This window comes from Lycium barbarum, chromosome 4 (assembly GCF_019175385.1).
Source record: "Lycium barbarum isolate Lr01 chromosome 4, ASM1917538v2, whole genome shotgun sequence".
NCBI lineage: Eukaryota > Viridiplantae > Streptophyta > Magnoliopsida > Solanales > Solanaceae > Lycium > Lycium barbarum.
This window is the reverse complement of record NC_083340.1, coordinates 131,182,398-131,254,486: the sequence shown is the minus strand read 5'-3', so window position 1 is coordinate 131,254,486 and position 72,089 is coordinate 131,182,398. Positions and strand designations below refer to the sequence as shown.

The window sequence follows — 72,089 nt, the reverse complement described above, 5'->3', positions numbered from 1 at the left end:
TCTTGCTCTCTTTATTACCTTTTAGAACACATCACTGTAAACTTAGGTACTGCGCAATTTTGCTCGATACGGGGGATTCAACCCATGGTCTAGAAATATCGTAGCTTATGTCGGCATGGGACATTCTCTTAAGGTGTCTTCCATACTTTCCCCTTATGTCTGCCTCATGGTACACTCATTGTCAATTCGTTTCTACTCCTTTCAGGTATCCTCCTAATATGCCGATATGTTTGAACTCTGGCCCCGTGCTAATAAATTTTCCTCCTCTGGAGCTTGAAAATGTTGTGATTCCCTTTTAAACCTAATATAATATGTTTCCCCCCCCCCCCCCCCCCTTTATTAAGGAGATCCTTATACGCCAATAGTCTTCGAGTACTCATCGTCTTCGATAATTATCTACCGCCCTTCACTATCTTCTTAAGGCCGTGGTTTCGTCATCGTATGGTCTGCCTTATTTATCCTTTTTGGTAGTCACACTCTTGTGTTCAATTGGAATACTCATAAGGGTATCCAATTCCGATGCCTCCTTTTTCGTCTATTCACACCTCTGTCCTTTTATGACTATCGGTTTTCCGAACCTACAAGTTAATGGGGCACCGAGATTCACCACGTCTTTTATGAAGTCTTCAATTATACCTTACTCCTTGTTTTTCTATTCCAGACTTTGCTTATAACATATCTAGAATTCTTCTTATCTTGAGTTCTCCTTCAACTTATGTCTATATCATCATTTTTTCAACATTTCCATATCCTTCCATCCACTATTAGTCCTTTTGCCCATTTAGCTCACTTACCTGTAATTCTTCTTAACTACGCGTTTGTGTTGCAGCTGTGCATCCATGTTTTTTTTTCGAGCGGCCTGCTACTTTTGCTCTTGGCACAGAATTCTTACCGTTTACACTCTCTCTGTCCTCGTTCATCGAACCTTTATTTCTATCCTCGTTCATCGAACCTTTATCTACTTTATGATGCTACGGCCGAGCGGTCTCCCATGCACGTTCCTTGCATTTCATTCCCTTTCCTCTAAGATCAAATCCCTCGGTCTTCACATGAATTCTCATTCTATGCCATTAATTTTCTAATCAATCGTGTCGACTCATCATCTTTGTTCTTATCTCGGTGAGTAATCGGTTTCCTACCGCTAATTCGTTAAAGTATCCTTCTTACTCTCATGGTTAAAGATTTCCTGTTACTCTACGCCTAAATGCTCTCCTCTTCCTTCGACCTACCCATTAGTATACCTTTCCTACTTTCATCCTTAACCTTCCTTGGGTTTCTTCCTCCTCGAGCACCTTTCTTCTCTTGTTATTTGCAGTATCAGCTCTGAAGTTCGTGAAATATTCCTTTAAACACGCAAATCTGTTCTATTCTTAAGTCATCTTTTTGGAGGGCTTCTCCATGTCCGAGGCAACCATGTCAATATGACTACACATTTATCCCTTTCACATGCCCACTTTCGAAAAAAAAAAATCAAAAGTCTCGTGCTTTGCCAGTCGTCCCTCTCGGAGGCTTCACTCACTGATGTTTCTTACTTTTCACCTTTTTCCGACATTTGATCTCCTTAGCTTCCTTATACTCACTTTCCCTTTTTTCCAGATGTCATTACCTTAGGACTTTGCAGTTCTCGCCTGTGATGATGATAACATCGGCCTACCTGGTATTGTTCTTTTGCCACTTGAACTTTATCACCCTGTTCGATCAATGCCTTCAATATACCATTACGCCGGTTGCTGGGGTACCCATACCCGTTGATACAATCACATATGGGATATCATACGTATTCATATATATGTATATATAATTGCTACCATCTCGCCTACAAAATATTTCCAAACGCTATTCAAACTCATCCTAATTCCAGAGCTATGATGCACTTTCTTTCTCTTCACCGGTCTAGTCTGCCTCGTCCTACGCGACCTCTTAAGGTTTCCAACCATTCCGTATACTCTAATTTCCCTTAGGCTACTCTAGTTTTTCATTTTCCTCTTATGTCTAAATCTATAGGACTTTTAGTACACTTCCCAGGGGGGTCAGCCATCCTAATATTTCTCTCACCTTAGCACACTTAACCTTGAAACATCGATGAAATCCGGTGCATTAATGTTGATATAATCGCATCCACCTCACCACATGACCTTCATTACATGATCTGGAGCAAGTTGAAATCTTAACAGATTTCGAGACATTCTCGTAACACATCTCTCTCCTTTAACAATTACTATTTTAGCCTTTTCAATCCCCAATATTCACCTTTCAACTGTGTGTATGGCTACCTTTCATCCTGGATTTCCAGATTCCTGATGGTAGGGAACACACCTTTGTCGCCATTACTTATAAATACTCGGGTATCAGCCTATTTGGGTTTCAACTCGCCACCATTAAATAATACTCTACAGAAATTACACATACATAGAAAATTCCAAAGAGGACTCATATACCTGTAGCCAACCGGTCTCTAGTCTGATCTGGTGGGCTGCCATGTGGAGTGTGCTCCTCATCATCGTCTACCCGTCATCTGCTCGTCTAACTTTCATCATCGCTCGTATCTGAATCTGAGGAGTATAGATAATCGGGCAATTCCTGGTTTACTGACGGGCAGGATAGGGGATTGGAGTAGTCCGTAACACTCACTGGGGAGGCCTGTCTAACGTAGTGCTCCGCCATAGGAGCAGCTGGCATGGCCCTGGAAATCTCCTCCTCCGGTGTCCCAGAGGAATACTCGGATGGATCTGTATCATAACTGTCCTCTGCGGGGTCCTCCTCCCTGGGAGCCAGAAACTCTAGAGGAATCGTCGCCGGATCCTCCGAAGGATCAGTCTCAATAGAATAGCTAAGGCTCCTCCTACTCGGTCCTGGAGATACTCTAGGGGCCTTCTTAGCACCCCCACTATCTGAAGCTGACCTTTTCATCTTTCGTCAATCTACAATCACCTGCAGGAAAAAGAATCAGAAGCGATCTTCCTAGACACTGACGCTATCGCTCTCTTTGGAGACATCGCTGTAAACATAGCAATTTGTTAGAGAGGAACCATCCTGATAATACAGCTCTATCGCACGATCTAAGATCAAAGGAAAGGTAACATCCTAAATGTCATGTAGCTTCCTGTTTATTGATGTGGTCCACCACACACCGATAAACAAAACTCTACTAGACACGGCCTGTAGACATTCCGAGGATGAACCTCTCTGATACCACTTCTGTCACGACCCAACCAGAAGGCCATGACAGGTACCCAGTATTGGCTACCGAGCACCCCTTATCATACTATCTATCGTTCAACCTGTACTGTCACGACTCAACCAGATGGACACTTATCATACTTGCGTTTAGCATATTAAGGGCTTTTATAAATGCAAGACAAAACGTTGTCTCAAACTGTTGCGTATAATGTCACATACAAGCCGGTCAGGCTGTCGTAATGTAGAGAAATGCCAAAACGTAAACCAGTCTAACATAACTGGACAATAACCACCCATGACCCACATACATGTCTACAGGCCTCTAAGAGTATCAACATTGTCATATGGCGGGACAGGGCCCCACCGTACCCTAATTAGACATATATACATACACAACAGAAGGATCTGTACCAAAAGTATAGGCTCCGGAACAAGGGAGCACTTCAAAGTAGCGGTATGGATATCCTAGGCTGGCGGGTCACCACAGCGAGCGTCTCTACCTGCGGGCATGAAACGCGGCCCCCGAAGAAAAAGGAGGTCAGTACGGAATATGTACTGAGCATGTAAGGCATTAAATACAATAAAGAGGATCATAACTAAAATAGAGATTTGCCAGAATCAAGTATGACTTTTAAAAACATCAATACACTTGCCTTATGAAATGAAAGTCATGCATATCATCATCATATATCATATATATATATATATATATATATATATATATATATATATATATATATATATATATATATATATATATATATATATATATATAACGTGTCCCGGTCCTCTAGTGAGGGACTCGGTGGATAAAGTCATGCATGTCAACATCATATATCATATATATATATATATATATAACGTGTCCCGGTCCTCTAGTGAGGGACTCGGTGGATAAAGTCATGCATGTCAACATCATATATCATATATATATATATATATATATATATATATATATATATATATATATATATATAACGTGTCCCGGCCCTCTAGTGAGGGACTCGGTGAATAGAGTCATCATATGCCATCCTGGCCGCCACCCCCGTATCATCATGTCATCATATCATCATATACATATACATATAACGTGTCCCGGCCCTCTAGTGAGGGACTCGGTGAACAATGCAGTGGAGTGCGCACGAGAACGTATCCTGGCCCGGGACTCAGTGAAGGAAGTAATGACGACATGCACGAGCAGAGTAGTGAGAAACCATATGCATATAAATCAATTTTTAGGACTCAATAGGTAAGTACACCAATCAACACTTGAAGGATCATAAACACGTTTCGAGTCAATCCGAGTTAGCATAAGAACGTTATGGACGTTATTCATTACAGAAACCTCTACGAACGTTTCAAAGCAATCTGAGATCGCCTATGAAAGTTAAGGACATTAATCCTTATAGAAAACTTTTTGGAATAGGGACTCTTTATACTCTGCTAGTTATTCAATCATACAATAGGCTCGACTATACCAAGTATGCCCGTGTCAAGAAATGAATAAGAATCGTAAACAAGCTCGGAATTAAAGAATAGAGTTACCCCAAGATGCGTGTCATACCTTACTTAGCTCTAGGACATGCCAAAACAAAGAAAGGGTAAGCCTTACATACCTTGCCCGCTTCCTAAGCTAATCCGAATTTAAGTCTCGGCTTTCCCAAGATCTACAACAACGTCAGAAGATAGCAAACATTAGCTATAGGTGTTTAGGAATCTGATTCTAAGCTAGCAATTCACCTACAGAAATTTGGGCAGCATTTCCCCTATAATTTCAACCAACCCCGAGAATTCAACTCGGCCAAATCATCAACAACAATACCAACAACCACATTAACAAATTCAACAATTAATTCAAAATGCATTCTAACGTTAGCAACCCTTTCTACATAATTTGACGGCATTTCATTTACCTTCAAGTTAACCACAACAACCCAACTCACAATTTTCAAAACTCAATAAGAACAACAACAACACATTCCTCGCTTCCAAGTTCATGAATTATACCAACAACCACACGTTAACAACATCATTCATACAAATATAAGAAACAATGCTAACGTCACATTAACTTTTACAACAACCCACAACGATTACAACTTCATTTTAAGCCATCAAACCTTCATTTTCATCATGGAATCCACAACAACAACAACCAAAAATACTAAATAAAATCAATTCATCATATCTTACCAACACACCCCCTATTCGGCCACAACCTACACACACATATTTCATGAATTTCATCCATTTCTACATACTACAACACTCACAAATCATCCCTAACACATAGAAAAGGAGATTAAATCTTACCTTTATCCTTTAACTTCTCAACTTGGCTAGGGTTTATGAGTTGCACAAATGAATTCTTTGCTTGCTCCAACAACTACTCCACGTTAATAAGGGCCTTCCAATTGGTTGGAATACTAGAAGAAAATTATTTTTTTGATCAACTCCAAGAGCATCAAATTCGGCCAACCATGGCCGAATACTTCTTCTTTTTTTTTTTTTTTTTTTTCCTTCTCCGAGCTTCTTGAATTAAAAAGATGAATAATTGGCTTGCTATTTCATCACTTGTCCATATATATACATAGCTCCTACTAATAAAAAGTGGACACATGCCCCCACTCATGGCTTGAGTTAATTGGCCAAGCCATGGGTGGGACCCATATGGCCATAGGTGGCCTTATCATGAACCTTCTTTTGAATTTTTCCCTTTTTACCCCTAGCCTTTCTCAATATTCCCATACCACTAATAAACAACTTGTGTATTAAAATAAAATCGGAAAGGAAATAATAGCCTTGTCCCTAACTTACCGCGATTATCTTGAAATATCTGAATGTACAAAATACGGGATATAACAGCTAATGACTACAAATCTTCAAACAAAAGTGGACTTCGAACACTTTTCAACCACTAAAACGACAATCCGAAGTTTTGCGTATCCTTGATGTATTGAGCCTACCTTATTAATCGCACAAAAATAAGTAGGATTCTATACAAAATATTGAAGTTCCGGAGTCTCAGAGCATGATTAATATACGACTAAAGTACGTAAAAAAGTGTGAAAATGTAAAAGAAAGAGAGCTTAACCAAAATGAATAGGTCCTTTACTACGCTAAAGGGGAGAGGGAATATCCTTTAGCGCAGTAAAATACTGCGTTAAAGGACTTAACCGTGCAGTTACAGTTAAGTCTTTTAACGCAGTATTTTACTGCGTTAAAGGTACTTTTGTGCCTCTCTTTTTTTCTGGGGTATTTTGGTTCAATGTGTCTTTTATTGGGTCATTTTGGTTTCGGACTCGGGTCATTTTGCAAGAAGAAGATTAATTTCTTCTTGAAATCCTAAAGCACCACTTACTTTGAATAAAAAGTCACTTATTATGGAATGGAAGGAGTATTATTATTAGAGTTGTATTTATTACTACTATGAGTGTGAACATAATTAATTTCTTTTGGAAACAAACATGAAATGTTTTTTCTAATGAATTTTGGTTGAAATTTTAATTTGTGGTAAAAACAAAGCTTCTTTTTTTTTTTTTTGGGCTAATTAAGGTAGATAGAGCAAAAATTTTAAGTGTTAACTGGAACTTCTCTTGCAACAAGAGTTTTCGAACAGTCATTATTTTTAAAGCACATAAAATAAAGTGGCGTGCGGAGGTAGAATTTTCACAAAGAAGATTCAAAATATAAAATAGTAAACGGACGAAGAAGATAATGGAATTCATCATCTACTTTTTTTTTATATTAGTCTCTATGAACGTGCGTTGCATATTATTTCCTGTCAATCAAGAGAGGAAAAAAATATTATGTTAAGTTATTTGTAACCAGATATCATTTTTGTTACAGGTTCTTTTATCCATGTTGGAAATATTCACCAAAAAAAATAATCTACATTAGGGATTGACTGACCATATTTATTATTTATCGTCATTACAAAAATAAAAGTATTGAAAACATTACTGAACAAAATTAAAATATAGGCCATTTTTTTGCTCAAAAAGTCAAGGTTTGATGAAAAATACGTTTAATAGCATGTTGATCCATCAAAGTTTCACAAAATTATAGGGGTTCGGCTTTTTGCCTAAGCATAGATGGAGCTATATAAGCTATTTAATTAGCAAACAAAAGAGAATAGCTAAGCAGGGAAGAAACAACTCAAGTACAACATTTAGCTGAAATTGGAATCTGGCGCATTAGCTTTACCCAAAGACTAAATTTTTCATTCAAATGCATAACTTATATTGTTTTCTTAAATCTTTGTAACTTTAAACAAATAGGACGCTTAATTGGTAATTGGTATTATAAGTCCATGCAAAAGGACTTGCTACAAATCAGTAGCTGAGATTTTATAGCAAAAGATGCATGATATTGTTTTTTTTTTTTTTTTATGAGTCACGTAACCAACACTTCTTATGTGAGCTTGTCTTTTTAATTGACAAGTGGACACTTACTTGTTTTAACGGGAAAGGGTCAGATTTGCCTCTGTACTCTCACAAATAAGTTATGTTTGTCCTTCGCTATACTTTTTTGATATATTTTCCCTTGTCATTCAACTTTAGGGCCATATCTACCCTGTACTCTATTGTCGCGCCATATTTACCCCATCCATTAAATCCCCATGTCCCACACCTTTATTTCTTATGTGGCGCTTATATGGAATTTGTTCTCCCAAATTAAATTAATAATAAACCCAAATACCCTGCCCCCCGTGTTGTCTTCTCCACCCCACCCCATTTTTATTTTGTTGAACAGTCTCCATTTGTGGATATGGTTATTTTAAGACCCCTTTTGTTAAAATTTCTTACTAATTTAAGGCTTAATACCTAGATGGACCCTAAAACTTGGCATGTTTTGTAAGATAGGCATATAAACTTATAAGGTGACCAGATAGACACTTAAACTTACTCAAAGTGTATTTTTCAAGTTTTTCAGTTGTTTTGAAAACAAAAACTATATTTTTCAAACACTCACAATTTTCATGGCCAAACAAGCCCTAAATATATCACAAAATATTTTTTTTTAAATGCAAAAATAAGGCAAACGCATATACATGAGACTATAAATGTGCACTTAAACCAATAAATACTTGCTAATCGCAATTTTGCAGCTTTCAATTAACTCGGTTTTTTTTTTACACTTGAATAAGTAAAAAACAATAACTTTAACCAATAAAAATCCTTAAAAAAAGAAATTTCAAATTAAGAAATTTCTAAGTTCAGTATTTCAAGTGTAAAAGAAATTTCAAATTAAGAAAACTGTAAAGCCGAGAAGAAAATTCTTAAAAAAAAGAAATTTCTTAATTTGAAATTTCTTTTTTTAAGGATTTTTATTGGTTAAAGTTATTGTTTTTTAATTATTCAAGTGTAAAAAAAAAACCGAGTTAATTGAAAGCTGCAAAATTGCGATTAGCGAGTATTTATTGGTTTAAGTGCACATTTATAGTCTCATGTATATGTGTTTGCCTTATTTTTGCATTTTAAAAAAAAATATTTTGTGATATATTTAGGGCTTGTTTGGCAATGAAAATTGTGAGTGTTTGAAAAATATAGTTTTTGTTTTCAAAACAACTGAAAAACTTGAAAAATACACTTTGAGTAAGTTTAAGTGTCTATCTGGTCACCTTATAAGTTTATATGTCTATCTTACAAAACATGTCAAGTTTAAAGGTCCATCTAGGTATTAAGCCCTAATTTAATGACCCATTTGTGAATCTAGTTATTAAATTGAAAGATCTCAACATTTTATCACCTTTGTTGGATCCCCTTTCTAAATGAAGCAGAACCCAATTTCATTGCTTTCTGTATTCTAATGCTGCATATGTATGTCGAATCCAAATCCTACTAAATGCCCCAGTGATTCAAAATTATGGGAATTTCATATTGTTTGAATTTCATACAAAGGAGGCGCAACCCCAGTCTCCACCATGGGAGAGGCTGTTCAAATAAAAAAATGGGGTGGGGTGGAGAAGACAATGCGGGGGGAGGGTGGAGGCTATTTGGGTTTATTATTAATTTAATTTGGGAGAAAAAATTCCACATAAGCTCCTCGTAGGAAATAAAGGTGGGGGCCATGGGGATTTAATAAATGAAGGGTAAATATGGCCCGAAAATAGAGTACAGGTACATATGACCCTAAAGTTGGATGGCAAGGACAAATATATCAAAAAAATATAACGAAAGACAAATATAACTTATTTGTGAGAGTGCAGGGGCAAATCTAACCCTTTTCCGTTGTTTTAAAGCATAAAACAAAAAAGGCAATAATAAAGTTCACAGTTTTCCTTAATTAAATTTCTTACCTAGAAACAAAAAACTGAAAATATATCCCAATGAGTGATTAGAGAAAGGTAACAGGGATGTTATTGGTCTTGTATTTTTATTTTATTTTTGAATATAATTACCTAGGTGTAATATTGTATGTGTGACCTTCTATTATTAAATTAAGCTCTTGTTGTCTCAATATTTTTTTCTTTTGATAAACATTAAGAGTATATATATTTAAATTGAATAAAATTATAAATAAAAACATTTACATGAATTACGAACCAACACTAGTTTATAAATAGATTTGATTGTCTACAATGATTGTTAATATTTTGCAATTGCATATTTGATCAAATAACTAAAATTTTAGAGAATAGTCCTGTTTTAGATCTTCAACAAAAAAAAATAGTGAAAGCAGAAAAATTTAGAACATCGCAATTAAAATTCTTCCTAATGCAAATTTTGTTACCATTAACTAATCGCATGCAGATTTTGGATAATTTTGTCAGTTTTTTTTTTCTTTTTTCTAGCTAAGCATTTTAATTAAGGAAGGAAAATATTGAATTTGACATTGGTTTTTTTTTTTAAATGCTTAAAACAAGCAAGTGTCAACTTGTCAAGAAATAAAATAGTCTCACATAAATAGTGCTAGTTATATGACTCACAAAATAAAATTTCTGCATAATGTTGAGTGATCTCTATCAAATTGCCGCATTTTCCTACTTAAAGTTATAACTATCATTTTCCTACCTAAAGTTATACTGATAGTTATTACTTAATTATTCCATTTGTTTAAATTTATGTCTTATTAGTTACTATTTGGAATGTAAAAAAAAAACTTTTTATGACCTCTTAAATATTTTGAATTGTTAACTATTGTGAATTATAACACACTTTATGTAATTTCTAACTTATTTCAAAAAGATTTAAGATTCTATATCAAATTCACATAAAAAATTAATTACTTTGACCCTCGTATTCTAAATCAAGACTCATAAATTGAAGCGGAGGAAGTACTATCTAGGAACTTAATTCAACTATGTTAAAAGATTGTTTGTTTCATTTGATTGAATGTATGGTATATATATTGCTCTACTCAACATTGAGTCCGGCATAAAATAAGATAGAAAACTGTAGTTGGTCATTAATATTATTATTATTTATATCTTTAACAACTCAACATAAAACCAATCTACTATTCAGTCTTATTTTTTGTTTAGATTTCAAGATGATAACGTTATCTCTATTCTTGATAGTGTAGAGATTTAGGATTATAGTTTTAAAATTGTAGCCAAATAACAATTCTTTACTGGAAATCAAAGTCCAAGCTAAGATATCTAGTAAAATCCTAATATAATTATGCCGGTTTTAAAATTTTAGTTTTTTAGTTGAGTTCGAAGTCCTAGATATTAGGAAAAATTAATATTACAATTTTGTCCAATGTAATATTACTTTCTAGAGAAAATTTTAACTTAAAAGGATATAAAAGTCATTCAATATTTGAAGGATATTTTGGTTAATCAACATTTATACTCATGCGTTTAAAATAATATAGATAGATAGATTAAGCCATCACCTTTCGGTTGTGAGCCTAAGGCGTGGGGGTTTGGCTTGACCCCTACCATGTTAATTTAAGGAACTTATAATGATTAGAGGGGGACATGGAACATTGCCTCTAATCTACAAAAGAAGATTGATAAAACAATCTTAAGAGGAAAAAGGTAGCCTATCCAAAACTATTTCCATGCTACAGAAGTCAAGTTAGCTTACAAAGAAATTACATTTCTCAAATCTTCTTCTAAGAGTTGGAAGTTGCCACTTAATCAAGTTGAACCAGTCCCTTTGCTCCTCCAGGTAGATTGTTATGAGAAAGATATAAGGTCCTGATTCTACTTGAAGAAGCAAGCTTAGCCATGTAGTCTGAAATAGTGTTAGCTTCTCGAAAGCAATAAGAGAATTGAACAGAAATACCCTCCAAGTTCTTGAGTATTTTGGTGATGACTTTTTGAGATTTAGGTTGTCAGTACCTTGATTGATGAGCATATTAACAACGATTTAAGAGTCAAGTTCAATGTGAATATTGTCTAGATAGTTCTGCTTGCACTATGTAAACCCATACTCCATTGCTAGAGCTTCTACATGATTATTGCTTTCATAATCTATAGGGATAGAAAATGCCATGATAAGATCTCCCCCATCATTTCTGATAATTCCCCCAATACCAGCTCTATTAGAATCTCTGCAAAAACTTCCACCAGTGTTAAGTTTACCTTGAGCAGGTTTCTTCCAGCAAACAGATGTGCATTTCAAAACAGGAATGAGTCTTTCTGCTATATCACAAACACTTATCCAATTTCCCTCAATATCAAGGTTTGGGAATGCCACATTCAGAACAGCTTTGATGTTCCAAATGGTCTGATTTTCCAGATTGTAAAATGAGAACTTCTTTTGATCCCCAAATCTGCATGCACTCTAATTTTTTCATAGTTCCTAGCAAATCATGATAGGAGCAGTCTGAAGGATTAGCTTGTGAATTTTGTTCGTGGCTTTTTTGTTCCACCACTTCTCTAGCGAACCATTGATTGGGATATTATGATGCTTGAAGCCCAGAGGTGCTCCAATGAGCTTCCAAATAAATTGAGTTGCATGCCCTTCAACAAACACATATTGGATTGTATCTTTTTTTTTTTTTGGCATTGTACAGCAAAGACAGGTTAGTGAACCTCGTCTTCCAAATTTAGAGACTGCTTAATTGAAAGGAATATTTTTGTGTATCAGTCTCCAAATGAGGAAGGATATCTTAAAAGGGACGGAGCTATGCCATACTTTGTTCAAAATAGGCATTTTTGGTCTGTGACCTCTTATTAAGTGCCAGGCTGTAGTGTTTGAAAAATGACCATTCTCAGTATTACTCCATATAGCATAATCCATAATATCTGCTTGACCAATGTCAATGGAACTAATATGGAGGGAAATGTCTCCAGGTAAGGTGTTGTATAGTTTGGTCATATTCCATTTGTGATCAACCAAGAAATCTCTTACCAGAGTTTTAAGTCCCCCACCAATTCTATACTCTGAGAAGTGCTGAGATAAGCCAATTCTCCCACCAAAAGTTGCAATCACCCTTATTGATTTTCCATTTTATACATTTCTCAGCCTTGTCTCTTGCTAATAGAAGGTTCTTCCAAGCTTGAGAGTTATCAAGAGCCCATTTTTTATCCACGTGGTGTTTTCTAATACAGTATTTTGCGGTTAAGAACTCAACCCACGTGGATTTGATAGTTCTAAATCTCCACCATCTGTTGATTGCCAAGGTATTTGATATATTTTGCATCTTTCTAATACCAATTCCATCTTCATCTTTGGGAAAGCAGATGTTTTTCCAAGAGCTCCAATGGTACTTGTTCTTTCCCTTTAAGACACCCCAGAAGAAGTTATCCAAATGTTGTTCAATGAGCTCAAGAGTTTTCTTAGGAGGATCAATAGCACACAGAGTATAGGTTGGAAGACATATTACCTTGCCATCCATTGACTCTTTTAATGATCTTGGAGACAATACTATCAAAGTAGCAGATTTTCTTAGGGCCATTATAAATGGGGCAATCCAAATACACAAAAGGAAAATCCTTTCATAAAACCAGTGCAGTTTCTGAGCCTATTGATCCTGTAGGCACTCATCTACTACATATACATAAAATAATATATTTTTATAAATAAAATGTAATTTTCTGACCAAAGAGATTTGAATGAATCCCTTTTGACATAAATATTGTGGTTCTCACAAAGGGTAAATAGTGACATTGTTTGCTTCCCGGTATGCATGCTTAATTTTCAGGAAGTGGCTCTCCTCTGTTTTTCGTTGTCTACATTTTCTCAACTTTTTTCTCGAATGGATACATATGTCATAGCTTAGAATTACTAGTTGTGATTAAATTAATTAAAAGCAAGGCTTTAATCATGATTTGGATAATAGATTTGTTATAAATTTAGGAAAAATTCTAAAGGTAAGTTATTAAATTTAGGTTGAACCCATCAGAAGATACATGTGGTTGACAGCTTTTTTAACTTAGACACCTCAACTATGGCTTGTACCTATTGAGCACTCAAACTACATCAAATTTGTTTCAATTTAATTTTTTTTTACAATCAGCTAAAATTACAAAGTGTGTGTAAACACTTGGGGGTGATGTGTCATGATGACTAATTAAAAGAGGACATGTGGCATTTGGGTGCAGAATAATAATTTAAAAATAAATTATAAGAAAAGAAAATATTATTTTCAGCTAAAACAAAACCTATTTTCTAACCCCACCTACCCCTCCCCTTCTTCCCCCTTTTTGCCGCAACTCCGTGGACAAGCCACCTACGCTCTGGCCAATCTTAAATAACTGAAATATCAACGAAACCATAGAGACTAGTTAGGAAAAATTAGCGGCGATCAAAAGATTCTTATATTCATGAAATCTTGTGATCGGAGAATTCAATAATAATAGCACATTCACTTGAGATAAGAATTTTTTTTCCCTTCATATGTAATGGTAAAGCCGAAGTCAGAGCAAAACCCCAAAAAAGGGGATTGATCTTAAATTCATTCCAGTGAGATTTATCACTATGAACAAGTGTATTTTAGATGATCTCTAAATTAAAGACGTGGAGTGGAGTTTCGTTAGGGATTTTCTCACGCCATTTGTATAGAAGAAAATACATAACGAAGAAAAACATGATGAAGAACAACCCATGATGTTTGTGGGGTTTGAGGGGTTTGTCGGAAGGGTAAAAAGGCTTTACGGCACGCCGGCGTATGTCCATTGTGAAAGTTTCCGACACCGAAATTACAGAAGAGAGAAGGGGAATTTGAGAAGTATTGTTAGTAAAAAAGAAGGTGATAGTTCCAAGTGCATTCGTGTTTTGATGATTGTCAAACTGTTTCAGAACCAGATAGAGACCTGGTCTGTAATATGCTCTTGTGCACCTTGTACTGTCGGCAGAGACAGCTGTAAAGCCGAGCCACTTGTTGCACACAAGTACAGCAGTGAGTTGGCCCATGCTTTAGGTCAAAATTGAAGAGTGGTCTCTTTTCACCCCACATGCTCCCACTATATATACAACATGATGAAAACATATTTGGTAGACTTGAAAACCTAATCTAAATTGTGCAAAGCTGCCGACACAAGTTCTCAAGATCTCTCAAGAACAAAGTTACTTTCAAGCTAAAGAACCAAATCCTGATATGAGTTTAGTCTATGTTCTTTAGGTTGTTGTAAATCTTTGTTCATTTGTGCTTAAATTGAAAACCTACTCTTTTTGTTTAGAAGCTGTTTGTAGGTATTTTAAATTCTCAAAGTATGCTTGTTGGGAGTGTGTTTCCGCAAGCTTTTGAGTGGTACACTAGGCTAGAGTTAATCTAGGTGTATTAGTGATCCTCGGCTAGAGTTGGTCAAGTGGAGGTGCTTGCAATCGGAGTATTGCAAGTGTGGAGGGACTACGGGGGTTAGTTCCTAGGTTGCAAGAGTGTTATTGTAAGGGTGAGGGATTGTGGGAGTTAATTCCTAGCTTACAATAGAATTATAACCTGAATTGCTTGTGTAGTGGAGTTGAAATCCTACTGGGGTAGGTCATGATTTTTAATCCCTTGAGCAAGGAATTTTCCACGGTAAAATCTCGTGTCCTTTACATACCGCATTGCATAAAGGAACTGGTACACAACCAGGTCCCTCCATACTGTTTGGTAGATGCACAGCCTATAATAATTAGTATTAGAGCAGGTTCTTTCTAAAAGGTTTACACCAAGAAAGAATCTGTAAAATGGCAGCCCCACCAAATATGAAAGAAGGACAGTCTTTCACCAGGCCACCCAGATTTAATGGAAAATATTATAGGTGGTGGAAGACGAGAATTCACGACTTCATCATGGCTGAAGATTCAGAGCTTTGGGATATCATCTGTGATGGTCCCTATATCCAGTTCACACAAGTGAAGACGGTAAAAAGACCACTGTCAAAACAAGAAAAGAATACAATGAAGCTAACAGGAAGAAAGTGGAGAAGAACTATAAAGCCAAGAAGATTCTTATGTGTGGAATTGGACCGGATGAATACAATCGAGTCTCAGCTTGTTCATCAGCAAAAGAAATCTGAGAAGCTCTCCAAACATGAAAGAACAACTCAGGTGAAAAACTCCAAGCTGGACATGCTCACCACTGAGTATGAGATGTTCAAGATGAAAGAGAGTGAATCCATTCATGAGATGCACACCAAATTCGCCGCAATAATCAATGAGCTCCACTCTCTCGGAGAAGTCATCACAACTACCAAGCTGGTAAAGAAGATGCTTGGGGTCTTACCTGACTCCTGGGATACCAACGTAAACGCTATCTCTGAAGCCAAAGATCTAGATATGTTGACTATCGATGAGCTTATTGGAAACCTCAAGACGTACGATAGGAAGATGACCATGAAAAAGGCAGAAAAGAATAAGGTGAAGAAGGAAAAGAGCCTGGTTCTCAAAGCTGCAAAGGGAAAGTCCAGTAATGACAATTCCGAAATGGCTTATCTCACATAGAGGTTTCACAAGATGATAAAAAAATGGCATGTTCTCCAAAACAGGAAGCTTCAGCAGAAACGACTACTCCTGTCACAAGTGTGGCAAACCTGGCCATTTCATGAAGGATTGTCCTCAAAACAGGCAGGACAATTATGACAGAACTGCCAAGAGGAACCAGGTCCCCGACATGAGTTTCAGAAGGAAAGAGGCCCCTGATGAGATTATGAAGGAAGCACTTGCAGCCTGGGGAGACTCCTCAAGTGAGTCTGAGGATGAAAATGACAAAAGGGACTTATCCATAATGGCAATTGGCGATAAAACAACTGAGCATGAGTCAGACCATGCACCCACGGCTGAATCTGACATGGGTGATGTTGATGATGAGAACAAAAAGGTAAATTTCTTCGATGTAAAGAAAAACCTGAGAGATTACTCTAAGAAAAAACTCATATCACTGTCAAGTGTGTTAATTGATTCTTATCACGCTCTGGTTACTGAGATAAAGAAGTTGAATCTTGCTCTTGAGAAAATAGAACTGGATAAGGAGGACCTGTGCATGATAATGAAAGAAATGGAGAAATAGGTGTTCGAGACAAACCAAGAAAATATCTTGTTGGAATGTCAAGTGAGAAAAGAGATGGAAACCTCCTCCAAAAGAAGAGGAGTAGCAAGTGAGACTTCCTTAGAGCTTGAAGCTGAACTAAAGAAAGCAAAGTCTAGTCTTCTTGATGAAATTGAGAAGAACGAACTGCTAAGAAAAGATCTAAAAAAAAGGCTAAATTTGACCTTGACAAAACTCTCAAATAGACCTGGTCTTCTGACGCAATCTCCTCCAGAAATGAGAAAAATGGAAATGGCAGAAGAGGACTTGGCTTTGCGAAGGAGAAGATGCCCTATAATCTCCACTGCAAACATGTTCCTACAACTAAAGAGCAGCCATTTCCTCCATGCGGGCAAACAAGTCGTCACCAAGATCCCTATAAGATAAAGGCTGACGTTGTTAAAAAAAATAGGAGTATTGTCAAGAAAGGAGCCAGAGTGAAAGGAGCAGGTCCTCAAAAGAAAGGACATTTGAAGAAGAGAAGGAATGTGCTGTCTGTATGGGCCAAAAGGAGTCTGATTCACCCCTTCTATAACTACAAAGGACCCAAGCTAGATTTGGTTCCCAAATCCAATCACTAGCATTGCTTGGTACCATTACAGGTATACATATGTCACGCCCCAAATATGGAGAGGCGTGATCGGCACTCGATGCTATAATAGGCCCGAGCGAACAAGTCTAAATTTGTAGCTATGGAGGGGTAAGCCTCAACTTAGGCCGACGGGGCCTACCTGCAAACAGACAATACCAACCAGTCGGCAAGGACACATTCTAAATATATATAAAGTCTGGCTATCTCATCTGAACGGGGCACACACACCCAAAACATACATATAACTGAGCAAACCGACGAGGTTGCTATGAACGTACACAACTAACGGTGTCAAAGTAGACATATACAAGGCCGACAAGGCTACAACACTGACATAATATACACAAGACTCGTCTACAAGCCTGTAAAGAGTAAACAACTGTATCATGGACGGAACAGGATCCCGACCTACCCATCCAGTCTACATATACAATAGGAAGACTCCAAATAAACCTGGAAACTTCGGATAAAGGGAGCTTACCAATTAGTTGATATATGGTCCCGCCGACTGGTGCGGTCCATCAGTCTGTATATATCAATACCTGCAGGCATAAATACAGCGCCCCCGGCAAAAGGAACATCAGTACGAAATAATGTACCGAGTATGTACGGCAATAGAATAATTGAAACTGAACTGAAACATAGTAATCTGAAGGCCAAAGAATGCCCTGAACATCTCTCTGATCTATCTTATATGAAATGCAATGCAATAATATCATATATCTCACTGACTAAGTGGCCAGGCAACTATAAAATCTCACTAACCATGCGGCCAGGAAACTATAAAATCTCACTGACCAAGTGGCCAGGCATCTACAAAGTCTCACTGACCAAATGACTAGGCAACTGTAAAATCTCACTGACCAGTCGGCCAGGAAAATCTGTCTCACTGAACCATCGGCCAGGCTAAATAAAATGTCTTACTGACCAAGTGGCCAGGCTAAAGAAAAACATGTGTATATATCAAGCTTTATATCATGTGTAGACTAAAATATATAATGATGTCAACATGTCTTTCTCTAACTCTTCTATCAATAGTGAACTAAGAAGCGGATAGGAATCCCTCGGAAGATACAATATACATCTAGAAACGTTACACCTCTATGACAACTCTGAACAATAGTTCTCTTTCTTTAAGATTCGATAAACGCTTATTATCTATTGGTCATGCCAAGAAAAGAAAGGATAGCCATTACATACCTCCGCTCACTTAGCTATTCAAAGTCTACGTTCCGAGCCTGCAAATCTATATCCAAGATAATTCATACGACAATCAGGCTACAAGAACACTTAAACACTCAAACTTAGCTAGTTAATACGTTAACGGAATTCGGACACCATTTCCCCTATATTATCTACTCTGAACCAATTCCAAAATAGCTACCAAACATCAATAACAACATTAACAATAACATAATCAAGCTACTACATGACAAAAATATACAAATCAATCTGAAACTTCCTTCAAAAATTAGTCCATAGGCCAACAACATCAATATATTAAACTACGACCTTTATGTCATGTTTTCCTTTACTTTAAACCATTAAAATCCTCCAAAAACAACTTAATATCAAAGTCAAGATGAATAAAATACCTTATACTTAATGAACTTCAACTGACACAACTTGTTTCATGACCAAACTCACCAAAACATCAAGTTGAAGCAAGAACAATCATTTTTCATGAACTAGTTGAGGATTTGAAGTTTGATCCTTTCTTAAAATAGCTTGGGATGTTTATGGATGAGTAGGGATGGTTGAGAGAGAGCTTGACGGGTCTAGAAGATCTGATTTTGGTGAAAGTGAGCCCCAAGGTCGTGCCCTTCTTATTTATAGCAAAAGAGAAGTTTCAACCACCTCAACTCGACGGCAGCATCGGCGGTCCGTCGAATTGCAACCGTCGAATTGCACAGAGGAACCGTATAATTTTGTAGAGGTCGTGTCTTCCACTGTACGTCTCGAATTTGTGATCTGTCAGTTGCATAGGAAAAAAAACTCTCTGCCTTCAATTTACATAGGTTATGCGTTCCATAAATCCTCATATTCTAGGAGATATGCCTCTCTCAAGTTGGACCAAAATTTCCTATCCAAAATTCTGCCAAGTTTTTTTAAAATTTTGACAAACTTAATTTCTTCGATTCGCTTGATCCCGGAACTTTTAGACACTTGCTTAACATTTGTTAAAAGTATTCCTTAACCTTATAAGGGTTCTATGACATCTCCGAGCTTACATTAGCTTACTTACAATGCGAACGATGCAAAAAATTTTGAGGTGTAACAACATGCATGGAAGGATCAGGAGATTTCAAGCATAAGCAATTCTACATAGTTCACAGTGATGACCTGATACTTTAAAAATTCTGATCAGAGACCAGGTCTCTGTATCTCAGGTTAGTAATTCTTTCAGTACTCAGAAATGTATTTGAACTGCGAAAATTGCCAGATATGTCATGTGTCTTTTCCTCTTCCAAGAAATGTCAAAAGAGTGTCCGTGCCAACTCATCACTTCCTTCTTGAACAAATCAGTTGTTCCCTCTTACACCTATCCTAAAGTGACACCTCTGCCTCTTTAAAAGACATCTCTCCTCATCCTTCTCTCTCTTTACTTTCCCAAATCTTTGAACTTCAGGACCTCATTTGTACATCTCTATTGTACAATACGCGCCTAAACTCTTCACATTTCTGTCCTGTCACCAAGTGCTTATCAAATATCACCAATCTTCGTCAAGCCTGAGCAAATGGGGTCAAAATCATCATCCTCAAAGCACTCAAATTCCTCTGATCATGGCATAAATGAAACAACTTTAGCTTTCCCTATACTTAATCCTTCCAAACCCAGCAAGCTAGAATGACTAGGAAATTTGCATCCCTGTCGGCTATTGTTGATCAAAAGGGAAACTACGATGCAGGAAAGCAATGGGCTGAGAGAAGGAAATTGAGGTCACTCGATAGTGATTTAACTGGATCCGATGACTCATGCTCTTACTATATTGTAGATATGTCAAGCATTGAGGACTCTGAAGATGAAGAGGAGACACTTTTGATACGAAAAAATTCAAAGAAAGAAATGGTAAGTGAAAATAAACATTTGCTTGACCCAAAGTTGGAAGGTGATCTGAGTGAAAATGTGGGTCTTCAAAGAGAATAAGAGAAGAGAGGAGAGGAACACATTGCCCTATCGTTACTCCAAAAAATAAAGATGATTACAAGTGAGAGACCCAGTTTCTCCAAAAGGAGAAATAGTAAAGTAGAAGGAAGAAAGAACAAAGAGAACCTACAAAAACAAAAGGTTCTCTTTGGAAGAGTCTTTAAGGCCAATCTGAAAGAGGAGCCTGGCATGAAAGATTTGATGGAAGTAGTGGAGTTCCAAGAGTGGAGTCATCTCTTTACTCAACCACCACCATGTGTATATGAAGCCGAAATGGTTGAATTATATGAGAATTTGCTCTGTATAAATGATAATACTCTTGTAACATCTCGTAAATTCGTACTAAACCATATTCATGACTCAGGAGGTTAGAAGCGCAAGAAGGAGAGTGTTGGAATCGAAAATATGTTTCAGCTCAGAGAAACCAGCGTTATGCTACAAGGGACAGACCGTAACGTGTGTTACAGATCATCGTTCATACCATAATGGGTGTGGTTTGGAAAAATCACTGTCTCGTAACTTGGACTAAAGGACGATTCGTCATTACGGACCATAACATGTGTTACAGCCCGTAACAAGTCACCGTAACCCAGCCTCAAAACTTAGAAGCTCACTGGAAATTTTACATGTGTTACGGTCCAGTGTTATGAACTGTAATATGTGTTACGGACTGTAATACGGTCCGTAACGGTGCCACGACTGCAACAATTAAAATACGAGAATCCAATTTTTATTTCATAAGTCTTATTCCTCTCAAGCCCTAATACGAAAGTACTCTCCTCTCAACTTCTCCAAGCATCAAGGCAAGTCCCTAAGGCCATCCTAAGTGAATTCCATCAATTTCCTATGAATTCTAAGTAGGAATTTCATACTCTTAACATAAGGTTTTCAAGAAAACCCACCTAAAGGAATCCAAGGCCAAGGATTAGGATTCTTATTCAAAGTTCAGATTTTCATTACGAGTTTGGAGCGTTATCAAGTATGTAGGGTTGCTATCTACGTGTGAGAACATCATTGTTCTTCCCCACGCTTCTTCTTCCATAAAGTATGAAGCTTTACGAAAACTGGGGTTTTTAACCATGTTCATGATAACCCTAAGTCCGTGTCCCATGATTATATTATGTATTGAATTATTATTAATTCTTTATTGAGTTCTTGATATTTCATTATGATTATTGAGAATCTATCCGTAATCCATCAAAACCCATGCTTTGCATTCCTTGGGTTCTTACATGTAAATTTATGAACTATTATGATATTTTCAAGAAAATCTATACATGTTTTACAAGTTTCATTGAAGAATAATACGAATGATATCCATGTACATGCAAGTTATGATTCATGAAAAGCCATGGGCAGCAAGTGCCACTTATTTTCCATGTTCATGTTTTTGGGAGTTGCATTAACTACCAAGAAGGCTTTAAGCCGTCTGAAACTACGTAGCCACCATAGGATGGGGATCGCTCCACCCATCCTTAGGACGATCTCTCTCATAATGACTGGATCCCTTCATAATATTATTAAATCTCATGTCCCTGGTAAGGTATGAGTGTTCTGCTGGTGGGATGCAAGTACCAGACCATGTTGTCGGTTATATTTATTACTCTCCCTACTCACGATATTTTACACAAGTTATATATGCATATGAACTCATGTTCATGATCATGTTTGAGTTCAGTCTCTATTATGTTATTTCCATGTCCCATGTTATTTCATTCACTGACTTTACATATCAGTACATTCAATGTGCTGACGTCCCCTTTTTATTGCCTCGGGTCCTGCATTTCATGATGCAGACACGGATTTACAGGATGACACATCTGTTTTGTAGGACTTCAGACTTATCAGCTTATTGGTGAGCCTCATCTCATTCGGGGTTTAAACATTATCTTTCTTTTATCAATTATGTACTTAAAGGTATGCTGGGGGCCTTATCCCAGCAAGTATGTTTTCCAGTCAGACTCATGATAGAGCTTTCATAGACTAGACAAGTCAGTTATGTTATATCAGACTTTCAGAGTCGGTTAACCATTTTGGCTCATTTATGATATTATGTGTATTCATGATTTAACCAAGTATTGATATTTAATATTATGGCTCACTATGCATCTATGTCTTATTCCTCCTATGATACGTCTCATGATGATTCAGCAAGTCATGTGATTCGCTCGGTCACATGCAATATGGCACCGAGTGTCGTGTTTCGCCCAGGCCATGGTTCAGGGAGTGACAACTCTAGCCCTAATAGTGAATCTGACAGAGTTTGTGCTCACTGAGTCGATACATAGGAAAATCTTGGGAGTCAAAACAGCGGGACTGAGAGCTGTAGCAGACAAAAGATCTCCAGGTTTCAAAAAGGTCATCATCAAAGTTGCAAAGTCAGCAGCAAAAGCTAGTCTCTGTAAGAATGAGCTTAAGCCTGAGCATCAAATAGTCTTTGAGTTTGTCAGCAAAGTGCTTTTGCTAAGGATGGAGGGACGATCTACCGTCACGGTGGCAGACCTGGTTCTAATGGAAGATCTTACAACTTTTGAACCAATTAACTTGCCGGCCATCATGATATTGAGAATGAGTAAAATGGCGCGAATTGTGCAAGGAGGACCTGGTTTCCCATACGGATTTTCTTAACGAAAGTCCTTGCGCACTTTAATGTAAGAACTGGTAAAGCATCCTTGGGAACTAAGGACCATGTGTTCTCTCTAGCCACCTTGAAGGAGTGTGAATTTGTCCATAAGGACCAGGTGCTGCAAGTCCATCCACCCTCTCAATTCTAATTGAAGCTTAAGAAGCGGCAAATGCAGAGATCAACCCTTCTAAAAGCCCAACTGGGTGAACGACCAAAAGAACCAGGTTCCTTGCGAGAAGCAGAATAAGAAATTGAGAAGCTATCGGCAGATAAGGATCAGTTGATAATTCAGGTGACTGCACTCAGAGATGCGATGATAAAGGATCGACAAGCCCATAGAAATTGACCTACATGCTCAGCCCCTTCCAGTCTCTACACTATCCAGAAAATCCATCCTAGTCCCCATCCCTTTTTGCATAAAATTGACGTCACCTTTTTCTGAATTTTGGTAGATTTGCAATTTAACTGTCATTTGTGTATACTGGATTGATTACTATTTGCACTTGTGCTAATCTTTCTATTGGCATATTGTTGTGTTCCTGTGCATTATTGCTAGCTTGCTTTCCTCTATCTTACTCATGATTATGTTGCCTCTGTGGCTTTGAGTTAATATATCTAAACTTCTTATTGGTTGTGCTTTAATCTTTTTGATGATGCCAAAAGGGGTAAAGATATAATTTTGACGTAAAAGTGAACTCAACTGAACATGCGACGATTAAGGGGGAAGACATGTCGAATAATTGTGCTGAAAATTCACAACTATGGGAAGATGTGCTGAGCAAGAGGGAAGAACTGGAAGATTGATATGTGATGATATTGTGCCAATTTTTGTCCTCCAGTTGAAATTGGTATTATATTGCTAACATGTTGCAGGTGCCTTGACAATGATGGTCTGCTTCGTAGGGGGAACAAGTGGGAAGCTGGTTCTTAGGGGGAAATTGATAGTTCCAAGTGCATTCATGTTTTGATGATTGTCAAAATATTTCAGAACCAGATAGAGTGCATTGTCGGTAGAGATAGCTTTAAAGCTGAGCCACTTGCTACACACAAGTACAGTAGTGAGTTGGCTCATGCTTTAGGTCAAAATTGAAAAGTGGTCTCTTTTCACCTCACATGCTCCCACTATATATACAACATGATGGCAACATATTTGGTAGACTTGAAAACCTAATCTAAATCGTGCAATGCTACGGACACAAGTTCTCAAGATCTCTCAAGAACAAAGTTACTTTTAAGTTGAAGAACCGGATCCTGATATGAGTTTAGTCTATGTTCTTTAGGTTGTTGTAAATATTTGTCCATTTGTGCTTAAACTGAAAACCTACTCTTCTTGTTTAGAAGCTGTTTCACTACTAGAAAACTGTGAATTACATGGGGATTTTACTTGGGGATTTCTTCCGCAGCAATTTCCTAAGGATGTTCATGCGAAAATCTTAAATTCCTATATTCTAGTATATTTTACCTGCGAAAATTATTTTCTCAAGAAAATCTGCAGGTAAATTTAGCGCCATTTGGCGCAAAAATATTACTTGGGGAATTCTGTAGAAAAATTTCCGCAAGAATTTTTTTTCATAGGTAAATTCGCAAGTAAATGAATAAAATAAGTTTCTTTATTAATTTGTAAAACAATCCCCAGGTAAACTACCTGCGGATATTGTTAGGGATAGTTATTTGGGAATTTACCTGGGGATTTTCTTACCTAGGGAAGGATTTTAAATCTGCGGATTTAGTTGGGAATCTCTTCTTAGAGATTTACCTGTGAATTTTATTACCTGGAAAATTACATGGGGATTTTGTTATGAGGATTTTGCAGGGAATCTTTCCTTGGGGATTTACCTGGAAATTTTATTAATTGGGGAATTACTTGAGGATATTTATGTTGTGAATTAGCTAAAAAGCTTTGCTGGGGAATTTACCAGAGAACTTTGTTACGTGGGGAAAATACTTGGGGTATTATGGTTTTGTAGATTTAACTGAGTATTTAATAAATTTTAGGTGATTTATTTGTGAATTTTCTTACTAGAAAATTAATTACAGATTTGGTTATGTGGGTTTAAATAAGGTAGTTTTATTACGAATATTAGTAGTTTCTATCTAATAACTAAATTTTAAAAAGTGAAGAAGCAACACTTTTATGAAAACTTGAAAGGAAAAGTTTTAAAATGATAATTTAGATATAATTATTAATAACATCACCATATATATTTAGTTACCTTATTTAGGGTAAAAATAATTTTCACCGCCGACTTTGCTTTAAAAATTAAATTCCCCTCTGAACTTCGAACAATAGACATTCTCCTCCTCATACGTCAATTAAATTTTTAATTCTTATTTTAATCTTATATTATCAACCTTTTTGTTTTTTTACTTCTTTAAAATTATGTTTTTTTTTTCTAAATCTATGTAACAAATTTACGTATAGAAAAATAAATATTATTTTCAGCACAAAAAGGGTGATTGGATATATAAGTTAATAATGTTCTATAATGAAACAATTAAGCCAAATAAATTTTCTTGTTTAATTGATAATTACAAAAATTCTAATATCTATTTAGACAAATGAAAATAACAAAGAGTAATAACTTTATAAACATTTTTCAATGCAGTATAAAAAATTTAATAAAAATAGAAGTAGATTTTATAATAAATTCCTAAAATATTATCTACTTAAATTGTAAATGAATTTTAAATTATAATTTAGAAAATGTTACATTAACAACATACCCAGTGAAATTCCATAATATGGTGTTTGGGGAGGGTAGAGTGTATGCAAACCTTACTTCTACCTTGAAAGATAAAGAGGTTGTTTCCGAAAGATCCTCGACTCAAGAGAACATAAACTATATAGAATAAGAGAGAAATGAAACACAAACATACACGCACATATGTAATATAAAGATAACAAGCATAAAATATAGCGTTAGATTTGTGATAACTTCGTAAAGTTATTTATTTATAATGTTAATTAATGAACTTAAATAAAAAAAAATTGTAATAAGATATAAAAAATTATTTAAACTATAGGCAAATTACCTAGCTTAGAAAATAAAGTATTATATAGATGTAGGATCGTAAATGTTAAGGGTAAAGTTAAGACATTTCATCGAATAAGGGGATATGGGAGAATGTCCATTGTTAAAAAAATAAAGAAGAGTTAGATTTTTAAAGCAAAGTGAGAGACATAAATTATTTTTACCCATTTATTTATTAATAGCATTGGCATGTATATTCAGTGGCGGAGCCACACTATGCCGAGGGTGTTCATCCGAACCCCCTCGGCGGAAAAAAATTCTGTTTTTATAAGGTTAAAATTATTTTTTATGTATATATATTAGATGTTGAACCCCCTTAGGCTTCTTCGTATGTTTACTTTTTTATATTTTGAACCCCTCAGCGGAAATCCTGGCTCTGCCACTGTGTATATTATTATTTTATTTAAAGCTAACTGCAGTTAAAATTCAGTCTCATACTTACTGTATGTTTATCAAACAAAAAATAAGGAAAATCAATAGCTTTACTTCTTCATTTATGGATGGGGATATTGGGAGAAAAATTGTACTATTTAGCCTCTGTGTACCACATCGGATACAAAAGATAGCGCTCCTTTGTTTATAGTGAGCAAATGCGGGAGCGTTACCCTTCAGTGAAAGTTGGCTGGCTATTTTTAAGGGTCAGTAATGATGATTTGCATTATACGAAAATTGAGGTAAATTTGGGATTTGTTGAGTGGGTACAATAGCCAGTAGTGACTGAAAGCGTGCGTTTGTGTCATCATTATTATAATTAAATAGATGATAAATAATAAATGGACTGGGGGCTAATATGGAAAAGAGAGCTAATTTCAAAAGAATTAAAACATAAATATTGAATTAAGAACAAAATAATTAATCCCTTTTCTTCCACCTTTTTTTGGCCAACAATTCGTTAGGAAATTACTTGCGGATTATTCCCCAAGAAAATCGGTAAGAAAAATCCTTCCTTTCACGATTTTTTACCAAAAATTTCTTGCAAACTTTTGTATTTTTGGCAAGAAAATCCATAGATATTTTATATGTGGTTCTAAAATCCCCATCTAATTTATCTGGGGATTTTAAAATCCGCAGATAATAATTACCCACGAAGGTATTTCCTTCGGATTTTTTGTTGTAGGAAAATCCGCAGTAAACAAGGTTACCTGCGAATTTTCATAAATAAACTACAGAAAAAAACCCCATGTAATTCACACTTTTCTAGAAGTGATTGTAGGTATCTTAAATTGTCAAAGTGTGTTTGTTGGAAGTGTGTTTCCGCAAGCTTTTGAGTGTTACATTAGGCTAGAGTTAGTCTAGATGTATTAGTGGTCCTTGGCTAGAGTTGGTCAAGTGGAGGTGCTTGCAATCAGAGTATTGCAAGTGTGGAGGGACTACGGGGGTTAGTTCCTAGGTTGCAAGAGCGTTATTGTAAGGGTGAGGGATTATGAGAGTTAATTCCTAGCTTACGATAGAGTTGTAACTTGAAGTTGCTCGTATAGTAGAGTTGAAATCCTACTGGGGTAGGTCGTGGTTTTTAATCCCTTGAGCAAGAGTTTTCCACGATAAAATCGTGTGTCCTTTACATACTGCATTGCATAAGGGAATTAGTACACAACCAGGTCCTTCCATATTGTTTGGTGGATGCACAGCCTATAACAGAAGGGGAGGAGAAGGTTAGGATGGTGCTGGCGTTGTGGTGGCGGGTGGTGGTTTATGGTAGAGGAACTGTTCGAAGGAAGGAGAAGGAAGAAGAAACCAAAAAAAAAAAACAAAAAAAAAAATAGTAAAACAGTAAAATTTAAGCCCTTCAAGTGCCTGTTTTGTGTGAAAATCACACAACTTGCCAACTCAACGAAAAGTGTCTAAATGACACAGTCTGACCCTAGCACAGATGTCTAAATGGAACAAGGTTTAGTTGAGGTGTCTAAGTGAAAAAAAATTGTCAACCAGATGCGTTTCCCGATGGGTTCAGTCTTAAATTTAGTAAACAAACTTGTGTTGCATGTATTTACTTTCTATCATTATTATTGTTTTTTCCCTACAAAAGATTAAAGAAAACGTTGGGAAAAGCTAAGTTGTTTTCACATTAAGGAAAGACTTTAGGGAAAAGTACAGTCAAATACGATTCGGCCATCTAGTTTACAAAATATGTATATAGTGTATAGATAATGTATGCTTTATATTAAATATACATATATTATACATACCTATATACAACATATATAGCCGAGAGACACATTTAAGTCTACACATATCTAAAATTAAATCACTACTCCCTCCGTCCTATATTATTTGGCCACATTACTAAAAATATATGTCCCAAATTACTTGTTCATTTACAAAATCAAGATACAATTAATTAAATCTCTCTCATCTTGCCCTTAGTATTAAATGTTCTTGAAAATAGTCAATATTGATTTGAATGTATTTATTAGAGAGATAGGGGTAAGGTAGTAAAATATATCTTTTATTTATGATTTCTTAAGGGGCATGCAAAAGAGAAAGTGGCCAAAGTAATATGGGAAGGAGGGAGTACTATTGGTATTTTTCATTTTAGGAGGTAAAGAGTGGGTTTTATTAAGTGGAATCATTGGTACTGTTCGACTTACTTACATTTTTTTATCATATTTATCGATTTCTTATACTGTTATTACTCTCAAAAATATGTGACCTAAGCCAGATATGTAGACTTAAATATCACTTTCGACTACAAAGATGGCATCTTTTCTTGAATTCTTGTCACATTTCTTTCTTTCATGAAATTGTACATCTTATCCCACCTTGAATTCTTATCCTCTAGCAACAAACCAAGTGCAAATTGGGTACCTTTAGTGGAGATTGCTATTTGCAAATTGGGTACCTTTAGTGGTGGTTGCTATTTTGAGCTTCAACGGCTGGAATAAGCCTGAGAAGCTGGAGATCATTTGACGCAAGAAAAAGAAATTTTAACAAAAGCATAACATCATTAAAAGAGTTAAAATAGCAATTGTGCATTCAACACCTCAGACATACACATATATATACACGGTTTCCAACCAGTGGCGGAGCCACACTATGCCAAGGGTGTTCATCCGAACCCCCTCAGCAGAAAAAAACACTTAAACTATGGCCAAAGTTGCTATAACACACCTAAACTTTGTGGGGGTCCTATGACCCCCCTAGACTTATTTTTTACGTATTATTTGTGCTTTTATATAGACAAAGTCACCCAAACTCAAACGAGTGTATGCACGCGCTCCCTAAAAAGTTAAAATCAGATAGGTCTTTTTCATTTCTCCCCTTTACAAAATTTCAAACACAAATAAACTCTCCACCTCCCACTCAATTTCTACCCAAATCAGACGTGTAATCAACCCAATCATATCTACTTTGAATTCACTTTTCATTTTTTTCGATATTATATAGGATTTGTGGAGGAAGAAAATGGGTTGAATGTGTGTGTGTGTGTGTTAATGGAGGAAGAAAATGAGTTGAATGTGTATATGTGTGTTAATGGAGGAAGAAAATGAGTTGAATGTGTATATGTGTGTTAATGGAGGAAGAAAATGAGTTGAATGTGCGTGTGTTAATGGAGGAAGAGGAAGAAAATGGGTTGAATGTGTGTGTTAATGGAGGAAGAGGAAGAAAATGGGTTGAATGTGTGTGTGCTAATAGAGGAAGAAAATGGGTTGATGGATTTCTTGAAATGAAGAAGAAGAAGAAGAAGAAGAAGAAGAAGAAGAAGGGTTAGTGATGAAGAAGACAAAATTAATTGAGGGTTTAATGGTTAATTAGAGGTTAATTAGTATAAATATAATTAATAAAAGAAAAATCAAATGAAAAAAAGAAAGGAAAAGTGGAACTGACGTGGCGTCGATGTGGCGGAGAGTGTGCAACTGGGCATCAAATTTTTTTTTGCCACATTAGTCAAAAAATGGTACAAAAATACATAAAAAAAAATAAGGCCAGGGGGATAATAGGTCGCCCGGTTGGGTGCGTCATAATTAATCCGAATATACGTTGGGAGGGTATTTATGTATTTTCCCAAAAATAATAAAAGGTTCTATGGTCTTTTACTCCTTCCGTCTCATTTTTATTGTCACTTTAGCTTTTTCTTACGTCCATTATTTTTTTTAGTAATTAACAGTATATTATTAACAACCAAAAGTGAATATCTACAAACTGCAGCAGATTAACTCAACCTGCTTGATATCTATCGTTTAGTCTCTCAGCCCACCTCTAGCCTATCAAACACTGATTCTCATTATTTGTACAAAGTAAATTGCTTGGAACTGCTAGAAAACTATAAGCTATCAAAATTTACATCTGCTTATAAGTAAAACTTGAGTATATCCTTCAGCCCTGATGTTGCATAGACACGCAATTCTCCTAGCTAGGAGCCTAGGACCTCCAGTGGAGGATCCAAAATTTTCATCTAGGGGGTTCGGAAAAAATAACAAAATGTTGTCCTTGGGAATCGAACCTATGACACTAGAGATAATTTTGAACATCGTGAACCGCTTGAGCTAACCTTTTGCTTTTCTTTAGGGTATTCAAAATTTAATATATATGTACATAAACACAAAAAATCTATCCTATATATACGTTGTAATTTTTTACCGAGGGTGTTCACTCACCCTCTAAATCCACCCCTGGACCTCTCCATCTGTTGCTTTATGTTCAAAGATCCTTGCATTCCTCTCCAACCAGATTTCAAGTGTGAACTCTGCATAAACCAATTCTTGATAAACTTTGCCAGGTGCGATCTACCTTTGGTTTTTCATTATAAAGCATTGATTTTTTTTTAATTCATTAAGACAACGATAAATACAAAATGTAATTTACTAAGTTACCCTGTTTAATAAAGGTAGAATGATTTTTGCTCTAATATATTGTGCATACTTCTTTAATGTTAGGAGTATATTTGGAAATAATTGTCACTTTAGTAAGAGTTTCAAAACTAAAGTTGGCTATTATTCCCAATTATACCTTTAATATTAAAGAAGAATGTACAGCATTTAAGAGGAAATAATCAATCTACATTACACAAGGATAAATTTGTATTTGTAAATCATACTTTGCACGTATTATTTTCTTAACAAACATGAAACGAGCTAAAGCGGTTATTAAAATGGGACGGATTACATTGCGCAATAAATATCAATCGACAAAAATAATCATGAAGATAAGTTTCTTCCTCTCGAGCCTAAAGAAGCAATTTGACTGAGTTTGGATGGAAATGAGGATGTTCTAAAGGAGATAATTGGATCCCACACGAAAATTCTGTAAAAATCACAATTTATATTGGATTTTGAAAAAATTTGAGATTTATTTTTAGGGGAAAAAAACACAAATGACCATTTGGCCAAACTATTGACAACTGGATGGCATAAGAAGCGTAAAAGACATTTTTTTTAGCCTTTTTAAAACAATTTCATTTTCAGCCTTTTTTCAACTAATTTCAGCATATGCATAGAAATTGTATCGTTGTTGTATAGAAAATGTATCGTTGTTGTATATAATATGTATCCCTTCAGTATGTGTTTAGAAAATGTATCATTGTTGTATAATTTCTGTTTAATAAATGTATAATCAATGTGTACTTACTAATTATATACATCTTATACATGTTTTGGGATATCTTTTGAAGGTTCAATATGAATATCATTGTTGTATAATTTTTGTTTAATAAATGTATAATCAATGTGTACTTATTAATTATACACATCTTATACATGTTTTGGGATATCTTTTGAAGGTTCAATATGATTTTTTTTCATGACCTTTAGTGGCGATTTTTTGATCTTTTATGGCGACTAAAAGTATGATTTTTGTTGTGTATGAATGTGTTGTTGGGCTAGCACCTGGGAATAGTTTGGGCTGAAAAGTCAAATAGCGGTATTAAGTCCAAACATGGGCCAAACAAATTCCTAATGGATAGGTAGCGTCCCTTTCCCTTATTTTTATATGGGAAAGTCACGCAAATTCAACTTTTTGAAATGGTAATTAAAAAGATTGCAACTACTTTCTAAAAATTACATAAATACAACTTATTCAAAAATTTTAATTTTTAATTACAAAAATACAACTTTTTACATTCCTAAAATATCAATAATTCTTAAGTTTAGGAGTTACTACCATTTAATGCATATCCACTTTTACTTTCTCTTTCTTCTCTCCCCCCCCCCCCCCCCCCAACACCCCAATCTATGAAAAGGGCATGAAAGAGAATATAATTTTTCAAATAAACAAAACAAAATCAACTTCAAATCTCATACTCCATCTACCGTTTTAAAAAGATTATTTTTCTTTCGTTTCCTCCTCTTTATTCTTCTTTTTTTATTTTCACTTGATGACTGATGCAATTATTTTTCTGTAACTAAAAGAAATTATTTGAATATATTAATATTAAGAAAAATACATGAAAAGATATGGTCTATGGTATATGGTGTAAGAAAAGTACATAAAAATATACATAAAAAAGTATATAGTATATTCAAAATTGACAAACTTAACTGAAAAGATGATAACAAAATATTTGTGGTATAATAGTAGAAATTAGTATATTATATATAGTATATAATATATATAATGATACCTTTTGTGTATATAGTATATAATATTACTAAATACCTAAGATATGAATATATTACTATACGTGACAACCAATTCTACTCTACAATAACATATATATATATATATATACAAGTTACATGAGGTATATTAGTTAAATGTGGTGACTTAAGCTTAGTTTTAAACGAAATTAAGGCAAAAAACTAAATTCATTAATTGAACCTCAAGAATCAATTTAGTTCTTTATATATATTATATGCTTAAAAATATTAATTCATATATATAGTTTATGCTTAAAAATATTAATTCTAAGTTAAAATTTCTTTATAGTACTTTTTGTATTTTTAATATCTAAATTTTAATTTAGAATATTAAGTCTAATTCAATTTAGCTTTAAAATTTAGTCAAATTGACTCTGAGAAAATAAAAAATGCTACATAAACTAAAACGGGAGCAAGAGTAATTAGTAAGATTCTAATAAATGCTCTGGTTGAAAAAGATAATGTGGCTCCATAGCTGCCTAAATTTTGCTAGTATATAATGACAAATGATGTAAACGATAATCTAATAGTCCTTTTAGTTCATATTATCTTGTGTTTTTAGCTTGGACGCACCCTTTAAAAAATCACTTATCCCTAGAAAATAAGAAACGTTTCATTAAATTATCTTAATTAGATAGAATTAATATAATTTGTTGGTTATGTAAAAATTTATTTATCTAAATAATCATAAATTTGGTAGGAAAAAAAACTATTAATACCTCCTCGATCATATAAAGAAATATTTATTCGAACTAAATATAAGAGCTAAAAATACAAATATAGTATGAATGGAGGGAAATAAAGGGCAAGAAAAGATTAACAAAATATTACTACAATTCAATATATACACCAATTACATAGGTCCAGATAGAAATGGACTTAAGAGAAAAACAAATGAGCCCAAAAAATGAAAATAGGCAAGCCAAAGACAAAGCAAAGCCAAGTGTAATAACATCATAGGATCAAAATTCTTGTGAGGACTACAAAAAGTTCTAATTCTCCCTTATATATAGTAGTAATATAATAGATACAGTAATATACTAGTTCATGAATTAACTTTTTTTTTTTTTGCTAAAATTCATGAATTAACTTGCTAGTATATTGTGCTGGAGCTTTTTTAGGTAAGCAATTATTGTGTTTTTATATGCATTTAATTATGTTATCACTAGTATAGAGTATCTATTTATTTTTAGCGTTTTATTCATAACAATAGTCTCCTAGTTTTTAGCTTTAAGTTGCATAATTTGTAATATCGAAATTAGTTGTATATTACATAATTAACTCTTATATATCTTGTATTTATGAAAGTTATACTATACAATAGTTCAACAAAGCCCACAATAATTAAAAATATAAAAAAGGAAAGGTTCATTACTTTTCATATCAATGAAAAACATAAACAGCCGATAACTAATAAATAACTTTCCAAGGGCAATCCGCATGAATGCCCTTATTTCGGGATGGTCTTTAATTTTTGTCCCTCAAATTGTTGGTCTTTAATTTTTTTTCCTTCGGCTAAAAAAGTGGCCGAAAATACCCTGAGATTTGGGTTCGAACTCCAACAGAGTAAAGAAAAACATAACTCGCAAGACAAGATTTCATAGCAAATTATGCCTATTTGGGTTAAAATTATGCCTTAAGGCATCGTTCGGTAGGACTTAAGTTATCCTACGGAACTATGCCTTAAGGTATAGTCTCTATATATAAGTATGCTTTTTATTTCTTGTCTGGCATAAATCTGTAGGATACTACAGAAGTTATGCCTAAGGCATAACTTTACCCCGAATAGGCACAGTCTCTATGAAAATCCTGCCTTGCGAAATTGATCTTTTTTTACTTTGCTGGGGTTCGAACCTGAATCTCTGGTTTTGTAGACGCGCGAATATTAAAGGTACTTTGGCCCATAAATTTTCATTAAATGAAAAGTAGGGACAAAAATTAAAGACCACCGATTTGAGAGGAAAACATTAAAGACCAATCCATATGAAGGGTAATCCGCGTAATTTTTTGACTTTCCAAACCTGTAGCCCAACAAAAAAGGGCTAGTACCAATTATTTCCGTTTGAACAAAAAAAACTGGAGATCTTCATACCCGACTTTGCACTGATCTCCAAAATAAAGCTGAACACTGGTGGTAGTTTAGAATACAGTTTGAAAATGTTATTTTTGGAGGGATATTTAGAGAAGGTCACAGAAAATAGTTGTTATGATACTCAGGTAAAGTAAAACTTACGACAAGCCTCACTACTAAATTATAAACATAAAAAAGCGCTAATAGTAGCTAAACTTATGGGATACCAAAAGTAGATGTTGAAATAAATTGCCTACTTGTTGTCAAGCTTATTAAGGATAAGGACATACTCCCTCCGGATAAAAAAAAGAGTTCACTTAGCCTTTTTTTTTTGGATAAAAAAAAGAGTCCACTTAGTAAATCAAGAAAGAATTAACCTTATTTTTTCAAATTTGCCCCTATTAAGTGTTATATGATCAAATCCCAATGCTTATTTAATTAGGGGCAGTTTAGTCAAATTACCTATTTTTGTCTAGGAGTTAGTATTTTTTTAAGTGGTGTGTAAATAGCTAAGTGAACTTTTTTTTTTTGATCCGGAGGGAGTATAACATATCCTCTTTACTTCTTAAGGCTATTATTGAAAACTGTAGATATTTGTTGAATGTCAACAAGACAGGTATTAAGCACATCTGAAAGCAGGCAAACCAAGATACTAACTTTTTGGCAAACAACCCCTACTAAATAGTACTGCATCATACATAATAAATGAAAAGGAGGTTGCATTTTCGATTTAGTTCTTTGTATCTGCTGTTTTTCATGGTATTATGGTTTATGCTTTCTTCGGTAGGTGAATGCTTTCAGATGGGCAACATAATAAAATTTTGCGTGAAAATTGAGAGAAATAAAAATCACAATGAAATTTCGTGCAAAACATAAAAAAATATTGCATGACAAAGTGAAAAGAAAAATTCACAATGAAATTTCGCGCTAAAAACATAAGATATCGTACAAAATATAGAACAAATTTTCTGGTTTTCACCTGAGATTTCATTTTGAATTTTTCTTTACAATTTTTCGCATGATATTATATTTTTCAATTTTTTGCATGAAATTTTATTATTTTCGCACTTTTTGCATACTTCATGCGATTTTTTTTTGGTTTTCGGGTGAAAATTCATTGTGAATTTTCTTTTAAAAATTTCACGCGAAATTTATTATATTCGCATTTTTTCCAATACTTTGCCCGAAATTTTATGGTTTTCATGCAAAATTTCATTGTGAATTTTTCTTTTCAACGTATCGTGCAATCTTTCTATTATTTTTTTTTGCGCAAAATTTTATTATTTCACACTTTTTTCTCTACTTTGCGTGAAATTTCATTGTGAATTTTTCTTTTCAATTTTTCGCGCAATATTTTTCCATGTTTTGCTCGAAATTTCATTATGATATTTTTTTTTTCAAATTTTCGTACAAAATTTTATTATGTTGCCCACCTGAAAGCATTCACGTACCGAAGAAAGCTTAAACCATAACATTATGAAAAATAGCAGATACAAAAAAGTAAATTCAAATTGCAACCACCTGTACGGATATTTTCAGTTACTCAACGGTACATTCTTGCTTATCTAGATTTTAAGAACTTGATACCACCAGTATATTTCTTCGTCAAAGGATTATCTTTCTGGGTTCTCAGGTTAATTATCACTAATTTAAGTAAATGATTTGTTTTTTTGTTTTTTTCTGCATTTGTTAATTCACCCTTTATAATGATTTAAACTTGGGATTTTTACACTCTATACCAATTAGAGTAAAATAATTATCCGATTTAGCCAATGTTTTTTTACCCGCTCCAGCCCGCGGAGAGGCCACCGGAAAGGTCGACGGAAAGACTGACGGAACACAAATGTGTTGAAGATGAAAGTATTGAGAACTATGGTGGCCTCTGAACCTTCGAGCCTCATAATCTGCTTTCCAGCGAAGTTGAAAACTAAAAATATAGCCAGTTGGAAGATACCTTGTCTGATTATAATTCTTCTCACCATCTTGGGAATCAAACTCACTGCCCTTCCAACAGGATCGGATGTCCACCGGAGAGGTCGTCTCCATAAACACCTCTTATGTATAAACACCTCTTGTATAAATTTATATAGTAAACGTGTGTATAAACATTTCTTATAAATTATTACACACTTTTATACAAAGTTGATTTGTTGTCTACAATAGGTGTATAATGTTGTATAGCGTGAAAAAGTGACTATGCGGAATAAAAATAAAAATATGACTATATGAATATAATTTCTTATGCTGGATAGTACATTATTGAAATTTCCCCAAAAACTTTATATGTGGTTTTGTTAATTCACCCTTTAAAAGAATTTGTTAAATATGATATTTCATAGAAATAATTAATTAACAGAATTTAATTTTAGAAAAGGGCAGATTTGTCAAGCTGTATACTTCCTCAGTCTCAATTTTATGACAATTTTCGTTTTTCGAAATTCAAATTATGTTAACTTTGGCTAATATTTTAAAATATATTTTTCTATCATATTGACATGAGAAAAATTAAGATTTACCGTACTTTTCCTATTGTTTTTGTACATGGAAATCTTAATTTTAAAATATTGAGTTGATTCAGTCCAATTTAGCTTCAAGGATTAGTCAAATTGACACTTAATAAATCAAAAGTCACATAAAGTAGGATAGAAGGAAAATAAATTTTTGCATTTCTTGTATAGGATATACCCATTCGGTCCATTTTCGTTGTCGTGCTTACTAAAAATAATTGGTCCCAAATAGTAACGGTCATTTTAGAAAATCAAGATAAGTAATTATTATTTTCCACCTTTAATCTTACCCAATATATATGGAGAGAGATTAATGTGGCGAAAAAGAGAGTAGCATTGATTGAGATCAAATAATATGTAAATAAATAAATAAGGATAAGCTAGTCAAATTACTCTTTTAGCTAATCCCTCGGTCCCAATTTAAGTGTCTTATTTTTCTTTTTGTTCTGTTCCATAAAAAGTGTCTCTTTATATATTTAGTACTCCATCTGTCCCAATTTATGTGATACATGTTCCTTTTTAGTTTGTCCCAAAAAGAATGATACATTTTTATATTTAGAAATAATTTAACTTAAAACTTTCCCCTTTGCCCTTAATGAAATAATTTAGAGTCACACAAATATCTATGACTTGTTTCAGACCACAAGTTTCAAAAGTTTTTTTTTTTCTTAAACTTCGCGTCAAGTCAAACTGTATCACATAAATTGGGACGAAGGGAGTAGTTTTTCAATTTCAATATTCTACATGGAAAGTTTAAGACTACAAGATTTAACGGATTACACACACCATTAATTTAAGACCACAAGATTAAAAAATCTTCCTTTATTTTTTAAGATCTGTGCCCAGCTAAACTAATACACTTAGTAGATGTTTGGCCATGAAAACCAAATATTTTTCACTTTATTTGGTATTTTGGAGTTGGAGTTGAAGATTGAGTTGTGTTTGGTTATAGTTTTTGCAAAAAATATTTGGTTGTTTGAATGTATTAAAAGTTAAAAAAGTTGAAACAAGTTTTTTGGTGTTTTTCAAATTCCAAATTATATTTGAAATTTCTATGGCCAAACGTTGATTTACAAATAAAGCGAAAACGTTTTCCGGAAAAAAGTGAAAAATTTTCATGGCCAAACGGGCCCTTAAATTAAAACGGACAGCATAATATTTTTTTGGAGGAGCGTGCAAAAATCGGATGGAGTATCATGTATATGTGCAATTAGAAATGTGACTAGATGGTTGAAGTCCGTGCCTTGCCCTACATGGAGATATATTTTTTTTCCTTTTTTGTTATAAAATTTACAATATGATCTATCCATTTGGATAATGGGCTTCAGGGAATAAATTGTGCCGGCAACAATGTCTAAAATAAGCTTTGAGTTCAAAAGTATGCTTTGCTAGAATGCTACTTAAAAATATAACAATCTTATCATATAGAAAAACTTAGCAGTAAATTTAATCAACCTCTCTTTTTTCCCCAAGCTAGTACAACCTTTCTGTCACTTCTGTTCAGCCTCATCTCCATCTTTTTTTATAACATCTTCCATATCTTCAGATTTATCATCTTCCGCAGCCTCACCAGTAAACCATGACAGTACATGAGGAATTATTTTGTCATCATATTTGTAATCCCAACAACAAATAATGATGCATAAACAAAAACTGAATTTCCTTGGACAAAGAGGAAAGTAAAAGTGAATTAATACCAAAGTAAGCATCCCAACAACGAAGAAATCAGCAGCAGACCCAATCTAAAGGGGATTTTCCAACAAAGACTATATTTGGCCCACTATGCAGATCTCAAACTGTAAGCATGCAGCTTGATTAGGGTTAAAAAAATGACAATAATGTGTATTTCACGTGTTGAGTCGCACATCCAATTATTAAGCATCTTTCTTTCGAATGAATTTGCATCTAGATCTTGTACCTTGCAGTGATTAACGAAGTTGACTCGTTAGCCAACAAATATTCTTCTATCCAATATGAAGAGTGCTTTTTGAAGGTCAGCCAACCTTGCAAGAAGTGAACGAACAAAATTACCATCTAAACGAACAAAATTACCTTCTAAACGAACAAAAATTACCTTCAGAGCTAAATTCTTATGAACTGGTGCTAAACCATGAAAGTATTTAGGGTCCTCTCCGATATCAATCTTCACCCAAGATATGATTTAGTTGCTTCACATTTCATACACTAAATAGATGAAAAACTAAGAAACTATTTTTTTTGGTTAGAATGACACATATAGCTAACATATCATGTTTCCATAATAGTTAGGTGAAGAATTGATCGCAGCATACTGATAATCAACTGTAAAATCTTTGCATACAAACATATTACCCAACACCAGGCCACAAATGACAAGTACAACCCGGAGGTACAGAACCTTTTCCATGGCTTTCAACCTATAATAGCCAAAACCAGAAAACTGAACTTTTCTTAGGAAACAAGAGAACTGTATAGTCTAACCTTGAATGGAACAGAAATATCTCATTACAGTAAAAAGGATTGATTAAATCCCACAGGTTTTAAGTCAATGGTCAAGGCTATTATGATTGAAGCACACTCTTGTATCTTTGTAGTTAATCTTACCACCAGACTAAAAAAGGTAATAAATTGTAATAAAAATCTAGTCAAATTATGAAGATTTTGTCTTGTCAAAGCAAGGTAAATACAAATATGCTTTATAGTCGCACTATAGCAAAATATGCTTTCTATTTCAGGTGAACAAAGGCAACATAACCGATAACATGATTTACTGTTGGTACTTCCCAATTTCCAAGAACCAAGAAGTTCCTACTGGAAGCGCAGTCAAATTCCGGGCACACCAATTCAGCAAAGCTAAGACAAAATATTTGACTTCTGCTCAAAGCATTATAAAAGATCTTAAAGGGCTATGTGCTTCAGTTGCTCTGGTTAAAGCAATTTTGCTTTCCCCTTTTCCCTACAATATATATTGGCAAGGAAAAGGGCCAAAGCATACAAGAAATCAGCAGGTTTAAGCTGATATACGACTCACATGTTGAAGTTCTCTCTCTCTTTTTTTTTTTTTACTAAAAAACAAACACAATATACATAGGAGTAATGTAATATCATTTATGTAATTGCAGATATTGTGAATCAGTACCTGCTATAGCCATTATAAATTCTTGTTTTTCATTTCATAAAGATAAAAGAAAGTTCATTTATATCCTTCATTCAAATTCCGAACGTTAAGTCAAGCCAAAAAATCAACTTTTTCAGTTAAGTAACACAAGCACATATAAGAAACCTTTTACGAAGGAGATAAAAATATACATTTAATGGTGTACGTTATCAAAACTCTTGGAAAATCTGCCATTTATTGGTTTGTGCTCACAAGAATAGGTTAATTTCCATAATCAACAATTCTTGCAAGAGTCGTGGAAGACGAAGAGGGAAGATAACTTTTCACTGACAAAGTTTCAAGAATGGTACCTTGAGGAGGAAAAAAGTATTGGTGATATGCTTGAAACAACTTAATAGTAAACATTTTTCTTTTCTCTGTTTTTTACGGGTGAATTTTTTCTTTTCTCTTTTTACGGATGTGTAATGGAGATTTACTTGTTTTTACATGCATCTTTCATAGTTTCGGGAATTCTGTTTGGGTGATCTTTTTCTCTTGTTGGTCTTTTTGGTTTGTGGCTTCACACGACTGTGGAAGAAACTAGTGGAATTATGGGTTGTGAAAGGGAGAAATATATATTCCTCCGTTTCTTTATGTGAACCTTTTCTGAATACGAGGGTCAACCTTTATAACTTTGACCTTAAATTTTGACATAGATTTTTCAAGTTTGTAAAAATAAAATTTATATATTTAGAAACTACATTAAAAATACTATAAGTCAAGATAATTTATAATTCAAATAATTTAGAAATAATGTAAGAAAAATGTGGTCAAAGTACCATCTCGTAGACTCCCCAAATAGTAATAGGTTCACATAAATTAAAACAGCGGGAGTATGACAATTCCCCAGTTATTATGAGGGTTTTTTCTGTTGATGATCATGACACAATTTGTTCGAAGCTGCTGGATATGCTAAGCAAATGACATTATCAGAGTATCTTGTTTCTTACACAAATTATTTTGGACTCTGATGAGTTGGTTTACAGGTGCGAATAAATGGAAGAGCTTTCTGAATATATATCTAGGTTGATGCCTAATGAAAATATCTGCTTTGGAAGTTGTTTTTCGTTTCATTCTGAAAAGAAAAACAATCTTTTTTTTCTTTTAGGTAAAGAAAAGGAAAACTCTTTTTCATTCCTTTATACTAATTCTGTTCTGATTCAACTTTCTTAAGGAGAATATTAGTTGTTCTTTTTATCAGTCGGAGAATTTTAGATCTTAACTCCGAGGAAAAGGTGAATGAACCATATCAGGAGAACAAAGTAAGTTCCGGTGGATTACACTTCCCTATTTTGAAATCTTTGAATATGGCATAAGCCGGTCAACACTGCTCGCACTTGAACTTCTGTCTCTGAATTTTCAATATACCATCGTCTTTTTAACTAACCAAGAACTTAACTGAGGGAATAGAAGCAATGAAATGATCGTTTGGTACCTGAAAGGCTGAAACAGAACATCACCAGAAAGTAATTTTACGTCTTGAGCACTATAGCTGAGTAAATATTTAAGATAAATAAGTTGAGACAGAGGCTGTTGCACAAGTTGAGAAGAATATATTCCTGTATATTAGCCTTTCAAGTTGAAGAGAGTAAATATTTAAGATAAACAAGTAAACTGATGAAAATTAGCTACTGCTTTCATCAATACTGAATAACAAACCTTCTTACTTTTTCCACCTTCCAATTCTTTGCTTACATCAATTTATTCTAGTTGAGACAGGGGCTGTTGCACAAGTTGAGGAGAAGAACATTTCACCAAATTATTTTAATCTATTAGGCTAGGAGAATCAGACTTCCTGTATATTTCCCTTGTAAGAAAATCAGAAACTTACTTGAATAGATGAGGGTCCAAGAAAAAAATAAAATTAACATTTTCCCAACTATAAAGAATTTCTCAGAGGACATATCCATGTTTTTTCTTGATGAGTTTGACAACTATTTTGGCCTCTAAGAACCATTCACAATACATTTAATAAGATCTCATAGAGAGAATTAACTGATGCAGTAAGAAAGTATCTCACGTATATGCCTCCAATGCTTTTATAGCAATATACTCCCTTTGGGACAACTAAAGTATTCTTTTTTTTTTGTCAATAGTTCTTGTTATTCCATTTGGACTCCATTAACCCTAAAAGGCATAAAATAGAAAAGTTTTGCCAACCAAATTACCTCGACACAATGAGGCATATTACTCTTGAAAAGCTGCATCTATATCACATTTCCCCTAAATGACACAATCTCATAAGTAATATATGCCATTCATAACTTCAGAAGCACAACAAAGTAATTATTTGAAACCATTTCCAGTATCGCTAGACAGTGAACAACTATTGGCGGAGACCCTACAAAATGTTTAGTAGTTCCACAGTTCCCTCAGGGTCAAGGTGATAGAAGAATTTGTACGATGTGCGTATTAATTTCTTCTGTTCACAGAAGATGCAATATCTTTAAAAATTGGAATTCTCATATGAAAATAGCTTTGAGTTGGGGTACTTATTCATTAAGAGGCAGCTCATTGTTGTTTGTGCATTACCAGAGTTTTAGAATTGTCATCAAGCTACAAATATTATCACAAAGGATTATTAATCCTCAAGTTTCTTCAGCAGGATTTGGTTGATGAAACAAATTTTGTATCAACCAGATATCCCTTTCTTCTTCTTTTTGTTTACTTAATTCTTTTAATCTCTAACTTATCCAATAAGAATCATCTTAATCTTTATGCATTAACATATTGGTCATGTTTTTTTTATTGGCAATATCTCTGTTATAGCATGATAACTCAACCAAACAGTTATGAAAACTATATTACCTTTAACAACCCAGTAACCATTATCGAATCACTTATAAAATCTGTCATTTTGGTGCTACAAATTAAAAGACAATGTAGTTCCTGTACACTTTCATCGAACTTGAAGTCTCAAAAGTAGAGCCGTAGAAGTTACAATAGTTATCCAATATTAAAGGCTTTCAAAATATTTAGCTCCTCGAAAAAGATACACGAGCCATATAAATTAAATTGATAACATTAGTGTTGTGTAACTTCCTCCTTAATTAAAGAGAATAGATTACTCTATGTATGGAATGTCGATTTTTCAAGTCTTCTTACAAAAATTTGAGCCATAAGCACCTTCCTCCTTCATGGTCTTTTATAGAAACATCTCAACAAACAAAACAAGTCCACCTTTAACTCTCTTAAAAAAGATTAATAAACACAAACTTCATAAAAGAATGATAAATGCATAAAGATGCTAAGGTTAAACTTAAATGCATATAGTAAAACATCTTTTAATCATCCAAAAAGATGAGGCACCAGTGAATCAAGAGCAATTTGAATGCTCAACAATATTCTTCCAACGATTCTTCAAATTTATCCAATTGTTTAATATAAACATGGGATACAAAAGTAAGCTCAAAAAATAAATTTTATCACCTTATTTTCATGGTACCTGAAGGGCAAAATGGTGGTAATCTGATGACATAACTGTTGGAATTTTAAAGAGAAAATAAAAGGAATTGGCAAAAAGAAAAAGTACTCTTCTTTCTTCTTAAAAGAAAAAAAAGATACTTTTCTTAAAAAGTACTTTTCTTAAAGAATACATTTCTTTACGAAACAATGCAACTCTTCCCTAAAGGTTGCATCATTTCAGGTTGAAGGATTAAAACATCCCTATAAATAGATGAAATCCTGAAAATATTTCTATCATAAGAAATACTCAAAAAACCAGAATTCTTCCTTAAGAAAAACTGCATAAGTTTAGTGACTGCAGCATTATTCTTGTGTGTTCAGAGACTTGATTTCATTATTTCTTAGCTTTGCTTCATTCTATCCCGGAAAGTATTTGTGAGGGACAAATAATTCTCTTTGGAAAGTGTTCCAAATAAGGTATACGACTTGAAGCATATCCAGATTTCTCACCACAAACACACTATTTTCTAACAATCAAAGAGAATTATTTAAGACATTTACTTCATGATCCCTTGAAGTTTTGCTCGTTCGCGCTCTTTTAAAGAGCATAGACTGCTGCAGTTGGTGAAGAAAAGTATAGGCTTTTGCAACGATTGCCTAAGAAAAGTGATGCCATAATTTGTCATCAAAGCACCAATATTTGGCACATCAAAGAAATTATCTTTGTCAATTCAAGATTTGTACGAGTGTAGCAGTAAAAGGTATGATGAAAAGGCGCGTGTCCATTGAAATTTTGTACTTAAGGCAACAACAAATTGAGTTCCCTACGATAAAAGGAATCACATCAAAAGCAACTAGTGAATCAAGATGAAAGCAGCAAATATCGGGTTCTACTTTCTTAACTTCACTCATTATTATTTATGAATTTCTACATTTTTCTCTGTGAAAAGAAAAAAAAAATGCTTTCTGCAAAAAGAAAAAGTACTTTTCTTTCTGCAAAAGGAAAAACTGCTTTTTGATTTTTGTGAAATTTAATTTCATAAATATTAGGGTGGATGGATTGTACGCAGCCTTACCTTGGCGTAACTGATAAAGTTGCTGTCATGTGACCAAGAGGTCACGGGTTCGAGCCGTGAAAACAGTCTCTTGCAGAAATGCAAGGTAAGGCTGCGTACAATAAACCCTTGTGGTCCGACCCTTCCCCGGACTCCGCACATAGCGGGAGCTTAGTGCACCGAGCTGCCCTTTTTAGGGTGGATGGCTCACTTGTGATGATCATGAAATGCATTCTGAAGAAGCTTAGGAATAACATATTTGATATGCTTATTATAAATTTGTTATTCTGCGCCAAAAATAAATAAATTATCATGTTATAACCATGTTGCATAAATACCATTTGAATTTTACTTTCAAGTTGTGGGATGATATATGTATAGGAAATCCTTTATTTGATGGATATTTATACTTGAAAGTTGCTAGAATATTTTGAAATTCAAAGAAACGATAATTTTGCATTTATTGAAGGATGAAGTTTCTGTTTACTTGCTTGTCTCTAATTTTTCACTATGACACTCATCTTTCGGACATGTTAATTTCATAGAATGAGGGATATGTCTAAATATGGCTTGATACTGATAATGAATATGGATAGTGAAAAATGTAAAACTTGCATGTTAACAAAGATCACAAGGAAATCCTTTTCAAGTATTGAGAGAAGTACTAAGTTGCTTGAATTAATTCATAGTGACTTAGGTGATTTTCATAGTACTCCTACAATTGGAGGAAAGAAATATGTTATTACATTCATTGATGATTACTCTAGATTTTGCAAAGTTTATCTAGTAAATTCTAAAGATGAAGCACTGGAAAATTTAAAATTTACAAGACTGTGGTTGAATTGCAATGTCAATCTTCCATTAAGTGTCTAAGGACCGATAGGGGAGGAAAATATTATAATCCCACCATTTCTAAAAAGCACTAGTATTGTGCATCAAGTAACGGAACCATATACACCACAACAAAATGGTATAGCCGAACGGAAAAATCAGGTCTTAACGGAAATAGTTAATTCTTTATTATCTAACTCAGGCCTAAGTCACGGTTATTGGGGTGAAGCCATGTTATGGATTGTTATACTCTTAATAGGGCTCCTAATAAAAGAAATTCAATAGCCCCATATGAACTTTGGAATAAAAGACAACCAAATTTGAGTCATCTCAAAGTTTAGGGATGTAGGGCTATAATTAAAGTCTAGAAACCTTAAAGGAAAAAGTTGGATGAAAGAGGAATTGAATGCATCTTTATAGGATATGTTGAAAATAGCAAAGCCTATAGGTTTTTGGTCATTGAACCAAATGATTCATACTCGGTTAATACCGTCCTTGAATCAAGAGATGCGATTTTTGATGAAACTTGATTTGTATCAATTCCTAGACCAAAAGATATTGTTCCAAGTGATCCAAATTCTTCTACTTCACAACCATTAATCTTTCAAGATAATGAAAATCAAGATGACATTGTTGAAATACGGAGTAAGAGAGTTAGAAAAGAAAAGACATATGGAGATGACTTCTACATCTATTTAGTAGAACGTTCAATTGATAAAATTGAAAATGAAATTCCTTATTGTTATAATATATGGAAAATGATCCCACTACATTTAGTGAGGCCATGCAATCTCTGGATGCACCGTTATGGAAGGAGGCTATCCAAGATGAGATAGATTCCATTATGAAAAATAATACTTGGATCCTAACAGAAGTTAAAAGTAGACGGTACCGTGGATAAATACAAGGATCGCTTTGTAGTTAGGGGTTTTACCCAAAAGCACGACGCTCATGACTAATTTGATACTTATGCCCCCGTGGCTAAAATAGCCACAATAAGGCTGCTTATTGCACCAGCCTCCATTTACAATCTAGTAATTCACCAAATGGATGTCAAAACTGCGTTTTTGAATGGTGAATTGGAAGAGGAAGTCTATATGAGACAACCGGAGGGATTTGTAATTGAAGGATAAGAGAAGAAAGTTTGCAAACTTGTAAAATCATTGTATGGGCTAAAACATGCCCCTAAGCAATGGCATCAAAAATTTGATGAAGTAATTTTATCTAATGGCTTTAAAATCAATGAATCAGACAAGTGTGTTTACTCAAAATTTAAAAACGAAAAAGGAGTTTTCATTTGCTTGTATGTAGATGATATGTTGATCTTTGGGACCGACATAGAACAGGTCGAGACCACCAAAAGATTTCTATCTGCTCAGTTCTCTATGAAAGATATGGGAGAAGCAGATGTCATTCTTGGTATAAGAATTATTAGAAATGGTGGGGGTTTTACCTTAACACAATCTCATTATATCGAGAAAGTGTTAAAGAAATTCAATCATTTTGATTGTAATCCTGTTTCTACACTGTATGATCCATGTTTTAAATTGGAAAGAAATGGCGGAAGGCCAATTTCTCAACTTGAGTATGCTAAGTTGATCGGGTGCTTGACGTACGCTATGACTAGTACGAGACCCGACATTGCGTATGCAGTGGGTAAGTTGAGTAGACATACTTGCAATCCGAGTGAGCATCATTGGCATGCCATAAGAAGAGTACTAAAGTATCTCAAGAAAACGCTAGATTATGGCATCTATTACAGTGGTGATCCCGCTATACTAGAAGGGTATTCGGATGCAAGATGGATCACTGATCAAGAGGATTATTCCTCAACAAGTGGATGGGTATACCTGTTTGGTGGGGGTGCTATATCTTAGGGATCTAAGAAGCAAACGTGTCTTACTGATTCAACTATGGCTGCAGAATTTGTAGCCTTGTCATCCGCTTTTAAAGAAGGGGAATGGTTGAGAAATTTGCTTTTTGATATTCCATTATGGACTAAGCCCATGCCACCGATTTCTATCCATTGTGATAGTGAGGCCACCTTAGCCTGAGCGTACAGTCATATATATAACGAAAAGTCTAGGCATGTAAGCCTTAGACACAATTATATAAATCAATTAATTAAAGATGGAGTGATCATGGTTGACTATGTACGTTCACTTAATAATCTTGCGGATCCATTAACTAAGGGATTGACAAGGAACTTGGTGTTGAGAACATCAAGGGGGATGGGGTTAAAACCCATAAAGAAAGACCATTAAGGGTGAAGCCTCAACTTGACGCTTAATACAACGTCCAGTCTCAAGTTCAATGAGTGACAACATTCTTTATTGGTTGATAGCACTTGGTATTACAGGCCCAAAGTAAGTGCTTTGTCCTACAATTTGTTAAAAAGAGGTTGAGTTTATAAATTCTTAATAGACCTATTGGTGGGTGCTCTTGCAGGAGCATATTAATAATGGTCTACCTATGTGGATGCGAAGTGGGCCTCTTCAAGAAGCTCGAGTTTGGTTTCTATGCATTCGCGAGAGGATTGGAACACAAGGCCTTATGGTGTTGGTTATAAAGAAATAATGTAATAGAATTCATGTGTGAGATACATCCTGTTTTACAATATGGTGGTCGGTTTAAAAAACTTGTCTTACCTGACTATTCAGTTTAATAGAAATTGTATTCCGCTAATGTAAAGTTCAATTGCTAGATACTTTATTTATGCATGGATTCACTTGTCTCTTAATTTCTAAAGGAAGTATTAGGTTGTTATTTTCACTTGAAAATAGTGGGGGATTGTTGGAATTTTCAAGAGAAAATAAAAGGAATTGGCAAAAAGAAAAAGTACTTTTCTTTCTTCTTAAAAGAAAAAAAAGATACTTTTCTTTCTGAAAGAGTACATTACTTTATGAAAGAATACAACTCTTCCCTAAAGGTTGCATCATTTCAGGTTGAAGTATTAAAACATCCCTATAAATAGATGAAATCCTGGAAATATTTCTATCATAAGAAGTACTCAAAAAACTAGAATTCTTCCTTAAGAAAAACTGCATAAGTTTAGTGACTGCAGCATTATTCTTGTGTGTTCAGAGACTTGATTTCATTATTTCTTGGCTTTGCTTCATTCTATCCCGGGAGAGTATTTACAACAACAACAACAACATACCAAGTGAAATCCCACAATATGGGGTCTGGGAAGGGTAAAGTGTACGCAGACCATACCCCTATCTCGGAAGATAGGGAGGCTGTTTCCGAAAGATCCTCGGCTCAAAAGAAATCACAACGAGAAAGGTTAGATAAGCACAAGCAGTTCAAAGCAAATGCAAATGAAACTAAAGAAAGCGAATAAGTCAAAATAGAGCAGTCTGAAAAAAGGAAGCAGTAGCTACCACAGATAAATAAGATAATCGAAGTACAAGAAACCACATATAGTAGCAAGAAACAAAGGACAATAGACTATAGATCAAAACAGCGACTACCTACTAGCCTTCTACCCTAATCTGAGTCCTCCAAAACCTCCTATCTAAGGTCATGTCCTTAGGAGAGTATTTGTGAGGGACAAATAATTCTCTTTGGAAAGTGCTTCAAATAAGATATACGACTTGAAGCATATCCAGATTTCTCACCACAAACACACAATTTTCTAACAATAACATTTGTCTTGATTCCCCTATGGATAGCAAGGAAAGAAGGCCACCCTTCATGTTTTTTGGTTCCCCGCTTTTCTTAGTTCTTCTTTCTCGATTAGGGCCAGTATTTGAACTGGTGCTCTAAATTCTCCTCTGATTCCATACAATTTCTTCCATTCTGTTTATATATAATGCTAACTGATTAACATTGGAAAATAAATATTACTAACACACTAACAAGAATAACTAAAACCCAGTACAACTTACCCAAATCAAGCAATGCAGATGAAAGAAATCGAATTTAAAATGATCGAGATCAGTTAAGAATTAATACGGTAAAGAGATAAAAACAAAGAATAATGAAATTACAGAACGGAAAACACTGACACGAACTCATCAATAAGAAAATCACAGATGGAGAGAGAGCGTAAAATTGTCAAAAGGACTAACCAACTTCGGCAGACGGAGAACAAGCAACACTTTTGCTAGCACCCTTGAAACCAACATGTTGTTACCTCAGTAATGCTGTAAATCAAAGATGACACAAGGAAAATAACTAAAAACAAAAAAAACACAAGAATTCTTCACAAGTTGTATCGCAACCACGCAAAAGAAACACATACCGAGGAAAACAAAGGGTGGCCAACGTAGGTATTTTGGTTCCTCATCTTCTTAATTAACTTTTAGATTTTGCTTATACTATACCAAATTCACCCTACATAGGAAAAGATCTAATTCACTTTCAAAATTTCATTTTACACAACTATATGACGTAGAAGAATCGAAAGGTGCACCTAGAGGTTTATTTCAAAACATACAAGTGCAAAACAGAAATTATTGACATGTACGTATAATCTTAGTAAGAAACTATCAAATTGACATGAAATTTGACGATTTTCAACCAAACTTCCATTACCAACAAATGGATGCAACCTATCAATTTCTTATTACAAACAAATGGGTGCACAAACAAAGTAAAAATGGGACAAAACAATACAATCACATCTAACTGGACTGACATTTAAAATATAAAATTCGAACTACTGCTTCATGCCTTTTAAGTATCTCTATATATGCATATGTATATAATCTTATAAAAAAAAAAATCCCCAATTCACAGGAATGTACAACTTTGCAATTGTTGAAGGCAGTTCTAATTTACCCTAAATATAACAAAAGAGAAACAAAATAATTTAGTTGTCTCAGGCATATCACCGCCGAACACCTTGGGCTCATTAGCCTACATAATTTAAAATATCACCATACATTAACGATCAGTAACCCAAAATACTATACAATTACATGCACCTAATATGGATGTGCAGATCAGATAGTGTTACTGAGGGAACAAATAAGAACTCATAAAATTGTTATTACAGAACTGCCCTTGGTATAGTTAGACATTTACGGAACTGCCCTTGATCGTACCAAGTGCTCACTCTTATTATATACCCCTTCTGTTCGAAAAAGATTGTCCTGTTTTGATTTGGCACAAAATGTAAGAAATAAAGAAAGACTTTTGAAATGTATGGTTTAAAACAAGCCTTAGATATTTGTGTAGTTGTACATTATCTCATAAAGTTAAATTATTTCTAAACAAGCCTTAGATATTTATGTAACTGTAAATCATCTCATAAAGTTAAATTATTTCTAAATATAGAGAGGCAACAATTTTTTTGAGACAAACTAAAAAGAAAGGGAGGATAATTTTTTTGGAATTGAGGGAGTAGTTAAAAACAGTTGGACATACATGATACAACCAGCCAAAGACAATATATCTTGTCAAATAAAGTGTTTGGAACTCACTAGATTCAAGTGTCGGGGAGATTCGACAATTTTGAAAGAAGAAAGTTGGATACAAAAAAAAGACTGGTAGTTGTATATTTAACAGTCAGCTCTGACAACTTGGCACTAAAAATAGTCAATTTGTTTTGACAAATAAAAGCTACAGTACCCATGTCATTGCCAATACTAGAACACACATATATATACGCATATTGTACTGAGAACAAATTGTAGCAATCTCCTAGGAATATTTGAGTAGCAATAGTAGTATTATTTATCTATTTTGTAATATCTGTACTCACATATAATCAGAGATAAATTAAAATCCCAAGCGAGTGAGTTTTTTTTTTTTTTTTTTCGTTTCATGTAATTAATTATGAGTTTGGGTGCAGAGATAATTACAGCATTTGTGCAATTATGGGCTGTTTTCTTGAGACCATGGTTACTCAGATTTGCAGTGGAGATGGCTGATTATGTAAGGGGATTCATAATATTCCACCCTTCTTCTCACCTCTCTGCATATCGTCCATATCCATATACGGTAGGCGTGCATATCTAATCCTGTCATATTAACAGTGGCGTATGCAGAATCTTTCATAGGCGGTGTTAATAGTTTTATTTTATGATGGAGGGCATGTTCAATGGTGAGAACAGAGAAGAGAAGGTGTGGCCAATGTTCATGACAAGCATTCAAGAAAGAAAAAAGAAAAAAAAAGGCAAGTTTCATGCATGAGTTGCCTTTTATCTATTGTTGCTTTTGAATAATTTCCTTGGAAAACATCTATCAATAAATTCAGTTTATATTGGTATGCGGTCGTTACATGAAAATTCGTTTCAGTTGTTGTTCTTCTTTTTAATAGACTTCTTTATAAATTGATAAACTCCCACCCCTTAAAAGTGGAGTAGTTGCCTTTACCACCAAAGGATGTGGTGGGGATGGGGTTGTTCCTCCCTGGAGGTCTCCGCTTCGAGTCTTGAGTATGGAAAAGTCCTTTGTACGGAGGGCTTCTTCCAGAAATGAGCCCTAACGGCGCGAATTCGAATATGGTTGAACTCTAATGCGGATATCTGACACCGAGACCGGGTGAAACCCCATCCCACACTCCCCCCCCCCCCCCCCCCTCCACCAAAAAAAAAAAAGAAGCAGTTTGCCTTTTAATTAGGATTTAATTATATCCACAATTCGATCATTTTAAAAGAAATTGCAGTAACTATAATTAATGCATTGACTGATAATCTTGAACAAATGGCAAATAATATCATAATATTATAAAACAAGTTCAAAGTAACAATATAAAATATTAGAAAAGCAATATAGAATAAAACAAGGTAAAGATGACTTTCTTCTTTTCTTTCAAGTAGTGCATCACATATCATATCCCTATTTACACTACTCCATAGAGAGAGGGTTACAAGATTGTCTTGAATATGACATTAACCCCTTGAGAAGGTGGGAAGAATATGTGGTTGTGGGAGATGAATGAGGGAGTAGTGGAGGTGTGGTATAACTACATATAAGGTGCACATAATGGTGAATTAACTCCTAGAAGATATGGACATCCATATTATCATATTTACAACACCCCCCCCCCCCTTGGATGTCTAATAATGTGTCTCGTTACGCCTTATTTGCTGCCTCGTTAAAAACCTTGTCAGGAAAACCCAATGGACAAAATTTCAACCAAGGAAAAATGAGTGCAACGAGTATTTTCTCCCCCTAATGAAAAGATCACTTTAGTTCTTGGAGACGACGCATTCCAATCTTGTATATCAGCTTCTCAAATGTCGAGGTTAGTAATGCTTTAGTGAAGAGATCCGCCAAATTATCAATCGAGCGAATTTGTTGAACATCTATCTTACCTTTCTTTTCAAGATCATGAGTAAAAAAGAACTTTGGTGAAATGTGTTTTGTTCTGTCTCCGTTAATGTATCCTCCCTTCAGTTGAGCAATACATGCAGCATTATCTACGTACAATATAGTTGGAATATCCCTTTTCAAAAGAAAACCACACATTTCCTAAATATGTTGAGTCATTGATCTCAACCAAACACACTCCCGACTAGCTTAATGAATGGTTATTATCTCAGCATGATTTGAAGAAGTGACAGGTATTGTTTGCTTCATTGAACACCATGATATAGTTGTACCTCCATATGTAAATAAATAGCCTGTTTGAGATCGGGCTTTATGTGGGTCAGACAAATATCCTGCATCTGCAAAACCGATCATATCTGACTTGGATTCATAAGAATAAAATAATCTCCTATCAATTGTTCCCTAAAGATCTCTGAATATATGCTTAACACCATTCCAATGTCTTCTTGTTGGAGAGGAGCTGAATCTTGCCAATAAACTCACTGCAAAACATATATCTGGTCGGGTATTATTGGCTAGATACATCAATGCCCCAATTGCACTGAGATATGGAGTTTCATCACTAATAAGCTCTTCATCATTTTCTTGAGGTCGAAATGGATCTTTATTTATGTCAAGCAATCTCACAACCATTGGGGTACTCAGCGGATGTGATTTGTCCATGTAAAAACGCTTTAAAACCTTTTCAGTGTATGTTGATTGATGGACAAATATTCTATTTGTCAAATGCTCAATTTTTAGGCCAAGATAAAATTGTCTTACCTAGATATTTCATTTCAAATTCTTTCTTCAAACACTCTACAAATTTTGAAAGCTCTTTAGGAGTGCCAATGATATTCAAGTCATCAACATACACAGATATTATGACAAATTCAGACCCAGACCTTCTTATAAAAACACAAGGACAAATAGGATCATTTTCATATCCTTCCTTTAGCAAATATTCACTGAGACGATTGTACCACATCCGCTCTGATTGTTTCAATCCATATAAAGATTTCTGAAGCTTTATTGAACAAGTTTCCCGCGAACTTTTGTATGCTTCAGGCACTTTGAATCCTTCAGGGATTTTCATAAAAGTATTGTGGTCCAATGAGCCATGTAAATAGGCTGTGACAACATCCATCAATAGCATATCAAGCTTTTCATGAACTGCCAGATTTATTATGTTACATCCTATATTTTCATACATTGGGACGTTTTAAACTAAACGTGACAAGTTAAAGACAAGACTATTTTAAGATACGAAGTAGAGATTTTAACTTCCGGTTTCGTTTCAAGTCATAATTTAACTACAATTTCGTTTGGCATGGAAGCACAAATGAAAAATGGGTATTAAATTAACCACTATTATATTATTAAGTGGGATTGGGGGGACCAAACAAAAAAAAATCAGTCCATTAAAGGGACAAAGCTAGCCGTGTAGAGTGTGTGGAGTGGTCAATGGTTATTGACCCAAAATAAAGTAAGGCACATGTCCAAGGCATGGAGGGGGACATATAGACAAACAAATCTGCTCACTCCACATTTTCACAAAGTCATTTCAACATTCAAAGTTAGAAGAAGTAGAGTGTAGAGAGAAGGAGCTCACGGCTAAGAGCTAGCCAAGAGTAGTGAGTGAATTTCAACTCCAAAAAAATCAGTTTTCTTCCTCAAATCAACTCCTCATTTAGTGTACAAGAATATGTAGTAGTTGTTGAAACGAAACCAAGAACTGTAGCACCTCAATAGTGTTGAAAATTCGTCCAAAGTGAAGAACAAGATTGTAAGGTAAGAATGCTTATTGTTCTTGTGTTTCATGACGATTTGAATGTATAGTTCATGCATGTTGTTGTTGGATTGTTGTTGTAGTTGAAGTAGAGAGTTAGCCATGAGTATTGGTGAAGTCATGGTTGATTTCATTTTGCTTGTATTGTTGATGAATTGAATATGTATCAACATAGGTAAATGAACAAAGATTGTAGAAGTTTGTTTGTGATGTGGCATGTTGGATATTGGACTGTTTTTCTAAAAATTAAAGTGAGCCATGTGTTGAAGACTCTAATGAAATCATGTCTAATCTTCTTGCACATGTATTGGAAATGGATTGAATGTGTTGTAGTTTGGATAAAAGGATGAAAATCATGAAGTTGTTGGACTAGTGTTGAAGCCGTGTAAAGGGACTGTTTTAGGGGAGATTATGGACTTTTTTGAGCCACATTTTGATTGTTGTTGTTATGGACATTGTGGTGTATTGTATGCATGTTGAATATGTGAATTAAGATGCTAAAGAAATGAATTATGTTGAAGCATACAAGCAGTCCAAAACAGTGGACTGTTTTAGTGCTAGAGGTGAAATTGTATGTGTTGAGTGTTGATTCTTGTTATGAACGTTTAGTGGAAGTGAAGCATAATGATTCAAGTTGAAATTAAGATGAATTGTGGGCTGTTGTAAGAATGGAAATGATGCTAAAACAGTTCCAAAAATCATGAAAGTAATGTCATTAAACGTGTTGTTGTTGTTGCAAGTTAAAACTGGAAAATTGCTGAGTGAGAATGGAAATGCTATGTGTGTTGTTTAGCCATGTGTATGAAACAGTTTTGAATGGTGTATGGACTGCCCAAGTTCCCTAAGTCATGTTTAAACAAGTTTTGATTAATATATAAAAGAACGATTAGCAATGTTAGCTTGTAATGCTAGTGGGTTTGAATGCGAACGAAACGTGGTCTAAATGTTTGAAAGGGATTGTTAACGTTAAAGTACGTATTGAATTCCCTCGTAGACTAATCGTAGTTCTTGATATCTTGGTATAGGATAAGTGTTATTGGGCAGCAAGTACAAGTATAATACGACTAAACGCTAAAGGTATGTAAAGCCTATTCCTTCTTTCTTTTGGCATGTCCTAGACGTAAGTATGAAACGATATGAACCTTGGGGTAAATTCTATTCTCTAGTTTCATGTATGACTTATGATTTTATATTTCATTAAGGTTGTTGTCATGTGCCTACAATATGAGTGACTAATGAATAATGCATGAAAGTTCCTATTCTTAAAGAATTGCACAACTAGAGACATACTTGACTTTCAAAAGCTACATCATGTTAAAGTGATACATGTACATGAAATCTGAAACGTTTCTTGTAATAGTTTGTTATGAGACTTAAAATGAACCGAATATGAATATTATTTTGATACTTTAGAGCTGGTTAGTTGCTTATCCATTGAGTCTAAAAAGATGAATTGCATATATGTGGTTGCTCATTATTCTGCTCGTGCTTACCGCTATATCCTTCACTGAGTCCCGGGCCAGGACACGTTTTCGTGCACATGTTTACTATATTATTCACCGAGTCCCTCACTAGAGGGCCGGGACACGTTATATATATATATGTATGATGATGACATGATGATATGATGATATGGAGATGGTGGCCAGGAGGGCATATATTCCTTATTACCGAGTCCCTTACTAAAGGGCCGGGACACGTATATGTTTATGTTTATGATGCTATGATTTTAATTACCGAGTCCCTTACTAAAGGGCCAGGACACGTTATACATGTTATATATGGAATGATTATGCAACATTGATTACAAAACACTATGTTAATATTGATATGAGAACGATACAGATGAAATATGTTCAAAGGCAAGTTTTCATGAAATTCCGCAGGTTGCATTGAGTCCTGTACATCTTATCTCAGTATGAGTCTATTACTACATTTCATGCTTTACATGCTCAGTACATATTCCGTACTGACCCCCTTCTCTTCGGGGGGGGCTGCGTTCATGCCCGCAGGTACAGACGCTCGTTTTGGAGATCCGCCAGCGTAGGATACCTATTCAGCTATTTTGGACTGCTCCTTTGTTTCGGAGCCTAGCTTGTGGTATAAATCCCTTTTGTCGTATATGTATGTGTTTATTCGGGGTACGGCGGGGCCCTGTCCCGCAATATGATCCGTTTGGTCTGTTTAGAGGTCTGTAGACGTATTTGTGGGTGTGTGTGCCTACTTCTGTACAAATGTGTTTGTATGACCCTGTTCGTTATGGCAGCCTTGTCGGCTCGCACATGTATATGTTGTTCTGTTGGCCCTGTGTTGTGAGGACCCACAGCTGGGCGCTGACCATGCTGTGAACCTCTGGGTATCTGACCCCATAACTGACTGCTGTGGCATCTGCAGCTCAACTGGTAAGAGTCGATTCCCTCAGGGGAATGTAAAGGGCTTGAGGTCACGGGTTCGAGGCGCTGCAGCGTGCTATCTCGAATTGTTTGTGATTTCCTGCCGTACAATACCTCCAGTAGTCATGACTAGTCAGCAGGGCGCAGATGCCACAGCAGTCAGTTATGGGGTCAGATACCCAGAGGTTCACAGCATGGTCAGCGCCCAGCTGTGGGTCCTCACAAAAAAGGCGACTTTTTGTCGAGGATCCACAGTGATCTGCACTGTAGGTTGCCCCCTCTACTGGTGAAAGTCGTCTCCTTCGGGAGAACAAAAGGGTGAAGGTCACGGGTTCGAGGCGCTGCAGCGTGCTATCTCGAATTGTCTGTGGTCTTTGCTCATACAATACCTCCAGTAGTCATGACTAGTCAGCAGGGCGCAGATGCCACAGCAGTCAGTTATGGGGTCAGATACCCAGAGGTTCACAGCATGGTCAGCGCCCAGCTGTGGGTCCTCACATGTGTGGCCTTTGTGGTATTTGCTGTGTACAGGGTTATTTTGGATAGTCCGAAAAACAAAGGAAACTCTGCCGAATTTTTTTTCTGAAAATCTTATAAATTTGAAACACCGCCTTGTCGGCTTCTGTTATATACCTGGATGTGTTTGATATAATCTAAGGCAGCGTTTGATATTTGTGTCGGTATAAGTCATCTGTTTGCCACTCAGATTTGTGATTGTGTTCGGGTGCCCAATTCAGGCCCTAGTCACGGCCCACGGGGTTGGGTCGTGACATATACCTGAAGGTAATTGCATCCACCATAGGAGAATATGTCTCCACATAATCAATGTCAGCCCTTTGCGAAAATCCTTGTGCCACAAGTCGTGCTTTATATCTTATGACTTCACTTTTTTCATTTCGATTTCGTACAAACACCCATTTGTACCCCCACTGGCTTGACATCTTCAGGTGTTCGGACTATTTGTCCGAAAACTTCACACTTTTCAAGTGAAGCTAATTCTGCTTGAATTGCGTCCTTCTATTTTGGCCAATCATTTCTCTGTCTACATTCATCGCCATATTTTGGCTCAAATTCTCATCTTGTTGCATTATTTCAACAGCAACATTAAATACAAAAATATTGTCGACCACAATATCATTTCGGTTCCACCTTTTCCCCGTCGAGACATAACTTATCGAAATCTCTTCACTATCATTGTTTTGAAGTATCTAGACCTCCTCTATGGGTTTATCATTTATTATGTCTCGGGGCTCTTCTTGAGCAATTTCCCTCACATTATGATCATCTTGATCATTTATTTCTTTTATTTTTCGAGGATTTTTATCCTTGGAACCGATTGGTCTACCACGTTTCAGACATGACCTGGACTCATTTGCATTAACTGTTTGTCCTATCGGGACATCAACTCGAACTGGGGCATTTGCAGCTGGAATATGAGATTTAGTAACTCTTGGAAGGTTAGTAAATGTATCTGGCAGTTGATTTGTGACATTTTGCAAATAAATCATCTTTTGAACCTCTTGCTCACATTGATTTGTTCGAGGATCTAAATGAGATAGTGATAACACATCCCAATCTATCTCCTTTTCCAACTGCTTATGTTCTCCCCCTAATGTTGGGTATACTAATTCATCAAAATGACAATCAGCAAATCTTGCTATAAATAAATGTCCCGTCATCGGTTCTAAATATTTTAAAATTGAAGGAGATTCATACCCAACATATATCCCTAACCTTCTTTGGGGACCCATCTTTGTGCTTTGTGATGGAGTAATTGGAACATATGCCGCACATCCAAAAATTCGAAGATGGGAAATATTTGGCTCCTGACCAAAAGCCAATTGTAATGGGGAGAATTCATGATAACTGGTTGGCCTTATGCGCACAAGTGTTGCTGCATGCAAAATAGCATGTCCCCATACCGAAACAGGAAGTTTTGTCCTCATTAGCAATGGTCTAGCTATCAATTGTAGGCGTTTAATAATTGATTCTGCTAGACCATTTTGAGTATGAACATGAGCAACCGGATGTTCAACTGTTATTCCAGTGGCTATACAATAATCATTAAAGGCCTGAGATGTAAACTCATCAGCATTATCAAGATGAATTTTCTTTATCGCATTATCTGGAAATTGTGCTCTTAACCTTATTATTTGAGCCAACAATCTCGTAAAGCCATATTGCGAGTTGATAATAAGAACACATGTGGCCATCTTGTAGATGCATCAATCAAGACCATATAATATTTAAATGGTCCACATGGAAGGTGAATTGGCCCACATATATCACCCTGTATACGTTCCAGAAATGCGGGGGATTCAATCCCAACCATAGTTGCTGATGGTTTGATAACTAATTTTCCTTGAGAACAAGCAGTACAAGAGAATTCCTTAAATTGAACAATCTTTTGGTTCTTCAAAGTATGCCCATGTGAATTCTTAATTATTTTACACATCATATTAGAACCGGGATGGCCCAACGGGTCATGCCAAATGATAAAATCATTAGAACCATTAAATCTTTTGTTTACTACAACATATGTTTCAACCTCACCAATACTTGTATGGTACAACCCAGAAGAAAGTGCGGGTAATTTTTCATGCACAAACTTTTCCCCCGCTTTCATTGTAATAATATAAAGGTACTCAACATGTCCTTCATTGGCAGTCTCAACATGATATCCATTTTGGCGAATAACCTTGAAACTTAATAAGTTTCTTTGAGAGTTGCTACAATACAATGCATTATTAATGGCCAATATTGTTCCTCCAGGTAGTAAGAAGGTCGCTTTTCCAGAACCCTCAATTAATTTTGTACTACCAGATATTGCATTAACATAGGCCTTTTTCATAGCCAAATGAGAGAAATATTTCTTTTTCTCTTAATATAGTGTGAGTTGTAGCACTATCCAAAAGGCACATCTCTATTACTTATCTTGGATCCAATTGAAGACTGGAGAATTTTATTTATCTTCATAAAAATAAAAATACATCATAAGAAATACAGAAACTAACAACAGAGAACTTAAGTACTAATCCTTGAAAATAAAACAACATAGAGAACATAAGTATAAAACAACATAAGGACAACTTAAAGCACATAAAAAATAACAACATAACACATTCCCTAGCGAAACGATCAAATCTCAATTTTGATCTCCAAAGAAGTCTTCAACATCCAAATGAGTAATATCATTAAGCCCATCAAAATCATCATCTTTCAAAGCCAAATTAGCTTCAACATTATCATCATATTTGCCTGAAGGCCTTGCCTCATCATCATTCTTTAAAGTCATGTGTGACTCCACCCGGGCATTAGCATAAGAGGCACCACCTCTATTTGCCTTTCTTTTGAAGGAATTTTGATAAAGCCTAGCAAAATGTTCAGGCGCCCGGCCTTCATTTTTCCAGTGACCTTTCAAACCACAACGATGACAGTTGCTCCTTGAAGGATTGCCTTGATAACCCATATTGTTCTCTCTTTTATGGTGACCACCATCACGACGATTAGTATATCATCCCTTGCCCTTGCCACGCCCACGCTCATTATTATGGCCCCGATTATTTTGTCTTCTTTCAGCTGGGCCATGTGCTGCTACCACATTCTCTTCTGGGAATGGAGCAGGTCCAGTGGGTCGAGCTTCATCATTATTCAATAAAAGGGTATTATGCTGCTCAGCCACAAGAAGACATGAGATCAAATCAGAATGCCTTTTAAAACCCCTCTCATGGTACTACTGTTGCAATACCAAATTGGAGGCATGAAAAGTCGTAAGAGTCTTTTAAACATATCCTCGTCAGTTATATTATCCCCACATAACTTCAATTGGGAAGTAATTCTATAAATAACAGAGTTATAATCACATACAGTTTTAAAATCCTGTAACCGTAAGTGAATTCACTCATAACGAGCCCTGGGCAATACCGTTACCTTAATGTGGTCATACCTTTCCTTCAAACCAGTCCACAATTCAAGTGGATCTTTCACCGTCAGGTATTCAACCTTCAATACTTCATCCAGATGATGACGAAGGAAAATCATTGTCTTCGCTTTGTCCTGACTCGATGCTGTATTATCCTGATTCCTGAGTAATAGTGGCACCAAGACCTTTGGCATCTAGGTGAATTTTAGCATCGAGTACCCATGATGAGTAATTCTTTCCAGAGATATCAAGTGCCACAAACTCAAGCTTCGACAAATTCGACATGATGATCAAAACTATCATAAAAATATTAAAGTTAGAAATAATAAAATAACGTAATTTCAATACAGGATCTCTATTTCCACAAACAAAAAAATAACAGTACATTTTTCACAAAAAGGAGTACTTTTTTTATTCACAGAAGAATAAATCTTTTCATCACTGGAAGAGTAAGATTAAAGGAACTAATTGAAACAATAAAGGATCCTACTAACGATTATACAACCATCACTCAAAGATCAATTAAGACAATACTGTAAGCCATTATAAAAATTTCACAACCTATACTCCAGGATCAAAATTGTTGTTACAAACATTAACATACCTTTTCTGAGTAGGATAAATGACATGTCGTTTCTAAACTTGTAAAGTTTTAGAGGAACTAGTGAATTATAAAGCACTTACAGAATTCTTACCAAAGAAAGAATGAAAAATTAATTATTTACCATATGTTAAGAAATTCAAATGTTTGTGATAGCTACAGTCCATCCACATAGACTGCATCAGTTTAGTAGCAAGATTTGTCACGTTTTTCTGTTTGATTTATAACAGAAAATTAAAGAGTTTAAACATCAACCCAATTTTAGAGAAGGAAAGCCGATTCCACATACCAAAAAAAAAAAAAAAACAATGAATAGCAGTAGTATTGATAATTCACCTTGAACAAAGTTAAATTATCAAAGCTTTCTGTTACCATGTTAGCATATTGATATTATGAAGGAAAATGAAAGTAAACATACCTCACAGTCGAAGAGATTAATATATTACTCGGAGTTTGAAGATTAGAGCTTCGTGTTGATAACGTATTGTAAAACAAGCTCAAAGTAACAATATAAAATATTAGAATAAGAGAAACAATATAAAATAAAACAATGTAAAGATGACTTTCTTTTTTTCTTTCAAGTGTGTAGTGCATCACATATCATATCTCTATTTATACTACTCCATAGAGAGAGGGTTACAAGATTGCCTTGAATATGACATTAACCCCTTGAGAAGGTGGGAAGAATATGTAGTTGTGGGAGATGAATGAGGAAGTAGTGGAGGTGTGGTATAACTACATATAATGGTGCACATAATGGTAAATTAACTCCTAGAAGTTATGAACATCCATATTATCATATTTAAAACACATAACAGGTTATATCTTGATATAAAAAAATTATTCTTATTGTATACAACTTTAATCCTGTAATTTGTGCTCATTCAAGTCTTTTTCCTTTTTATATCTCAACTTTTAGTAACTAACAATTTTATTAATTACCCTTTTATATCTCATTCCCTATTCTGGGATTCTCATTTAAAAAAAATGATAAAACTAAATGCATTATATTTGTTTTTGAGGTGTAAACCTTAGTGTAGCCTCTAGTGTCATGACCTTTGAAAGACATTATTAACAATTGGTGTTATCCCACCTTAACCCCTTGGTGGTATCAATTTTCCCCTTCTTTATTATGGACATATAATTGTTTCATTTTACTTGAATTTGTTTGTTATTTCTGTGAACATTTGAATAGACAAAAAATCAAATCTTGTTCCTGGAAAAGAAGAAAAAAGTAAAAGGAGAGGCACCATTCGGCCAAATGTGCACTAATTCAAAGCCAAAATATCAAATCTTGTTCTTCTGAAAACTGACAAGAAAGAATAGAATGGAAAACTTGGAATATCATTAACTAATGTAATTAACTGAAACTTTAGCTCTTGAAATAGAAAACTATTAACTGAAATTAATGTCTTAAGACGCTAGAAAGGAGAACATGAGGTTGCTTATTAAACTTTCAAGTTGACTTGGAGAAGAATAACATGGCTAAACGTTAATATATGATCGACAAAGAAGCTTGGAAATAGTTGGTCCTCCTGTTCCAATTTATCTGACATAGTTTGACTGGACATATTTCTTCTGTCCCATTTTAAGTCTCTTAATTTGACTAGGCATGAAGTTTAAGAAATAAAGAGAGACTTTTGAATCCTGTGATCTTAAATTAAAGGTGTATATAATGTACTAAAATGTCTTTTAATCTTGTGGTTATAAACTTGACATGTAGAATGTTTGAATTGTCAACTTACCAATATAGAAATAGACACTTTTTTTTGGACAAACAAAAAGGAAAGTAAGACACTTAAATTGAAACTGAGGGAGTAGAATTTATAGAAGTAAATTGAACTTTTGAAACTTATGTCGTAAAATAAGCTTTAAATATTGTGCGGCTATAAATTATATTTTTAAGGAGAAAATGACAGTTTTAAAGTAAATTATTTGTAAAATAAAAAAATTACATTCTTTTCGAAATACCAAGTATATATATATGTGTGCTACATAACTCGAAGTTCATTATGGATATAAACAAAACGGAACATCTGTGGCTGTAGTTTAGTGGTGAGAATTCCACGTTGTGGCCGTGGAGACCTGGGCTCGAATCCCAGCAGCCACACATTAAACTTTTGACATCTACGTTGTATTATCTTTCTCTCTTTTTTCTTTTTTCCTATGTATTTTGTTTCATTCACGAATATTTTTCTGTCCTTTCTTCTCTAACTCCTTGTATTAAGATTCACACAACTAAGTTCCCAAATCAAATGAATCTAGGAGAGAGGACATTACAAATTCAGTCACCTAACCAATAACTTGTGTTTTAATAAATTAATTAATAATCCTATAAATTATCTATCAATTAGGTATTTATGGAATGAATAACAGTAATAATTATTCAAACCAAAGAAAAGAAACGGAACCGAAAGCACAATCTCTGAAATATACCATAATGTTATCTTCTTTCCCTTTTTATAATTTTCTGACTAAATACATTTTTACTTTTCTCAAGTATCGCGTGGTTGGGACTTGGGATCCATCCACCTTTTAACTAAAGGTATTAGATTGAATATGTATGAATGAAGAATTCCTTAGTAGCTAGGGAGCCTTCACTCCTTTAGCGAGTTTATTCAACACAAATTCAAATTAGACTGGCTAATGGTCTTGAGACTCATTTGTATAGTTTTTGAAAAACATTTCGATATGTTTACTCGAGGAAAAACTTTATGATATTGTTTTAATTTGTTTGAAGTTTTATGTCTGGTTTATGAATGGAAGAAGATCTTCTTAGTTCAAAAATTACTTAAATGGTTAGAATCAAACATTTATTATCATGTTAAAAATTATTGTTGTGAGTAATAGAACAATTTTATTCTTAACCAAATCTATCAAATAAGTATCATGTTTGATCATGACTCCGACCCAAACCATCCCCATCCATCACCTGGGTCTGGCCATAAACAGGAAGTTGGCATTACCTAACACACCTCTTCAACCAAATAAATTTTCTCTGAGGAAAATCAAGGGGTTGGGAAAACTCATTACCTTCCCACTCTATTTTTTCTATGCACTTCTTTCTATTTTGTAGTACACTTCGATCATGTAGGCATCATACATGTCTTTGGATTTTGTAGAAGGACCAAATGAACATAACTCTTTACGAAACAACGCCACTAATCTCGAATGGCTTTAGCTTTTTCTAGTCACTGTCAAAGAATCAGTTAGTGGTCCCAACTAATTAATAATGAAATTAGAAAAGTTTTGGAGTTTTTACAATTTGTTGTTCAATTTCTTTCAGTTAAATATCGCTTAATTAAATACTAGGGAGGCAATTGTAAATATAGTACTATGAAACTATTTCTCCACTTCCCTTCCTCTCAGTATTGTTTACCCCGAATTTGGATAATCAATTGAATTTGTAAGTAGGTATAGAATATGTGTTTGAATCTCAATATATGCCGTGGGGAATAGAGTATATGGGGGTTATGTAGCAACACAATTGATGAAGAGTATTAATGCTTGTTAGATGACATGCAACACTTATTTGAGGAAATACAATGAAAACGCAAATGATCACTATGGACCATATCAGATCTTAGAGAGAGAGATTGTATATATGCTTTAATGTTACAAGTGTTCTTGAAAATGAATGATCCAACCCCCTTCAAGGAGAAGGGTGGTCTCTATTTATAGGGTTGCCTTCATGGGCTTCATACAATACTAATCATTTAAAAAATAAGAGAAAGGACGACTCTGAGCGGATTTGGTGGGATTAGGTTGGCCGTACGGCCTGACACACGCATGGTTGGTGGTTGACCATGGCAGGACGCTACTGACGTGTGGCTCGATGCAACGGCTGTATCGGACCAACGACACAGATACTCGGGGTAACGACCTCGACCGACTCAGTAACGAAGGAAAAGGACCAAATGGTCATCCCGATTAGCTCCGGACAGGCATTCCTCCGGTTCAGAGGGAAAGTCTTCATGCATGCCCTCGTTCCCTTCTTCCTTCGGTTCCTTGTTCCTCCGGTTTGACTCATATCCAGTTCTTACCGTATACAGATAGTCCCCACATTTTCCGGACCAACTATCTATCGGAGTAACGGGAAGTGGATGAATCATGAAACCGGTGACTCTACTGGCTCGTCGTTATCTTCTTATTTTTGCGGGAACAGTTGCGTCACGTCCCCCCTTTATCGGCCACGTGTCTTCTCCCGAATGGCCGGTTCTGACAACCGCCGCACGCACGTCGCTTCGAGTCGTTTCTCATTAATTACGGGGGACACGTGGCATCCCCCGGTTGGCTGGGGGATCGTAACCGTCACAGTCCCATGCCTATATAAAGCTCTCTTCCTCTTCATTCCAACACTTTCACGATCCATTTCTCCTTCATTTTTCACTCTTCACTGCATTTCCTCTTCTTCACCATATTTAGTTGTCTTCTACAGCCAATCTGTCGCTGATTTATTGCATGTACTACGTGAAAAGGGGCAACCTCGTCACCATTTCTGTTAACTGTTCTCGTGGGAGTGTTACTTTGCACTTTGTCATTTCTCGAATCACCAGTTCCCTCAATCTTCTTGAACTTTTCTTCTGAATCCTCTTCCTTTCACATTTTCGAAATGTCGGAAACCACTTCTCATGACATTCCCTCGATCTCAACCCCAGGAACCGAGACCGTATCTCCGTTAAAGCAAAGAGCTCCTTTGAGCCTACAGCTTCGGATGTCATACCGGCCAAATTCAACTTCAACAAAGACCTCGAGGTTGAAAAGCCTTCGTCGGTGTCCGACAGGGGGTTCGATGTGAGGCGATACCCCTCCTCCATTACCGAGGATAAGCTCGACCTGGTCCGGGCAGACTGCGGGTGGAACACACGCTCGGTTCAATTTTTCGCCCCCGGACCTGATGAATCAGTCACCGACCACCAGAGAGGCTTTTTGTACATTTACACCTACCCCTTTACTCTCAAGCTCGACCCTCCGATTGACCCGGTCGTCCTAGACATGTGCCGGACTTACGGAGTGACCCTGGCCCAAATCGGTCCGATTATTTGGAGGGTCGTGGCATGTCTCCGGCTGCTGGCCAATAACGCCGAGAAAGAGTTCACGTTGGCCTACTTGATACGCCTATATTCCCCGAGGATATTCCGGGGCGGCGTAATAAAATTGACCAAACGCAGCCGAAACCCCTTTTTCTCGAAGATGGACGAGGACAGATGTCATACCCCATTTTAACCCGGGTTAAATTAGAAGTACGACATATTGGAGATTCCTGTTTTTGTTTATTGTTAAGGAGTCGCCACCTAATTATTTATGGTGAATTAGGACACCTAAAGTTTATTAAAGTTATTATCTAAAGTTGATATTATTGTAAAGTCTACGAAACCAAATGATTCTAGGTAAGGGTTCAATTAGTCTAAAGGGAAGGTATTAGGCATCCTTTAAGACCCATTAACAATGGTTAACCGACCGGACTTAAGGCTAATTAAAAGGCTAAAAAAATGTGAGAGTTGAGAAAATATGCGAGTGTTTCACTTATAAAACGTTTGCAAGCTTTGAATTAATTAAGAAAAGGCGGCTTGAAATTAATAGAGTATTGTCTAAATACACGACAATAAAGTTAGAACAGTTCAATCTAAACACTCCAGAAAAAACGTTTGGGTATAAGATGGACATTACAATGGATCACATTAGAAATACTTAACTTTGTTTCAAGATATTAGCAATGAAAAAAAAAACGTGTTTTAAGAAAATTATATGCAAGACAAAAATGAGTAGAGTCCAAGATCCGTAGGTTGGCAGCACTTATTTAGACTTGAAAGCCACAAAACTATTTTTTTTTTTTAAAAGACTTTAAGGACTTGTTTAAATCTTCACCAGTGTTCCATTTTCATGTAAAAATACATAGTTGATTTTGAACATTCTTCGGAGTCGTAAAAATTTTCAGTTTGAATGCACATGCAGTGAACTAGATTAAGGTTTAAAAAAAAATGTTACTCTTTGAAACTTGTTCAAATAGTATCCCAATCACCCCTTTCTAAAGAAAAAATAAATAAGGTCGATAATCCTAAATAATTCAAATAAACAATCACATATAAGAAAAATCAAACGACGAATTAATCATAAGAGATAAGCTAGAAAATGCAACGATCATTCTTTCTTCTCCCCTCTTCCTAGCTTCTGTCGGGATGTATCCTTTAAAGAGGATAAGAGGAATTAATTAAAAAGCAAATGAAGATCCCGAGTTTCCTATCGCTTCCCCTTTCTTTATGCTCGAATGCATTTCAAAGGAGGGCAAGAGGCATGAATGAGAAGCAGATGCATATTTCAGGTCTAGCGACGGTGGTCACTGAACCTCAAAGAGAGACTACTTGCAGTGGTGACAGTCTTTACGAAGACTCCGGTTTGCTCCGTACATGCGACAAAATATAGATGGAAGAAATTAGAGATATAACCAATACCAAAACTTAGAAAAATATATAAAAGACTTTAAAGACTTGTGTTGCTACACAAGCTAAGTTTACTGCTCTAAAATCTTGAGTTTATCTGTATGGGAAACCAAGTCATACAAAACATATAGCAGCTAGAAACGTGTTACCTATATCTATGATCTCTAAGCATATACTTTATCGATACACAAATACCATATTTTATAAACATCGTAAAGTTCTTAATTAGCATAGGATCTAAACTTTAAATAAGATCTAATAAAAATATGTTCTGACAGGAAAGAAAAAAAATGGACACATAAAACAGAGCATATTTTCTTAAGCATGATTTCGATAATCTCAAAAGCAACACGTAAATCATATCCTCTGGAAACTTAAAAGCAAAAATATGAAGACAATGATTTTTAATAAACAAGTCAAGATTCTATGTTATAAACAAATCACCCAAATAATCATATAGCAATCACGTTCTACCTAAATGCTCAGAAAATAATCTTCTTATGATTTAAAATTTGAAAAATGCAAATGAAAGAAAATCTTGATACATGCATTCGAACATACTAAAACACACACGATGAAATACTGCAACTAAACAAACATCCATGTTCGACAAACAGCATACCAAAATGTCTTTTTTTTTTTTTACAACATTTAAAGCGCGACAAGAAACTAGAATTGGAAGCATTGCAAGGACCACTCAAAAATAAAAAATAAAACATATTTCTAAGAAATGGAAGGATCGAAAGGAAGGACAAACTGACCTTTCTATGGCGCAGTGAACGGGGCGTCGAGGTCTCCGATCTACGCTCGACCACGAACGAAACCGAACCCGATTAAAGTAGCTAAAGTTTCAAATCGAAAAATAAAATAAAAATAGAGTAATTGTTGGTCGCGGCTAAAGTTCACCGGAAAAGGAAAAATCAAGTGTGGAAGATAGTTGTGTCTCTCAAAACGGAAAAATCATCCCCTTCAAACTGAAAAAAAAGATCCTCCAAAACCGAAAAAGAGATCCCTTTTTGTTGAATCATTCTTTTTATTTATAGAGTGAGGATGAAGAGGAGCGTATGAGAGAGAGGAGCGGCGTGGGGAACAAGGGGAAGTGGAGAGGAACGTGAGGCGCGGGGGGACAACAATGAGTGGAGGGAGCGTGGGAGAGAGAAGGGTGAGGGAGGCGGGGAGAAGATGACCATGTGCGGCCAGAGAGGGAAAAGAGAAAAAGAAAGGATTAGGTTTCTGTTTGGGTTTCAACTGAAGTGTATTAGGGGAATGGGCTGGTAGGGAGTTGGGCTGGACGGGTAGAGGAAGTGGGCTGGCAGATGGGTTGTGGGTATTGGGCTGTTAAATTTAATATATGGGCTGGTTATTTGAGATCAAATGTTGATCTGAAAATACGGATCCTTCTTCCTTTATTTAAATTATTTTGGGCTTCTAATTTAATAACTAGTACAACATATACTATGTAAAGACAATTAATAATTAATATGTAGAAAAATAAAGATTTTGCAAAATGTTGTCTTGTAATTAATTTAACGATTCCGCACCCGAAAGATGAAATGATTACGAATCATTTAAAAATTTGTGGTAAAGTAATACTCGTAATGTTGAAATAAAAGTAGCGAAAATAATAGTAGTGAAAATAAAGTATTTAGCTCGTCAATAAATTTAGCAGCCCGGGTAAAATAAATAGGAGAGGGACAAAATTGGGTGTCAACAACAGAGACCAAGGCTGGCTGGAGCGGTTTGTTCGGGTGAGGACCTCGGACATCATCCCGGAAGATTACATGCCATTCCCTGAAGAGTGGAACGACAAGCGTAAGCCTGAACTTCGAGAAATTGCCTTTGTATGTTTTGTCATTCTTCGGTTTCATTTTTTCACCACTTTTCTTATTTTGATTAGCCAACGGATACGTTCCCCCGGTAGTCCGCAATATGAATGAATAGGTCACGGCACTCCTCAGCCAGTATGACCACCACAACCGGACGTGGGCCCACCTATCACGCGGCCGATGGGTCGCCCAAAACCACGGTAGTACTATGCTTTCACCCGAGTTTAATGCATTTTTTCACAGTCCGTACTCATGGTCTCTTTGGCTTTCAGGTTTACCCAAGGGCTCGGTGGATCCGAGACCGGAGTCGGGCGCCGAACTCACAGCGTCGGCATTGGAGTTTGACTTAGCGGGTGCGTCCGTGCCCTCGCTGCTGCTACTGCGGCCAAAAGAAAGAGGCCCTCGGAAAGGGGGCAAAAGCCGCAGAAGAGGGCGAGGAGCATCGCCCGGTCCTCCCGGGATGAAGCAGATCCCGATATCATCATCCGGAGAGTCGATGCCGGTTCTCCCATTGCTCCGATCCCTGAGGAGGTCGCCGCCGTTTCACCTCCTCCTTCCGCTGCTGAAGGACTTCTGATTCCGGTCTCACATACAGGTGCGGAAGAAATTCTTTCCTCGGCTCCTCTAAGGTCGATTGACTTTGTCGACATTACAGGTGAAACTTCTTCTAAAGAGGCTCCCCTGCAAAGGACAAGGAGGCCTGGGGAGGCGTCCGCCGCTGAGGTCGGTCAAAAGACTGGACCGGTTCCTGAGATCGAAGTCCCCGTCGACGTCAATCTGACGCTCGAGCATGAGCCTTCCGCAACTACGGTACCCCCAAGCTTTCCCGAATATATTGAGGATGCTCCAAATTCATCTACCTCGGCACCACGGCCTGACGATTTTGACGATATGTTCTCAGGCACCCCTCCCGCTACCGGTGAAGCTGCGGGATTCGGGCATCTGCCTATCCCTCGGGCTACAAGGTCGGCCTGCCGGGCCTCCGAATCTGGGGCTAGGGACAGCTTGGTGCGTGTTTTTCCGGCGCCAAGCGTGGAACCGAGGAGAACCAAATCGGTTGTGGTCACCGTCCCCGAGGACTGCAGCTTCCTTTCTCGCCCGGTGGGCGTAGCGAGTTACCTGAGGCCTCTTGTCTCAGATTTGGATAAGCGGAAAATGACCGGGGTTACCTGGCAATGCCTTATCAACGAGGGTATGCATGCGAGCAACCGGGTAGGTTTCTGAGCCGTCTCTGCATACCTTTACTAAGAATTTTAATCCTGTTCTCGTTTAGGTTTTTTGACTTGCCTTCTTTTGCAGAGGGTGGTGCTTGTTAACGAGGCCTTCGTCCGTGCCCAGCAAGAGATGGACGATCTTAAGGGCCACTTGGATGCCCAGGGTCGGGAAACGGAGAAGTATGTGCATCTTCTTCGGGAGAAGGAGGAGGAGCTGAGTCGAGCAGTTGCTCTTTCCCATCTTCAGCCCGAGCTTGACGCAGCAAAGGCTGAGAACTGTCGGCTGAGGAGTGAACTGGTCACTATGACCGAATACAATCGGAGCCTCGAAGCTAAGAAGATCGGCCTTAACCGGGATAATGCTCAAATTTCCTCGAGGCTGGGTGAGCTTGAGACCTCTTTCTCCCAACTCCGGGAGGAGCTGGATGTGGTGAAGTCAGATGCTTCTAGCTTGGCCGAGAGGAACCGGCTTCTTGAATCTGAGAATTCCCGGTATCAGGAGCGTGCCAGGGTGTTCGAAGAGAAAACAGAGAACAGGTCTCGGATGTGTGATGACCTGAAGAACGAACTCAGGGAGACAGCCGATACAAATGATGCCCTCCATGTCGAGCTTCAATCGGCCATTCAAATGCAGAATATTCTTGGGGAGGATCGGGATGCCCTGACAGCGAAGTTGGCTCAAGCCGAGGCTGATTTGGACGAGGCTCTGAAGAGCGTCGAGGCTCTGAAGAGCGTCGAGGCCGCCGAGGCTCAGGCCATTATTGTTGCTGAATATGAGAAGTGAAAGTCTTGGAGGATTACTCTCGAGCATGGCTTCACTGATCTTCCGGCTCTTATTGCCGAGGCTAGAAGGGTCGAAGGAGAGACAAAGGGTGCTCTTGGTTCCGACTCCGATGACTCCGAGCGGACAGAGTCCGAGCGCTCCGGTTCCAACCATTCCGAGTAGATTAGAGGACTTTTGTTTTTTGATATCAAAAATATCCCTTTGTATAAATTTTCATGGACGAGAAATGCATCTCTCTTGTTTCGTTGTTTGAATGTTCATTACTATTTTGCCAGTTTTGTCGGTCCGTTTT

At 35.8% G+C, this 72,089-nt stretch overlaps 1 protein-coding gene, 1 long non-coding RNA gene and 1 other non-coding gene across 3 annotated transcripts; 1 reads left to right on the top strand and 2 right to left on the bottom strand.

The window, feature by feature from the left end:
* Positions 1–41,144: 41,144 nt before the first annotated feature.
* LOC132638599 (uncharacterized) lies at positions 41,145–50,046 on the bottom strand. The gene is made up of 3 exons (XR_009581817.1): positions 49,812–50,046; positions 49,639–49,713; positions 41,145–42,497 (listed from the first exon to the last, which is right to left on the bottom strand). It is a non-coding gene; the product is annotated as an uncharacterized LOC132638599 (long non-coding RNA).
* Positions 50,047–53,579: 3,533 nt separating this feature from the next.
* LOC132637790 (uncharacterized) lies at positions 53,580–59,861 on the bottom strand. The gene is made up of 3 exons (XM_060354827.1): positions 59,300–59,861; positions 58,344–59,135; positions 53,580–54,001 (listed from the first exon to the last, which is right to left on the bottom strand). The coding sequence occupies exons 1-3, from the start codon at positions 59,859–59,861 to the stop codon at positions 53,580–53,582; spliced, it is 1,776 nt and encodes a 591-aa protein (XP_060210810.1).
* A 3,710-nt stretch (positions 59,862–63,571) lies between these two features.
* On the top strand, positions 63,572–63,643 carry TRNAH-GUG (transfer RNA histidin (anticodon GUG)). The gene has a single exon. It is a non-coding gene; the product is annotated as a tRNA-His (tRNA).
* The last annotated feature ends 8,446 nt before the right edge of the window (positions 63,644–72,089 follow it).

Coding starts and splice junctions, on each gene's coding strand:
- LOC132637790 (XM_060354827.1), bottom strand. CDS start 59,861: ATGAAAAAGGCCTATGTTAATGCAATATCTGGTAGTACAAAATTAATT. Junction 59,136..59,299: donor ATTTCTGGAACGTATACAGG/GTGATATATGTG, acceptor CACAATTTCCAG/ATAATGCGATAAAGAAAATT. Junction 54,002..58,343: donor GAAACGTGGTAGACCAATCG/GTTCCAAGGATA, acceptor TAAATCTGGCAG/TTCATGAAAAGCTTGATATG.